The sequence below is a fragment of the Colletotrichum graminicola genome (genome assembly GCF_000149035.1).
Source record: "Colletotrichum graminicola M1.001 genomic scaffold supercont1.12, whole genome shotgun sequence".
Lineage (NCBI taxonomy): Eukaryota > Fungi > Ascomycota > Sordariomycetes > Glomerellales > Glomerellaceae > Colletotrichum > Colletotrichum graminicola.
The window spans coordinates 624,760-691,713 of record NW_007361016.1 but is presented as its reverse complement, the minus strand read 5'-3'; the positions used below and the strand labels follow the sequence as shown (position 1 = coordinate 691,713).

General features: G+C 53.7%; 20 protein-coding genes across 20 annotated transcripts in view; 12 read left to right on the top strand and 8 right to left on the bottom strand.

The window, feature by feature from the left end:
- The window catches only part of GLRG_03996 (uncharacterized protein), a gene marked incomplete at both ends in the record, with an annotated part of 3,812 nt that extends 1,969 nt beyond the window's left edge, over window positions 1–1,843 (top strand). Inside the window, 2 exons of the mRNA XM_008094681.1 lie at window positions 1–434; window positions 485–1,843. The exon at window positions 1–434 is cut by the window's left edge and continues 1,969 nt beyond it. Coding sequence (XP_008092872.1) covers window positions 1–434; window positions 485–1,843 — 1,793 coding nt within the window. The remainder of the gene's footprint in view (window positions 435–484) is intronic.
- A 2,874-nt stretch (window positions 1,844–4,717) lies between these two features.
- GLRG_03995 (uncharacterized protein) lies at window positions 4,718–6,141 on the top strand (the record flags this gene model as incomplete). The annotated part of the gene is made up of 2 exons (XM_008094680.1): window positions 4,718–5,135; window positions 5,228–6,141. 2 exons carry the CDS (start codon window positions 4,718–4,720, stop codon window positions 6,139–6,141), a joined length of 1,332 nt encoding a protein of 443 aa, XP_008092871.1.
- A 157-nt stretch (window positions 6,142–6,298) lies between these two features.
- GLRG_03994 (uncharacterized protein) lies at window positions 6,299–6,640 on the top strand (the record flags this gene model as incomplete). Its single annotated transcript, XM_008094679.1, has 1 exon — window positions 6,299–6,640. A coding segment is annotated over one exon (342 nt), but the record flags the coding sequence as incomplete, so codon positions are not given.
- Window positions 6,641–7,308: 668 nt separating this feature from the next.
- Window positions 7,309–8,283, bottom strand: GLRG_03993 (uncharacterized protein; the record flags this gene model as incomplete). Its single annotated transcript, XM_008094678.1, has 4 exons — window positions 7,309–7,466; window positions 7,610–7,893; window positions 8,071–8,116; window positions 8,184–8,283. 4 exons carry the CDS (start codon window positions 8,281–8,283, stop codon window positions 7,309–7,311), a joined length of 588 nt encoding a protein of 195 aa, XP_008092869.1.
- Window positions 8,284–8,974: 691 nt separating this feature from the next.
- GLRG_03992 (HpcH/HpaI aldolase/citrate lyase family protein) lies at window positions 8,975–9,990 on the top strand (the record flags this gene model as incomplete). The annotated part of the gene is made up of 2 exons (XM_008094677.1): window positions 8,975–9,020; window positions 9,074–9,990. The coding sequence occupies 2 exons, from the start codon at window positions 8,975–8,977 to the stop codon at window positions 9,988–9,990; spliced, it is 963 nt and encodes a 320-aa protein (XP_008092868.1).
- Window positions 9,991–19,232: 9,242 nt separating this feature from the next.
- Window positions 19,233–20,134, top strand: GLRG_03991 (RNA recognition domain-containing protein; the record flags this gene model as incomplete). Its single annotated transcript, XM_008094676.1, has 5 exons — window positions 19,233–19,252; window positions 19,330–19,402; window positions 19,561–19,667; window positions 19,761–19,999; window positions 20,058–20,134. 5 exons carry the CDS (start codon window positions 19,233–19,235, stop codon window positions 20,132–20,134), a joined length of 516 nt encoding a protein of 171 aa, XP_008092867.1.
- Window positions 20,135–20,733: 599 nt separating this feature from the next.
- On the bottom strand, window positions 20,734–21,955 carry GLRG_03990 (ChaC-like protein; the record flags this gene model as incomplete). Its single annotated transcript, XM_008094675.1, has 2 exons — window positions 20,734–21,310; window positions 21,900–21,955. 2 exons carry the CDS (start codon window positions 21,953–21,955, stop codon window positions 20,734–20,736), a joined length of 633 nt encoding a protein of 210 aa, XP_008092866.1.
- A 2,793-nt stretch (window positions 21,956–24,748) lies between these two features.
- GLRG_03989 (uncharacterized protein) lies at window positions 24,749–25,843 on the top strand (the record flags this gene model as incomplete). The annotated part of the gene is made up of 4 exons (XM_008094674.1): window positions 24,749–24,789; window positions 24,872–24,890; window positions 25,016–25,319; window positions 25,380–25,843. The coding sequence occupies 4 exons, from the start codon at window positions 24,749–24,751 to the stop codon at window positions 25,841–25,843; spliced, it is 828 nt and encodes a 275-aa protein (XP_008092865.1).
- Window positions 25,844–27,537: 1,694 nt separating this feature from the next.
- Window positions 27,538–28,893, bottom strand: GLRG_03988 (uncharacterized protein; the record flags this gene model as incomplete). The annotated part of the gene is made up of 1 exon (XM_008094673.1): window positions 27,538–28,893. The coding sequence occupies one exon, from the start codon at window positions 28,891–28,893 to the stop codon at window positions 27,538–27,540; it is 1,356 nt and encodes a 451-aa protein (XP_008092864.1).
- A 7,812-nt stretch (window positions 28,894–36,705) lies between these two features.
- GLRG_03987 (uncharacterized protein) lies at window positions 36,706–38,392 on the top strand (the record flags this gene model as incomplete). Its single annotated transcript, XM_008094672.1, has 4 exons — window positions 36,706–36,819; window positions 37,002–37,370; window positions 37,444–37,902; window positions 37,955–38,392. 4 exons carry the CDS (start codon window positions 36,706–36,708, stop codon window positions 38,390–38,392), a joined length of 1,380 nt encoding a protein of 459 aa, XP_008092863.1.
- A 560-nt stretch (window positions 38,393–38,952) lies between these two features.
- Window positions 38,953–40,362, bottom strand: GLRG_03986 (uncharacterized protein; the record flags this gene model as incomplete). The annotated part of the gene is made up of 3 exons (XM_008094671.1): window positions 38,953–39,230; window positions 39,346–39,785; window positions 39,878–40,362. The coding sequence occupies 3 exons, from the start codon at window positions 40,360–40,362 to the stop codon at window positions 38,953–38,955; spliced, it is 1,203 nt and encodes a 400-aa protein (XP_008092862.1).
- A 418-nt stretch (window positions 40,363–40,780) lies between these two features.
- GLRG_03985 (acylphosphatase) lies at window positions 40,781–41,445 on the top strand (the record flags this gene model as incomplete). Its single annotated transcript, XM_008094670.1, has 5 exons — window positions 40,781–40,792; window positions 40,846–40,879; window positions 40,989–41,001; window positions 41,111–41,180; window positions 41,296–41,445. 5 exons carry the CDS (start codon window positions 40,781–40,783, stop codon window positions 41,443–41,445), a joined length of 279 nt encoding a protein of 92 aa, XP_008092861.1.
- A 1,513-nt stretch (window positions 41,446–42,958) lies between these two features.
- GLRG_03984 (uncharacterized protein) lies at window positions 42,959–48,765 on the top strand (the record flags this gene model as incomplete). The annotated part of the gene is made up of 8 exons (XM_008094669.1): window positions 42,959–43,636; window positions 43,687–43,706; window positions 43,776–44,258; window positions 44,307–44,353; window positions 44,404–46,465; window positions 46,518–47,294; window positions 47,347–47,594; window positions 47,645–48,765. The coding sequence occupies 8 exons, from the start codon at window positions 42,959–42,961 to the stop codon at window positions 48,763–48,765; spliced, it is 5,436 nt and encodes a 1,811-aa protein (XP_008092860.1).
- A 585-nt stretch (window positions 48,766–49,350) lies between these two features.
- GLRG_03983 (uncharacterized protein) lies at window positions 49,351–50,868 on the bottom strand (the record flags this gene model as incomplete). The annotated part of the gene is made up of 2 exons (XM_008094668.1): window positions 49,351–50,491; window positions 50,564–50,868. The coding sequence occupies 2 exons, from the start codon at window positions 50,866–50,868 to the stop codon at window positions 49,351–49,353; spliced, it is 1,446 nt and encodes a 481-aa protein (XP_008092859.1).
- A 788-nt stretch (window positions 50,869–51,656) lies between these two features.
- Window positions 51,657–52,059, top strand: GLRG_03982 (LSM domain-containing protein; the record flags this gene model as incomplete). Its single annotated transcript, XM_008094667.1, has 3 exons — window positions 51,657–51,768; window positions 51,865–51,978; window positions 52,034–52,059. 3 exons carry the CDS (start codon window positions 51,657–51,659, stop codon window positions 52,057–52,059), a joined length of 252 nt encoding a protein of 83 aa, XP_008092858.1.
- A 167-nt stretch (window positions 52,060–52,226) lies between these two features.
- Window positions 52,227–53,376, bottom strand: GLRG_03981 (methyltransferase domain-containing protein; the record flags this gene model as incomplete). Its single annotated transcript, XM_008094666.1, has 4 exons — window positions 52,227–52,657; window positions 52,747–52,832; window positions 52,889–52,899; window positions 53,026–53,376. The coding sequence occupies 4 exons, from the start codon at window positions 53,374–53,376 to the stop codon at window positions 52,227–52,229; spliced, it is 879 nt and encodes a 292-aa protein (XP_008092857.1).
- Window positions 53,377–54,332: 956 nt separating this feature from the next.
- Window positions 54,333–55,341, bottom strand: GLRG_03980 (uncharacterized protein; the record flags this gene model as incomplete). The annotated part of the gene is made up of 2 exons (XM_008094665.1): window positions 54,333–55,241; window positions 55,294–55,341. The coding sequence occupies 2 exons, from the start codon at window positions 55,339–55,341 to the stop codon at window positions 54,333–54,335; spliced, it is 957 nt and encodes a 318-aa protein (XP_008092856.1).
- Window positions 55,342–61,054: 5,713 nt separating this feature from the next.
- On the top strand, window positions 61,055–62,042 carry GLRG_03979 (uncharacterized protein; the record flags this gene model as incomplete). Its single annotated transcript, XM_008094664.1, has 4 exons — window positions 61,055–61,253; window positions 61,355–61,383; window positions 61,443–61,586; window positions 61,659–62,042. The coding sequence occupies 4 exons, from the start codon at window positions 61,055–61,057 to the stop codon at window positions 62,040–62,042; spliced, it is 756 nt and encodes a 251-aa protein (XP_008092855.1).
- Window positions 62,043–62,784: 742 nt separating this feature from the next.
- GLRG_03978 (Cys/Met metabolism PLP-dependent enzyme) lies at window positions 62,785–64,247 on the top strand (the record flags this gene model as incomplete). The annotated part of the gene is made up of 2 exons (XM_008094663.1): window positions 62,785–63,012; window positions 63,192–64,247. 2 exons carry the CDS (start codon window positions 62,785–62,787, stop codon window positions 64,245–64,247), a joined length of 1,284 nt encoding a protein of 427 aa, XP_008092854.1.
- Window positions 64,248–64,587: 340 nt separating this feature from the next.
- Window positions 64,588–66,149, bottom strand: GLRG_03977 (uncharacterized protein; the record flags this gene model as incomplete). Its single annotated transcript, XM_008094662.1, has 7 exons — window positions 64,588–64,657; window positions 64,713–64,945; window positions 65,011–65,044; window positions 65,100–65,397; window positions 65,448–65,716; window positions 65,770–65,825; window positions 65,898–66,149. 7 exons carry the CDS (start codon window positions 66,147–66,149, stop codon window positions 64,588–64,590), a joined length of 1,212 nt encoding a protein of 403 aa, XP_008092853.1.
- Between the last annotated feature and the right edge of the window lie 805 nt (window positions 66,150–66,954).

Below are 66,954 nucleotides of genomic sequence, written 5' to 3'. Positions count from 1 at the left end.
TGATGATGGGTCTAGCTACAGTCGGCGGCGGCCTGGTCATCGGCTTGTCGGCTGGTCTGCTTGCTCCTGTCATCGGTGCTGGTTTGGCGGCAGGATTCACCACCATTGGAGTGACCGGAACGTCAACGTTTCTGGGAGGAGTCGGCGGAGCTGCGATCATTACGTCCAGCGCAGCAGCTTCTGGCGGTGTCATCGGTGTTCGAGCCGCGGACAGGCGAACGGGAGCCGTCAAGACGTTCGAGTATCGTCCGCTACACAATAACAAGCGGGTCCATCTTGTAGTGACAGTGGCCGGATGGATGACGGGCAAGGTGGATGACGTCCGCTTGCCGTTCAGCACTGTGGATCCCATCATGGGTGATATATACTCGGTTCATTGGGAGCCCGAAATGTTGAGAAGTATGGGTGACACCATCAACATTCTTGCGACAGAGGTAAGTCAAACAGTTCCCTGTCCTTTGCCTGGCGTATCTAACAACTGCAGGCTCTTACCCAAGGTCTTCAGCAAGTGTTGGCAAGCACCATCCTGACAAGTTTGATGGCCGCCCTGTCATTGCCAGTCGTTCTAACGAAGCTGGCGTACTTGATTGACAATCCATGGAGTGTGTCCCAGGACAGGGCTTGGGCCGCCGGTCTGATCCTGGCAGACTCTTTGATTGATAGGAACTTGGGAACACGCCCGGTCACCCTTGTTGGATACTCACTCGGATCGCGGGTGATTTTCTCCTGCCTCCTGGAGCTGGCCCGAAAGGGGGCGTACGGTGTGGTGCAGGACGTCTACCTATTCGGATCGCCCCTTATCATCAAAAAGGACGAGTACTTGCGAGCACGCACTGTTGTCCCAGGGAGATTTGTGAACGGATACAGCAGTAACGACTGGATTCTAGCTTACCTCTTCCGACTGACCGGCGGTGGCCCTCGTAGAGTAGCCGGCCTGGCCCCCATCGAAGACCTTCCTTGGATTGAGAATTTTGACGTGACGGAGTTCGTCAAAGGCCACATGGAATATCGAAAGGCTATGCCGCGTCTCCTTCGAGAATGCGGATGGCTTGTGGAGAGCGACGAGTTTAGCGAGATTGAAGACCCAGACCCGGACAACCACCAGGAGCGCCAACGTGAGCTCATCAACGAGATTGAAGAAGCCCGCAAGGAACTCGAAAGGGAAGGGCAGAAGAAGAAGAGTAGATTTTCCATCTTCGGGCGGGGGAAGAAGGCGGATAAAGAGAAGTGGGAGATTTACGAAGACTCGACCAAGGACGGAAGCAAGCCGAACCCGAGGACAGAAGATCAGGAGGGCAATAATCATGGAGTGTTGTTCGACGTGGAGGCCATGCGGGCGGAGCTAGCAAGGGAGAAGGACACATCGACGAAAGATGACCCCAAGGACTTCGAGGTGAAGGAGCTGAAGTCTACGCTTCCGCCGATGAAGCTTGACTTGAGCTCGTCCAATTCGTCGCTGAATCCGCGGGACGCCCTACGTGAAACAAAGAGCGCGTGCGCCGTACCGGGTCGTGCCTCGTACGAGACCACTGGCTCGTATTCTCACACGCCGGAGCGGACACCGACGTTCCACTCGAGCCAGATGTTCTCACCGACGCAAAGAGCCGTGTCGCCGTACCACGCAGCGCCGTCCCCGCTCGAGGAGGTCGAGATGACATTCGATACCTCGTTTCACGACCCGCCGCCGGCGCCTCGGCCTCCCCCGAAAGATGACCTCCCTGGTCGGCCGGAGATGAAATCGGCTCAGACGGCGCCCAGCATGGGAGTACCAAACCCGTGGGCAGATATTGACGATGATGACGACTTTGGTAAGGAGAAGGAGATCCAGATGACTTTTGCATAACGGAGGGACGAGATACAAGAACCTGTTTCCTTTGCTCTTTGGAAGCGGACAGATTACGACAGTCCAACATCTGGCTGCGAGGGCCATTGCTGCGCCTAAGGATGTATGCACACGCCGCGAACGAAGCGTACACATCGGATCTGTTCTGTATGAATGGGAACGCCGCCGATGTCTTGTTTGTATTTTCTTCCCCTTTTTGGGTGTCCAGCGTTGGGTTATGCTACAAAAACCGTAGACTATTCTGGTACATAATTCGTCTTTACGACGCGGAAAGTAATACTACGGATGGAGATGTAATCTCCCACATCAATTCGAAAGACAAACGAACCGTTCTCGACTATACATTACCTACATACACGAAGTAAGAGATTCGTTTAGGTCGGCACCCCCTAGTACTGCGTGCTTTGGCCATCCTATGTTGCTTTCGCCTGCAACCTTGGCTTATCGTCAAAACATGAAGCCTCCCTCGGAAGTTATTATTGGCGTCAGGGTGTTGGTTGAGCCTCTTCGTCTCCTAGCATGCACATGCGTAGTGCAGGGAAGTAACGGGGAAAAGACTTTGGATAAAGGACAGTTTGGGCCGTTGGAAGTTCACGATTGATGGGGCTGGAAGGACCGGGGGGGACCGCGAATAGCCAATGCCGTCGTTCGTCGTGTGAAGTGTAACCAAGAGGCGAGCGAGTCGCCCAGTCAGTAAGCGCGGTTGTTGGAACTTGGGGGTTTGGAGATGGCATGGCATAGGATTAGCCAGAGCCAGAGCCGGCCGGGGTGTGTGGGTCGGATCGGCAGGCAGGCAGCAAAGGGAGGGGCGGCTAGAGCGGGTTTAGATGGGACTTTGTGCCAGTGGTGATTATGGGAGGGGCAGAGGCTATCCATCAGGGGCGATAAGGCCCCCATCTCCACAGTGGGCACCAATTATTACCTCGCAAAGGTCGGAGTATGTACAGTACTTCTATTTACGCATATTTTTGCGTATGCCAGAGGTACTAGCAGTTTCTCTCTCTTTGAAGAGCCACGCTGTAAGTTAGGTAATCATGGACTCTTATCACGTGAGTGTGGTGCGGAGAAATAAGTGGAGATGGGGCCTTATTGATGGGATACCTAGTTGGGCTAGGTACCTACTAGTAGGTTAGGTTCATCTCTATTCCTGAACAGAGTTGGCGGGCATTGACTGTCGTTGCTTCGTACACTAAAGTCTCTACACATGTTTTGAGACGACAGTGCAAAGTAAGATGAACAGCTTCGGAAGAAGGATTGGTATCACCCACTCAGTCCGATATCGGCCGCATGACATTAGCGGCGTAACGCTAGCCCTTTTATGACTTCTTCTCTGCTGTCTGCCTCTAGGTAGTCACGTTGTGTACCGGTATCCGTATAGTGTACTATGTAGACCTCCTCTGCGTTTGCATATGCAGGGGGCGGGTGTCCTTTGTTTCAATTAATAGCATCACGGCTGTGCCGATGGTGCTTATTTGCTGACGGCGGGGCTAGGGCGATTTGGGACCCCCACTTATCTCCAGCCTTGCCACGAGTGAGCGAGTATCCGTACCTTGATACCTAGTCATGTATGTAGGTTACTCCCTAGGTAGGTAGTGGTGTCACTTCTCTCCTTTGAAGCGCTCCTCGCCTACAGCTGCACACCAGTGGTCGTGATTCCACTTGTCTTGTGGTGGACAAGGTGCCCGGCAACATAGGTACTGTGATGGATGGGTAACGAAAGGTCAGCCCGTCTTGTTAGGCCTGCCTCTTGCTGCTGGTTTGGCATCGCCACAACCCGGTGGCGGAGCACATTACCTACCATCTTTGGTATGGTTGCATCTCAGCACTTGCTGCTGCCGTTGTGTAGCAGCTTACTAAGTTCCTGACAATAAGGATTAGGAATGGCAGGCTGCACCTTTTGCGTTGCGAGGCAAGAGAGAGGTGAGGATGGATGATGAAAGAAACCTTGAGTCGAACTTTCTGGGGATTCGTAAACCTGGGCTGTGTGTGTTCCCTTGAACCCTCAGCACTGCATGCTAGCAAAGCTGTAGAAGCATGGCTAACCTCCTCGAGGCAATCGTCAGCGCCTCGCCGTGGCCAATTTCCTCATGAGCCAGCTGGGAGAAGGGAGAATGAGGAGCGTACGTGGTTGCTAGCGGGTAAATCCTTCTCTCCACACACATTTCTCTGCGAGGTGTGGCCTTGGCGTGTGGCTTTCTGCAGTTGGCGTAGCGCAGAGCGCCCAATCCTTGCATGTCGACATCCAGGAGATGGTTGTGTGGGTTGCGTAGTGTGTGTAAGTCGGCCCAGCTCTCCAATACCAACAATGGCCCGGTGTCTCCAGCTGAACTGTCTCGCAGCACCAACGACACCGACACCATCGCGCCCGCCCCCCCGTCAGCAAACCGACCCGACCAACGAAAAGATGCCAGCCATAGCCCCTCGTCCTTGTCTTTCAGTTTGCTCTGTCTTATTCTCATATCTACCTAGGTACCCACACTGTAGTACAAGCCGGGGGTTACTGGTGGCTTTCTTTTCTCACTCTTTCAGCCCTGCCTTCCTCACATTTTTCGCTTTCCCTTCTTCCTATTCTCGATTCTTGATTCTCAATTGTTCGGTAATAGCGTCTCTCCGCGGTTTTGTCTTCTTCGAGGTGACGAACACCTATCCGCAAGTGTGTGTTTAGGGGATTCGACACCAGCAGCGGACGAGTTGCATCGCGACTTACACGGGAAGGGTGGAAACGACGACTACGACAGGCTCGAAGGATATTTGCACCCAACGATCAAGAGTTACAGGCTGTGACGCAGCTTGGCCGTTGCAAATAAAAAGCAACGCAACTCGACATTGGATAAAAGCCATCGGATCGCCCGGCAACCCAACGCCTTTCGCGAAATGGCTCTTGCAGTGGATACACCGCATGGTGCACCGTCGACGCGAGTGTTGGTCGATGAAGCCGACGACGATATTGCCTTCGAGTCTTCTCGGCAGGCCTGGCCGACTACGCAAAATAATCCCGCCGATGGAACCGCCGCAATGCCTAAAGATAGAACTATCCATTTCAATGTCACTACGCTCGGCGGTGATAACCGTGTCATTGTGACCAGCAACGACACCCATGACATCAATTGGACGGCAAACTCTAGCGTCAAGATTACAAATGCCATCTGGCTGGGAAATATGCCTGGCCACTTCGAAGAGACCAAAGAACTATTCCCCAATGAAGCCGGCTCCTCCGAGCAGTCATCTTCAACAAGTTATTCTAGCAGCGATTTGGGTCAGCCGAGCACTAGGGCAAAGCGTGGAGAAGGAGGTAAGTGCCCATTCCTCTCCTGTTGGAAGACAAGTGTCTTGATTGACAGGCGTCTGTGTGTTCCCTTTCGAACCGCTGATATCGTAATGCAGTGAATCTTTATGGCCATAGTCTCAGTCTGCCAGTCCACGAATTATACCTCAAATATGGGGACCAGAGCATGTATATTAACATGTATATTAGCCTTATGTGGACGCACGACGATCGATCTGGTACATCGAGGAGCGGTGTTTTCACCGTCTTAAATAGCTCAGTCCCTTCTACAGACTACGATGCCACGGTACAACGGATAAAATATCTGACGGCAGGCGACGACAACGGCGATCAACTCAACGGCTTCGAAACCGACGGCGTTCCGACAGAATCGGTGCCCGGGGGCGAAGTCGAGACATCGACCCTCCCCCCGCCAACTGCCACCACCTTCCCACCAAACCCAGCCATCGGCCAAAACACAGGCAGCAATAGCGGCGGTTCTAGCCTCTCTTCTGGAACCATCGCTGGTATCGTCATCGGCTCGGTATTTGGCCTGTCTCTCATCGTATTCCTAGGCTGGTTCTTCCTCCGACAGCGCCGTCGGGCGGACCACGTCTCGAACAGCGAATACGGCTCCGGCCACGGCCCCCACAAGTACCTCGCCGATAAGGAAGCGCACGCCCGCGTCACTGAGTCGCCTCACCCCCCCTACTCGGACGACAGACAACAACCTCAACAGCAGCTGGAACAGCACCACTACCTCCACCAGGGCGGCTCGGGAGCCGCCGTCGGTGCTGCGGAACGAAGCCCTTTGACGCCGTATGGCGAGGAGGGGCACGTACCCATCACGGGGAGGTCGATGGAAGACATGACCCGGAGCGGCGTACCCTCGTCGACGCCAAACGCCGCCACGAACGTCTCGCATCTGATTGAAGATGGTATGACGGAGGAAGACATCCGCCAGCTAGAGGATGAAGAGAGGGCATTGGACGACGCAATCGAGCAGGCTGGACAGGGTCAGCGGCGAGGTTAGAAGCCGTAGCTACCGCCCCCTTTTTAGTTCGCCAAAAAGCGAGTTAATGCATAATACTCTTTTTTTATACCTCCTTTTTATCGGCGGTATAGTACTCTAGTAGACTTGTTCTTCATATATTGGGTAACGTATTCTGAGGTCAAAGCCTTCTACGTATATGACACCTCAGTCCTTCGTTGTTGGGCGCAGGGCTGTTGATACCCCATACAACAAAAGGGAAGAGGACCTGATGTATGGCATAAGGAGCTGTGTGCGTGTGTGGACATGGTTGTCAACGATACGGGGCAACGAGAGCTGTTTCCTCAAACTTTCTGCTGCTCTTGTTGCCTGCAGGCAACATCCGTGTGCCTGCAGGAGTGTTCTGCAGCCTTCCGCAGCTGCAGGTGTGTTACAGCCTATCAGAGACTGTTCTTTGTTTGTTCTAGCTATCGGTAGAGAGAAGCTCCCCCTCTCCGCTAGGAAGAGGGAATCAAGCCTCTTCCTTCTCTCATTTCTTCTACACGTCCGTTTTCTGGCATATCTGCATGAAGCGCCATGTTGAACGTGCAAGTCCATGAGGGGTGACGTCGAGACCACATGCAGTACACGTGGGGCTGCTCACGCTGTACCAGCCCAGCCCCATCAGCCAACTTCCAGAGAGATACGACCTGGATGAGTGCTGTCCAGACCTAGGCGTCCAGAGACGACGTTGAACCGGAGGATAAGGCGCCAGCTCTCGTTATCCTCCACTCCCTAATGGCAGAGAAGAAAGCAATATCTGCAAACGTGAATCGAGTTTGGGGGCGCATTTGTGGTTACACATCATGTTCCGGGCCAACGACACCGTACTGCTACAAGAGGAGGATAAGAAAGATTGTTGATCGTTCGAAAAGATACAGCTTTACCGTTCGTGCTTACATGTCTAATATACAGCTAGGGGTGGGTATAGCAATGTTTCCGCAAACCAACGATACGCTCGGCCTCGCGCCAATTTTTTCCCCCATGTTTTGTGTTTTCCCCCTTGTTCCCTTTTGTTTGCTTCTTGACTGCGGCTTCAGTCTCACATATTCTGTGCCTGCAACAGGGCTAAAAAGAGAACCGCAAGACGGCCTTTGTTATGGTTTGGAACGCAGAATTTCTGGCCGATTCCTTAGCCCTCCAGTTGCAATCCAAGAACAGAAATGTGACTCAACCCCGGTTAAAAAACCGGCCCACCATGTTGCTCGCGATGCTGCCCGCCAGACCGCCTGAGTAAAGCGCGCTTCCGGCCATGTTGGATGCGTGGCTGAACTTGTCACATCTCGAAAAGGCCATAGCGTTCATGATGGTCAGGACCAGAGCAATGACTACGGAGCCCGGGTCAGCGTGTTGTCCACTGCTTCGAAGGACGGTGTTCGCCCCCGCCGGTATAAGAAGACGGCGATCATGCTGCAATCCCCTCTGCCCCAGACAAGGACAAGGAGAGGTGGGGAAGGGTGGTCAAACTTACCAACGAGAGGCAACCACAGAAACTGCAACCGTACGAGCGCGAAAACGGCAAGCAGTACCCAAAGGATCGGCTGCGTGTAGAGTGCGAGCCAGAAGAAGCGGCTATCGGTTGGGTTGATCGTCTTGGTCCCTGGCTCGCTGCTCTCAAAGACCCATTGAGAGTCGCCCGTTTGCACGTCCACCTCGTTCCACCAACGCAACCCCACGAGTCGGCGACCGGCAATGTTCTTGAGGTAGTAGAAGTCTGCGGCGAGGAGAAGGATAGTAATGATGAAGATCATGATCCTATGAGTGAGCGTGCGGATTAGCGCCAGGTCGTTGTGTCAGGGTGACGGGTGCCTTGGCACGTGGGCTGCAAAATCGATGACTTCCCACCCTTCAGAAGGTGATCCGGACCGGAGCAGAGATTCGTCGGACGGACCCAACTGGGGCTCGAGGGGAAGGGGGTATGCGACGACGTACATGCTTCTAATGATCCACAACCCGAGGAAGTACACGAGCACACTTGCTATTCCGCGGGGCCGTGTCAGTCTGCTGGCCCTACAACCCATGCGTGAGGCTTAGGATTGACTTACATATGCGAAATGAAAGAAATGTCAACAGGGTAATAGGATGCGAGCTCAATCGCCAGCTAAGGGAGCCCGGCGCATGTTGCTGCTGTTGCGAGGGATCCATCTCGGGCGAGGTTGTTCGATCCGGCACAGTAGGTAGTGTTTAATGTCTTCAACAGTCTCGTTATTTAGTTTGACGAGCAATCAGAAACTTGGACTCGTCTGCTTCGTCTCCGTCGTTGTCGTCGTGTGCATGTCGTGGTCTTGTGGAGGAATTGTGCTTCCTGGTGTCAGGACGAGAGGGATGCCTGTTCGGAAAAGGACCAGAAACCCATTACGGTACAGCTGTCGTAATGCGCGGACCGCATAAGTGGCTTCAGCTGCCCTACACTTCTTACTGGGTCAGACCCTCTGAAGCTACGGTAAGCTGTTCGGCGGGTGGAGGCTGAATTATTCCGCCAGGGGGGCCGTTGGGTCAAAAGACCCACTTGCCTAGCACATTCAGTTGTTGCAGGGGTTCAATGGCGGTCACTCGCGGCAGATACTACAAGCTCCCTGGCATTCAGACACAATGCCTCATTACGTCATCAATCATCCCCAGCTTTGTGAACCCTGTCCTGTTCCAAATAGCCTAACCCATTGTTGGTGCTAACCACGAACTACCGAGCCCAGGTGTCAAATAACTGCGCTTGTGCATTTCGGTCCATGCCTATGATAAAAAATCACAGAGCTCCATTCTTTTGGTTCATACAAAGGTGATAGACTAGAACCACACTATCCGATAGGGTATATCTATTGTGGACAACCTATCCATTATGGCGGCCAGGTCCTCTTCAATCGTCCGCCGAGCGCTGCTTTATGGTGAATAGTGTCCAATCAGACCTGTGTGACAGCCCTGACTAACATTTATATAGTGCCCTCGTCTTCGGAAAAGATGCTCATTAAGTCGCTGGGTCTCAAGTCCGACAACGTGACATATGATCTCGAGGACTCAGTGACGCCGTTGTTGAAGTCACAAGCTCGAGGCCAACTTCGGTCTTTTCTCGAGAAGAACAATTCGCGACCGCCATCCATCACCGAACTGGCTGTACGAATTAACGCAGTAGAGACCAAATTTGCTCTAGACGACCTGACCGCTCTTGGATCATTACCCAATGTCGATGCTATCGTCGTTCCCAAAGTCAACTCTGCCGCCGACCTTACGTATGTTACCGATGTATTGCGTCATGTGGCCCCTGATAGGCATGAATCCACGTCCCGGAATCCCATCAAGCTTATCGCCTTGGTTGAATCTGCTCGATCAATCATGAATCTTTCCGAAATTTGCAAGGCATCACCGTATCTTAGCGGCCTGATATTTGCTGCTGAGGATTTTGCCCTGGATCTGTCTCTGACGAGGACGCCTTCCCTTACCGAATTCTTATATGCGCGATCCGCTATTGTTACCGCTGCCAAGGCCGCTGGTCTACCCAGCGCGATTGACCTTGTCTGCACCTCTTTTAGGGGAGATGAAGGTTTGAAGAGGTTAGAGGAAGAGTCTCTAGGGGGGAAGTCGATGGGTTTCAACGGCAAACAATGCATCCATCCCAACCAGGTGGCTCTTGTGCAGAAGCTATTTGCCCCTGGTGAAAAGGAAGTGGAATGGGCAGTACGTGTTGCCATCGCAGATGAAAAGGCAAGCAAAGCCGGCCGTGGGGCCTGGGCTCTCAACGGCATGATGATCGATGCCCCGGTAATAGGAAAGGCGAATGCCATCATTGCCAAAGCGGAAAGATGTGATATCGACGTGTCAAGTCTTCGGGAGAAGTGGAAGGGCCAAGAGCCCGAGTAACTCTATCGGTAACAAAAGTAGTTGGGTCGCCAGAATGCATTCATCTCTTCCCGTTCGTATGTTTCTGTCCGATCAATGGACCTTTGTGGACTGGGACGTTGATAGTCCCGTGGTTGCGTAAAAAGCTCGGTCTCCAGATATGATCCTACTTTTGGGCCGTTGGCATTGGCATCGTCTCTTTGATAATAAACCCAGTCCGGTTCTCCATGGAGTTGATCGAAGCCCGAATCTCGTCTCGCCTGAGCGCTCCCTCCGACATGTTGTCCCACTGTCATTGAGAAGTCGCCTGCTCTCTGCCGATAGGCCATGTCGTACTTTTCGTCCCGCAGTGCATCTTGGTCTACTCGCGCGATGAAGTCGGCCATGCTCTCCGAGCTTTGAAGTTGCGACACATTTGACCTTGGAGCTGACCCGTGACTTTGTGCGGCGAGGGCAGAAGGATGGCCTTTCTGCTGGCTTCCTTGTAGGGTCATTTGGGGATAAGTCCATAGCTTTGAAATCGCATCTTTTTCATTGCTCGTTTCGTGGCTGTTTGAGCCCCTCGTTGGGGGTATGTTTTCGAATAAGCTTGGTCGATAGAACAGCATGCTATCTTGAGCCAGCAAGTGGTCGGTATGTCTGCTTTCGCTTGCTGAGGAGGGTGTCCGAGACACATCAAACATAGTAGACTCCGTATTTCGTACCTCTCTGTTTTGAGGCTGGGCCGCTGCCCCTTTTGCAAATTTAGGATTTAATATAGCCTCAATACGGGGCCGGACAGCGGTGATTGATTGCATGTCTATCTTATCGGGTCTTGTATATGCGGGCTCATTAATCGCGGGTGTTTCTGCCGGTGTTCTCTGAAAGAACTTCGACGGTGCTGGGGTGGGGACGTTCTCTGTGGATTGTAATCCAAAGGACGCTTGTGTGGCGGCGTCAGCTCTTTTCGGGGGAGTATTTGTCTCGCAATCCACCTCAGCAGAACAGTATGTCTGTACATTCTTTGAATGTGTATTGTTTATCACCGGTTGTGTCGGCAGTTCCGCTTTCGCCATAGCCCCTGAAGGTTTTGGGCTCTCTGAATTCTCGGGTGCCTTCGATCCACCTGCTGGCTGATAAAGTTCATTGTCCGTCATGACGCCCTTGTCAGTGTATCGGACGATGGTGGTTGGCTTCTCCAAAGTGACGTGTTGTTCATATCCCTGAAAGGTCTTGTGGTTGCACAAATCGTCAGCCTGGTGAAAACTGTCCTTGAAATTAGGATTCTTTCCCCGTAGCCCAGTTCCGCCGAATACACCGGACCGCCAAAGGGCTTCTCTGACAGTCTCAGGGGTGCTGCTAGATGAACGATCACTGTTGCCATATGATCTGGTTCTTTGGTGATTGCTGCTTGTGGACCATGTTATGTAGCTTGTAGCTTTGCTACTCGACCGGAGAGGATAAGTTGACCTGTCAGACTTGATTTGCGGAGGCTGTCGTGTCTGACCTCCCTCTAGACAGGCTTCCCCCACCATCGATCCTGTCGGAGACATCTGTGGCACAGGCCGCATGCTGTAGTCATCGAGAAGTTTTACGCCTGTTTGCCAGTTTTTCGAGTTTTCATGGTATCGCTGTTGCCCCCTTTCTTTATGTTGTCTCGTTGGCGTCTCTTTGCGACCAATAAAGGTCTCCATCTCTTCCAGTTCCCTTTCTCGCCGTTGGCTTTGTTTGGCCTGGGAGTATTTTTTCTGCTGCCAGGAAGACTTGTGTGGCGGAGGGTGCTCAAGAGAAGCCATCGAATTGAAAGCCAGTTCCTCGACTTGCACACGTCAGCAAATGTTTAGTGTCAAGTCAGCTCGGAAAAACGAACGCACCAGGCCTTGGTGACGATACACGCCCATTTTGGAAAAGCCCAGGTGTTCGGCAAGGTTGCAACTAACGTTGTCAACGAAAACTCCCATGAGTGGCTATTGGTTGCTTACTGTCAGTCTGTCATTGAGGATGACCCCCGAGCGGAACTTATCCATCACCTCTGGACCGGAAGAACTTATCTTTCTCGGTAGGTTATTGGGACGTTCTTCTCGGCCCTTCTTGCGCCTCTGCCGAACCCGTTCCTGAGTATCATATCGACCTTCCCTCGTCTTGTGCCTTGGTCGCTTCTTGAATCCTGGAGAAGGAGTACCTGATGGGCCAATGGTGTCGTTTGGTTTGGTTGAAATCGTTTTCTCTTGCCTTCTTGTCGTTTGAGGTAGCAGGGAGGGTACCCCAGCTGGGTTGACGATGATTGAGCTGTCCTGAGACCTGGTGCGTTTATGGCTTTGTCGAGGTACGTCCTCAAGAGGAAGACCGTGAGGCCTCCAGGTTGAATCATTCAAGTAGCCTTGAATTTGATGATATCCGCCCACAAGCTCGGGGAGAGCTAGATCTCTTCGACTGATCTTGGAAAGCCAGTTTTCCACCAAATCAGCACTGTTCCCTTCATCTGAAGCCAAGGCAACGCCCGAATTTCGACCCCCTCGCCTCGGGTTTGAGTTGGAACGGTACGCTGCTGTTTCTGTTCCATCGAGAGGGCTACGACGGTGGCTGAGGTGGCCATCACGATGATGTCGGTCACGACTGTGATGATACTTCACCAGACGCTGATCCATCGCACGCTGTTTCTGCGCTCCCAGGCGTCATCGGTGATCCGTGGCCCGGACTGAGACAAGAGAGAAATGGTGGTAAGCACAATCAAAACAAGATGCGTTGAAAATACTGGTTTTCCGGCCAAGGTAGAAACTGCAATGCAGGTGGGTGAACATGCAGGAAAGCTCATCCAGGTCGAGTACCCCGATGCCAACGGCATCGCCTATTTCTGGTGATCCATAACCCATGAAGGCGTCGCACTTTCTCCTCATGTTGGTCTGTCTGATACTGCCTTCTACTGGTTATTCACAAAATGGCCGAAAGAAGGAAGTGACCTTACCATCAGAGCACAGGGTAAGGTGGAACCGCCTGGGTTGTGGGAACTTCGGCTGCCGCTCTACAACGCAGAGAAAGATTTGGATGCCAAATTTTCTTGTGCAGCCAGAAATGGCAAGCATAAGCTCCTAGGCGGGAGGCCAGCATATCCCCAGCTCGTGCCAACTTCCATAGCTGCATCCTTCATGCCCACTTCTCCGTATCGACTTCGAAAGCGTTGCTACACATCTCCAAAGCAATTCGACACTACGCCTATCATGTTATTGACGATATATGCCGTTGGAAGACACGCATTCTAGAATATATTTTAACTTCAACGAGGGAAGAAATCACATACTTTACCTGGAAAGCCTTGTCGACGAGGAGAACACCAACTTGACAGCAAACATCTCATCCAAGGTCTCGGACTTGTGTCTGGCAAAGCAAACCCAAATTGTCCTATATGAAGTAAGGAGATTCTGCCATGTCGTTTGGGTACAGAACCAGCATGACACTTCAAACAGTCTCCTGGGACGGGATTTCAGCATCCACACTAGTGCGGGTAGGCATATTCTCCATCTTCAGGTTTTCCCTACGATGACTAGACATAGTTCACACACCGTCCTTTGTCGCCCCCGGGAGATTCCTCTGTTCAACTGAATGTCGCCGGTTCTACTAGGAATATCGTAGTGCTGCTGGCCCTGACTCAGCCGAGGTATGAAACGCCGCAACCTTGAATGATCGCGGGGTACGAGGCACAACGCTAAGTTTTGCTGCCGTCGCCATGGAGGGACTCGTTGGGCATTACAGCATCGCTACCTAACTTGATTTGATCTTTGGGTTGGACCACAGAAAATGACAGGGGAGGGGGAGAAACATCGGCAACGACATGTCGGCGCACTGGACATGTGGTCCATGCGATACCCAAGTTGCGGCCGTCTCAGAGCGCCAAGACATGGCACAGCTGGAAGTGACGGAACGTGTCTTGTGTCGAATACTCGGCCTGATGCTATTGATAGCACCGCCGCGGCTGCGGGGAAGCTGCACCGGATATGAGCCACCTGAGTGATGGACTGACAGCTAGATATGCAAGCCCTTGCTGATGTCTTGTCCATGGCCACATGTATTGGCTATATCGAGTAGTCTCCGCCATCGACACATGATGTGGGAACACTGTAAATGGCGACAAAAAGAAGGACTGGAACAAAGCTTCGGCCGACGACGATAACGCCGGCACGGCGGCATCTCGACCATTCCGAAGACTTGGGCTCGACATGGATTGCAGCTGTTGGTATCTGAGATCAGCCCAACCGACAATCTGCAGGGTCGCATCGTCCGTGACAACGCACGTGGCTGCAGGAGTTTCTCTCCTGGAGCAGGCCAATGCGGCATCTAGTGTGGACATAATGTGTCGGAAGCCGATCTGACGATGCTGCCCTATGCTCTGTGTTCTCTGCAAGCAACAAATTTCGAGTGGGCCTGCAAAGAAGACGCGGCAAGTTTCATCCCTATCCGTCGAGGATCTATAAGTTAATTTTAGACCGTCCCTAGCAGTTTCCAATGCCTCTGGGATATTCGGAAAGGCAACTCCGTAGTCCTTCAGGTTGCCAGCCCTGCCCGCCAGGGCACACAAAACGCATCGACGAGATAGTAATGTGGCGAAAGCCAAGAAACCGTGGTTAGAGGAGAAGCGAAGCTCCATTACCCAATTGGATATTCCTAGCTGCGTTTTTGTTTGGCCCATGCGGCATATCATGGCGGCTATAGTGTACAGTACTCCCTTGGGTATGGAGGTCAAATGTCCCACTTTTTGAAGTCCCTGGAAATGGGCTGCCCCAGGGTTCGATACATCGTTGCGTCACGTCTTGCGATTGTCCAATGCTTTCGCCGTACACCTTTGAACAGAGGGGACAGCAGCAGAGTACGGTGGGTCTTCGGAGCATGTCAATGGCTTGGCAGAGTGACCGTTTGACGCCAAATTGCACCGGGCAATCATCGGGTGAATAAGGTAAACTGCTATGTAGCAGAGGTACCGAATTTGGGGGAGGGGCACTTCATCCCCAAAACTGAATTGACGATACAACAGAGGGGTTGTGGCCACCTTTCGCGTCTCCACTACTCCGTAGATCGACCAGCTCTCTCCACCAGCATGGAGGACGTGGTCACAATTATGAAGTCGTCAACACAAATTCGCCCGCGTTGCAAAGGCAGCTATCTCCTGGACCCCCCGCTGGTGGGTGCAGTCGGGGGGTGGGGATGGTACTTCGGTGGACTCTATTGAGCGTTTTGTGTGGAGAAAAAGAGGCCGGTTGCAATCGAGCTGTCTCCCAAACGGAATGCCTTGCACGTCCACCTCGCATGAGTGTCCAACGCCGGCAACGGAAACCCGTCCCAGTGATCTGGTTGGTCGCATCTCTGCGCATGAGGAAGATCACGCAAGATGAAAGCAGGATAAAGCGAGAACGACGAGGGAAGCGGTTCGGAGGAGAAGGCCGGAACCATGAACCGCATTAGACGGTGTCAGGAACGAACTACACAACAGACCGATGCTACCACGAGCAAGCCAAGGGCTACAAGGGTAGGGCGAATGTCGTAACTCGATGACTGGGCCAGATATCTACACTGAGATTAAGCAGAAGAGAGATGCGCCTTGTCTTGCATGCAGCGGAGCACATGGGGGAATTCCAGCCGAGTCAAGAACCGGTGCCGCAGGCTCTGCAGCAACGACATGGTACGGATACCTACTCTACCTAACTACCAAGTGTGTACCTAGGTACCTCCCCACTTTCAGGAGAAGGTGGGCGTTGGAGAATCATGTTGCAGCTCCCAAGATGTTCATCTTGCTTCAAACTGGGCATGGTGGAAGGAGGCTGTGCAAAGTGTGGGGTCGGATAAGCCTGTCGCCCCTCACCCCTGTGCTGTTGATTCTTACTCTTTACACTAGTGTGGCAAGCACCTTTTAGGTAGCACCAGCACCATCGCGGTCAAGCCATGGCGGATGCGATGCAGACATGCCAATTTGTTTGGGCATCAGGATCTCCCACCCTCTCTTATTCATCCCCCGTCCCATTCTCGCCTCGTCTCTGACTCCCTCTCGTGAAATTCCTCTCTCACACGAATATCCTAGCACGCTCATGATCTGTGTCTACCTTGTATTTCCCCGGTATCAGTCTGTGCGTGAGTAAACGCCTCGACCAACTCTCATCACGGTACAAGCTACGATGTACATCGTCAGTCACATCAAGTCCTACCCACCTAAGTAATTCAGGCTGCACGAATTTTGTTCGCCTGCAGCCAGCTTGTCAGTCTTTCTCATCCGCCGTCACTTCCCTGCAACGGCTAGGTTCATGGGTTTTAAGAAGCTTTCTGTGGTCCTGGTATCTGCATCTCATCCTACCACACTTGCAGGCGCTAGGCTGGTCACTCGGACGGCTTGTGCGAGCAGACTGGGTACGATGATACATGTCGACCGGCGGGCAGCAGCGGGGTGACTCAATGTCGAGGTATGTGAGAAACGAGGCTGGTGATGATGATGATGATGATGGTATGAAGTTGTTGGACCCCAGGCCGGCCCAAAACATGGGTGTGAAGAAGCACCCTGGTACTTGAGTGGTTGCCTAGATGCAAAGTACGCAAGTACGTGCGTGCGTGCGTGCGTCTTACCGTGGCGACTTCCATGATGCCGGCCACGATGGTAGAACCCCGCGACGGCGGCGAAGACGACGATGGTATTGCGACCTCTCAAACACGCACCATACCTCAGGCGGCTCCCGCCCGGATGTAGGCCTGGCGAGGAGCCGGTACACGAAGGCCGGGTGCGTACAGGGCCGAACATGTTTAAACAAATCCGGAGACAAGCAATCAGCCTCGGCTGCCAACGTGCGTTACGGCAAGAGCAAGGACGGGAAAGGGGAGAGAGGCATCTCGGGCTTGTTTGTTTGTACAGGTGAGGGTTTTCGTCTGTTTGATGCTTGTTTGGGAGGAGCCGCTAGCTAACCCTGCTGCCACATTCATGCTCTCTGTCGAAACATTTGACGGGCGCGCTTTTTCCTTTCCCGTTTCCTTTTCCTCGTCCTTTCCTACCCCTTGTGCTGAAAAGCCGAATTTGGGGTGTGGGCGGTCCCCTCTTTATGCCCCCATGACACTGGATGGTCATGGATGTACATGGTCTTCTCATAGGTCACTTCGTCCCGGGCAGATCTCCCAGATGTCTTGGCCCTCCGTGTGCCTGAGCAGCAGCAACAGCGCCGGTATGAACAAGGAACCAAGCGACCCTGTCACCTGAGAGCTGCGGACCGACAAGTACTTCAGGTTAGATGAGGGTAAAGGCAAGGAAGGTACAGTACTTTAGTTGCACAGGTCAACCCCTTTTCCTATTATGATTTCTGCGTAGAAAATAAACGAAAAACCAAAAAAAAAAAACCATAAAAATTTCTAGTTTTTCTTTCTTGTTTTACCTAGTGACTTTAGCAGGTCAGGTCAGGTATTAGACTACCTAGCACCTAGGTAGGTAAGTCGTAAGTAGTTGCTCACCCTGGTCTTGTCCTAGATTACTGCCGCTGGATGGAGCCACCGTGACGGCGGACCCTGCGCCCATCGCATACTGTAGGTATAACAAGATGGAGGGACCAGGGACGTGATTCGGATGGCTGGACGCGGAAGTTGGGCAGATAACGCGCACCTGCACCTGTCCTTACTGAACCTCGTCTTTCTGCCTGCTGCCATTGCCACCACCGTTGTCTTGTCATCAAGGGGCCATCACTTACTTGCTTTCCTTTCTCTTTGGTTCCGATCCTTTTTGCCATCTTTGCGTGCTCTACTCCGTACTCTCCCCCACTCCGTTCTCTGGGGTTTCCCTATCATCTTTGCATCAGCAACAAAAAACCAAGGAATTCTACTAAAGAGCCATATATACAAAGAAATCGGGAAAGACAGGTACGTCTCCGGGTAGCCCCAGCCCAGGCATTTCCCTTTCACGTCTTGTCGCCTTTTCCTTCTGACTGTCTTGTAATTTTTTTTATTGGATTGGTACTCGTTCTTGTTTGTTCCTTCCGCTCAGTTGTTGTCGTCTTTCCTGCTGAGGGCTAGCCCGACAGCGGTTCGTCCCTTCAGGTACCTTGTCGGGTCATTAATGAAGGGCAGTACATGCAACCGTCATTCCTTGTTCTCCTCGGAACCAGGGACAGTAAATCCTCTCTCTCCTCCACCCCTCCCTTCTGCCCCCTCCCATCCTCCACCTGCCCCGACTCGCTGGACCCCTCCATGTCCCGCCGCCACGAGCTTGTTCCCATACGTGCCCCGTTCCACGTTCCCCCCTCCTAAGGCCCGATTGCAGCAAGAAACCGGCGGCGGCGACGGCGACGACGGAATCATGGGCGATTGCTGGCTAGGGAGAAGCTGGAAGCTGCCTGAGCTGTTACCTCCTGCGTCTTTCTTCTGCAATCCCGCGGTTCCACCCCCTCCCCTTCCCTCGTTTTGCTCCTACCTTGCCTAACCTTTCCTCAATCCACCCCGCCTACCTCACCTTCCTGGCACCGTCGTCCTATCCTGTCTCGTCCAGTCACTTGCCTTCCACTTCCACTCCTACTCCCACTCCCACACACTCATACACCACAAACCTTACCTGCTTTGCCTTGGGGCCTATTTTTTTTTTGCACTGCCTCAACGCCCTTTCCTCCATCCATTCAAAAATTTCCCGCTAGGCAAGTAGCACTCACTTCCTTTCTTTTCCCCTCAAGCTGGCCTTTCACATATTCTCTCACCTTCACCCCTCCCCTTTTTCGATCCATCGAGCCCAGACATCCAAACCTGACGTCTGTCAACCGCCATCACCACCAGCCCGCCATATTCCAACCTCTAGGTTCGTATCTTGCCCTCGCTCCTCATTCCCCTTCTCTCTCTTCCAAAACACAATACACAACCTACACAATTACGCGCACGCCAACCCTTTTTTATTCGACTCCGTTGCTGCCCTCTGCCTCATTGTATCACCCGCCATCCCGCTTGACTATCGTACGTTTGCTTTGTCGCCTCTGCTGGTCTGCTTTGTGCGCCATCATCAAATGACAAAGGCAGCCTTCCAACACAGCCTCCTCCCTTTGCTGCGCAAGTGGACGCAGGCCCGCTAGATTCGGCTTGGCTCTTCGACTGGGAAGTCTCGAAAAGAGAGCCATTTGCGTCCCCCGTTTCCTTTGCTCGTCTAGACCCCGCTTGGCGCCACGCGAGACCACTTACATTTATACATCGCAATCTCCCTCGAACTTTTTCTGTCAGACAGTTCCTAACCCGACCAGACAGAGACCATCAGCTCTTTCGTAAAAAAACAACAAAAAAAATCCATCAAAATGTCCAAGCTCTTTATTGGGTATGTTCCCCCTACACTGGCACATCCAACGACGTCAAGCATGCCAAACGAGCTTTTGCTGACAAGACGTCCTCCAGCGGCCTCGCATGGCACACTGAGGAAGGCACCCTCAGACAGAAGTTCGAGGAGTTCGGTGCCGTTGAGGAAGCTGTAAGTACTGATCGTCCGTTCCGCACAGAAAACATTTAGAGTGGCATTGTCGTCGACCTTGGAGAGATACTTTCCCCCCCAACCGTCACGCAAAATAAAGAAAAGAAAGAAGATAGAGAGAGAGAGAGATCTGACCCGTATTTCTTCCATTCTTGAAGGTTGTTGTAAAGGACCGCGACACTGGCCGCAGCCGTGGATTCGGCTTCGTCCGTTACACCCAGGATGGAGATGCCCAGAAGGCCATTTCCGCCATGAACAATGTCGAGTACGCTGCCTTTGCAAAACTACTTTCCATTGCTAGCTTGTCCCGGCGCAATGAATATGCGGCGAGATCGTTCAACTGACAAGATTTCGATAGGTTTGATGGGCGCACCATCCGTGTTGACAAGGCTTCCGACAACGGTCCCCGTGGCGGCGGCGGCGGCTTCCGTGGCGGCTTCGGTGGTGGACGCGGCGGCTACGGCGGCGCTCCCCCTGTGCCCTATGGCGCCGCGCCCGGCGGATACCCGGTTGGCGTTCCCAACATGTACCAGCAGCAACAGCCGGCCTACGGCCGCGGTTACCCCCCTCAGCAGCCATACGGTGCCCCTCCTCAGGGTAAGTTGGTTCTCTGAAATCCAATCGTCCAACTTGACCGCTAACGCTTCCTTCGTAGACGGTGGTTACGCCCCTCAAGCTCCTTACGGATACCAGGACCCGTCTCAGCAGCCCCAGGGCGGTCGAGGCTATTAGTGCTCGATAGATTTCGGAGATTCGTTGCCCGCTAGTTGTCGATATTGGCAACTCGGGATCACGCGGCCAGGAGAAGTTGCCGACGATACCTCCTCCGAGTCTGACAGACGTTCGTGTGCGCGCCCGTTGGTTCGATCGAGCATTGGTGATATTCTTCGCTGCAACACAATACCCGGTTCTACTGTTGCACTGGATCTCTGGAAAATTAAAACCCCAACCCACGGTCAAGGGTTGGTGACGGCCTAGTCTTCTCTCAAATGGAATGGTTTTCTGCTTCTGTCTTCACCGACCTTTACCTCTGTTCGATATTGTTGGTTGTTGCCAATGTTTGATGTTGCCGGGTACTTTGTGATGCTTGTCCCCCCTGTGGTTCTGCGCGGAGTGAAGAGGAGAAACACCTCCAAATGGTCTCGGAAGCCGACGGGATTGTGATCTAAGGCTATTTGTCTTCATGTTTGTCTATGATGCGTTTAGAACAACAGGGTGTGGGTGAGATTCGTTGATTGACATGGTTCCAAGGTAATGGCATGATGGGACATGGAGGTAAATATGACAAGGGCGGTTCCAGAAAGATGCAAATGAATGTGCAGATAAACTCTTCACTCTGCCTTCTCTGTCTCTTCCTGCTCTATGACACTGGTTTCTCGTTGGAAGTTGTTGCCGACGGCTGATGGCGGAGGTGGCCGAGACGAAACCACGTCGCCGGACGCCTCTTGCTCGGCGGCGATGATAGCCCGGACTCGGTTGGAGAGGTCGGTGATGTGGACGTCGCCGCTCTCGGGTCCCAGCCCGTCTAGAGCTTTCTCGAGGCCGAGGAGGTAGTCGATATTCAGTCCACTCGGACCACGGCTCTTGCGGATATGGGCAGCCAGAGCCTGGGGATCCTGGGGGCCGACGAACTGGTCATTGTCTGGAGTGCCAATGTACACAAGAGTACGGATGGACTCGGAGCCGTCGGCCGGGTAGAAGGGGGCGTAATGAATGGTGTAACCATTGATCTCGCGGATATCGAGGTAGTCCTTGACCTCGGCGACCTTGTCAGCCTTGATGCGGTAAGCGACGCCCCATACGCGGTCAGGAGCTGAATCGTGGTGGTCGGTCAGCTGCTCCCAAAATGAACGCTCGATGAGGGTGACGACACGGCCTGGTGCCTCTGGTGTGCCCCTGTGGTCTTGACTGATTATGGGGTTAGATATCTCAGTAGAAGAACAGAGGGCAAGCGTGGCGTAGCCCTTTGGAGGTGGGGTGTTCACCTTGCCTGTCGAGGAGGGATCAGCAAGATGAAATAGGACCAGCCGACGCACAACATGTAGTGGAAACAAGCATTGGGGACGGCGGACACTATAGAGGTAACAGAGCCTCACGTTCCGTGGGGCAGGATAAGAATAGTACGCCAGGGGGGGGTCGAGGGAGAGAAATAGAGGGGTATGGGAGACGAACTTGCCAAAAGCGACGGACATATCCCGTTACCCAACCAGGGATTCTCCTATCTGTGGGGTGTAAGAAGACACAGATCAGCCGGCAGCTCGGATAACGGCTAGAAAGGGAGGGGAGAGGGGCGGAAGGGGGAGGCTAACCGAAGTGTGGCGGAGGCTTCCATATCAAACTCCTGGGGGACGGGGGTTGTAGCGTTAGAACCAACATACTTAAGGCCTGCCTGTAGCAGGGATGGGTGCGGGATGGTGGGAGGTGAAAGACAAGAATCAACCAAGAGAGATGGGTAGTTATCGGAAACCCCAAGAGGTTGGAAGGATCGAGGACTTACCCATAACCATACAGCCAGAACTCGCCGCTGTCGGTGGAGTGGTCGTTGCTGGTCATGCCGGATGTCGTAGGGCTGGCGTGATTTTGGGGGAGAATGCTCAGGCGTGGGCAGAGGAGGGGAAGGTATGAAGAATGTCCGAAAGCCGAACTGCTGACTTCCCGTTGGGTTCAGAGAGAGAATACAAAGTCTTGTATCTGGTATGAGCAATTTTCTATAAACCTAGAATGGAGTCTTCAAGCAAATCAGTCATACTGTAGTTGAACTCGTCGGGGATCTGCACGTGACACTGAAAGCGGTAGAAGCAGCTCGTTGATCCATCTTGGATCTCAGGCACTTGCCTGGCTGCAAGATGAACCCAACGTAGTGAAAGCCGTCAGTGACAACCAAGAGCTCCAAAGTGCAACTGTCAAGGCGCCGTGGTGCGAGTTCCCTCAAAGGAGAATGTGTGCACATATTGGGCGTTGGTAGATAAACCATGTATGTGAAACGGAGAGGAGTGAGGAAGAAACATGAGAAGAGGTGGTAGTGGAGGGATGGTGAAAATCGCAGTAGACGGAAAAGCCACGCAGGGAAGGGACGTGTGATCTGAAATGTTCCGATGGTTCGCTTGGGGGGAGAGAAGGGGTCAAAGTACGTACGTTGAAGAGGGGAGAGGGAGAAATACGGGGGGACGGAGGGGGAACAGTTCAATGTGTTCGTAAAGGTTGGGCGAGAGACGGGTTGAGGGCCGCGAATCTGCAAAAGCTGGAAAGCATACGCAATCCCGCTTGCCGGCGTCCCGTGCTGGAGGCTCGGCGTTCTAGGGAGGGGTCGTGTTGGTGCTGGGGCTGTGGTGGGGCGGGATTGGAGGTATGTGGGGGGGACGCTGGAAGGAAAGGATGGATGTTGGAGCGGCACGGCTGGTGCTCTTCACGAGGCGGTCACGCTTCATACAACAGACTACCTAGGTAAAGAGGACGAGGACGAGGACGAGGAGGTGGCTGTTCAATGTGTCTAGCCCACTACACCAAAACCACTCACAGATATGAGGGGCCGTCGAGGCTGAAAATGGCGTCTGCCCACTTGCCAGGGGATTTCATGTGTGCTAGCAAGCCGAATTGACCTCGACAAATTAAGCTTAAACGGGGATACGACGAGGACTAGTCGACCACCTCATACCTAATTACTCGACAACGTTGTCATACCGTCCCGCCGAGCGTGGTGTGTGTGCTGGATGGCAAGGTGAATGGATGGACGGATGTCTTTTACTGTTCCTACCTTACCTAGCTAGGTAGCTACCGCGAAGTATCAAAGGTACCTAGGTAGGTAGGTATGCATCTACATTGTAGGTAGGCACCTAGTGTGCAGATAGCCTGTCGGGCGCGTGTGTCTGATGATCGGGAGTGAGACTGTCAGTCAGTGAAGCGGCGGGGGTGGAAAGCGATAATGCCGGATCACTGCCGCGGTTCCAGGCTGAGTTGAGGTGCTCCGAACCCTTCGGCTTCGCCATCTGTATCTGTCATCGTATCAAGGCCCGGTTCCGAGACGATGAAAAATACCCCTTGGACCCTTTTGGACCCGTTTAGTGGATACATCATACCGAATCGAGGGCCAACCGACGCTTGTCGCCGTTGAAGATACTTACAATACACATAGGGCTTATCCGGGCGCTACGCGCTCAGAGGTACACGGGGCAAGTAGTAATAGGTAATAATTACCAAAAGAAAAAAAGAAGAATAAAAAAGTACAACTACTGGCACCGAAACCTAAAACTAAACTGCCCACCCCTTCTACACCTGAGCCGCCTTGCCGGGTATGCCGTCAACGGTGTTCTCCGTGTTAAGTTGCTTTCTTCATTGAGAGTTCGTTGACGTTGTGCCCTCGACAGAACGGACGGTGTGGCGGGGTCACCAAGCTTCCGGGGAGAGTTAGGATGAGTATTCCCGGACACAATTCGCTGTCCACATCCCGGCTACCCCCTTCTTCTTCTTCCTTGCCGCTTGCTTCCCTGTGACTTACGTCTGGGTCCCGAGGAGCGACTGGTGTCAACATCGCCACATGGATCGTATACCTGTGTGATACCCAATGTTTTTTCTTGTCTCATTGGCTGTCATTGAGGGTTTATCCTGCATCCGCAGAAAAGCAGCTTTTCGCAAAAGCGAATCTTGTCCACCCATCTTTGGTTACAGTTGGTGCCGTTATACCGTTTTGCGCATTGTACATTCTTTCTCTCCCCTCCCCTCTTGACACGACGCAACGCCCAAACGCCCCGACTCATACACCGAGGCCGTCCTCGCCATTGCTTCCCTGCGTCGTTGCCTCCCGTGCCATATTGCGCCCCAGAAGCTGCTGTCCGGTTCCATTTTCCGAGCGCAATTCCAAGGCCAGAAAAACCTCTCGTCCATCCTCCGCCATCTGCTGATGTTCCTTTCACCTCCAAGGAAAGAAAAGAGCCGTCTTGCCCCAAAACTGACGCCGAAGATTATTGCACTAGCAAAACCAAAGTCAAACTCAGCCTAAGCCTTACATCACACCGAAGGTGCGGCTGAACCCCCCTCTCTAGCTATCTCGTTGCGAGCAGCGAGCCCGATTGGCACTCCCACAGCCTCCACCGCGGCGGCCTAACACACACGTAGCCGCATGCTCGCCTAGCGTGCCGACTGCCGCCTGACGTTGAGTCGTGGTCCCCTGTCTCGCCTCGACATACCTACTAGCTAGGTACTCCAGCTCCCCCCTTCTCTCTCTCTTCAGCCCCCAGTAACCCCCCACCCAGCAACTTCATATAATCCAGCACAATCGAGTCGTCCCCAAATATTGGTTTCCTCCTTTTTCCTTAGATTCGATTGCCCAACCTTCGCATCAGGATCACAATGGCATACAACAGACCCTACAACCCCGACGAACTTCCAAGGTATGTTTCACGAGGTTCACCAGGAGTCCTCCTAGCCCCTAACCCAATTTCTTTTGCCCTGCCGTGCTAACCCCCTCCTCAGGTTCGCAGAACCCGAGCACGTACGTTGCCTACCCTCCTCGGCCTCCAGCTCACATGGCACTCCCGCCGCTCCTCCAAACCATCCCCTCGGTTCCATGCGCGCAACAATGAATCGTCGACAGATAAACTGACTCTCCCATCACAGAAAGGCGGCGCTGCCCCGAAGCCTTCCCAGCCGCCTGCCCCTCAAACCCGTTACGAGAGCAAGCCCCCTCCGCCGGCCCCGCGTGACGACTACCACCGTCCCGATCCTCGGAACGACCATCGTCGACCGAACCCTAACGCCATGTACGGCGTCAGCTCTCCTCCCCCGACGGGCGGTCCGCGCCCGACTGCCCATCACCGACCTCCGCCCAACTCAAGACCACCTCCGTCTCCTGCCCCTGATGCCTCTGCCGATGGCGCCGACCCAACTCTTTTGCCTCTCTTCCGAGCTGTCGATAAGGATGGTAAGTGCTGCCACTGCTGCTGTCACTACCCAGGGGTCGTCGACTAATAGGAACCCCCAGGTACCGGTCAGCTTTCCGAGCGCGAACTGTCGACCGCCCTTGTCAACGGCGACTGGACTGCTTTCGACCAGCAGACGGTACGCATGATGATTCGCATGTTTGACTCTGACCGCAGCGGCACCATCGGTTTCGCCGAGTTCTGCGGACTCTGGTCCTTTCTAGCCTCGTGGCGCACGCTCTTCGACCGTTTTGACGCAGACCGCTCTGGTAATATCTCGCTCCCCGAGTTCAGCAACGCCCTGGTCGCCTTTCGCTACCGTCTGAGCCCCGGCTTCGTTGAGCTCCTATTTCGCACGTACGACAAGCGCGGTGAAGGCGTAATGTCCTTCGACCTCTTCGTCCAGGCCTGCATCTCGCTCAAGCGCATGACAGATGTCTTCAAGAAGTACGACGACGATAGGGACGGCTATATCACCCTTAGCTTCGAGGACTTTTTAACGGAGATTCTCAAGCAGCTCAAGTAGGAGCGGGGCAGTAGGAGATATAGACAAAAGGTCGCAATAGCGCTCATGCCACGGAACTTAGACGAGTGTACAGCTGGGTGCATGGCCTGTGAGGAAGAATGGGGAACCTATAGCATCGAGTTCGCTGGTTTGGAACGATGACGTAGAAGTATACTCGGGAGATGCGCGCCTCCGCGATGAGAGGGGTATGCCTCGTTTTGCATGGGAAATTTAGATACCCTGGGTGGAACGGGTGTGTAGGTAATGTGGGGAGGGATCTTTGGGATTAGAAAGCGACACTCTGTCCTTAATGGGCGCGGTCTCTTTGTATCCCAATTACATAGTAGGGAATTTATCTGGAAATAGCCAAATTTGGAAGTTTTCTCGGCCCTGGATGTTCCCCGCTTCGATTCCTTTCCCCGGTCAAGATTTCAGTCATTCGAGGTAAGTTTGGATGACCACCCTGGACAGTCTTCTTAATATAGCGATGAAAGGCAAATCCATCAGGGATGATTCTTACAGGCCTGGCGGATGGTAAAGTATACTATCGTCCCAACGGCTTCACGTCACGGCTGCAGTTCCTGCCCAGTCCGTTACGGTAGTGCTGGTTCTGAGCCTCTTGCGTGTGTGACTGCGTTGGAGTATGCGGCAACGATTCTTTCTTATGGTGTGGCATTTTACAATGTTCGGGCCGGTTTCCTATAAGTGGTGGTGGATGGCGGGGATAGAGCCCACGATGCACGGTGACTGCATATGGAGGCGGCAGTACGCGGTGTAGCCCGCAGCAAGGGTCATCAAGACGGTGATGATGGAGCATGGCGACTGGGCAAGAGGCGCCTCTATCTATCCCTTGGATGAGAGGGTACTGTGCTCGACCATGGATAGGCATGACGGGACGACGCGCGTGAATGCGGACAAGGAACGGCGGGAAATCATTAGCAAAGACGAATCGAGTTTCCCCTATGTCGTGACTTGATATGAGTGCAATGGGGTGGCATATATCGAAGAAGGGTAACTCGGTTGATGTCAAACCCCCATGATACTTGATCCAGATTATATCGACCGTGGAACCAACCGGGGCATGCGATCCGTTTCGGACTTTAAACTCATTGGACGTACCGTCTAGTCTTCAAGTGACACCGTTATGGCTTGGCCTTGACTACTGGGCAGAAAGAATCAAGCAAATGAGGAGGGAAACAGGATCTGTCTGCCCGCAATATCCTATCACGAGTTATCATCCACCAGGGTCCAAAACAGAAAGAAGAAAACCACAAGCAGTGATGGTACTCAGAGTGACGGTGTCTTTTTTCTCAGAATTCACATTGATAAGTTCTATTAAGAGGTCGGCCTGATTTGCTTGGCTCCTCAGTTTACTGTAGTCTTATTGATATGCGCCTACCCGCATATCCCAAAGCATCAATCAAACCCAGCCCAACGCCAGAGGTGCCGCCGTCCTGGGCAAACATCGTCTGTCTTATCCACGAGAAGAAAAGCAACCTAAACTCCGTTTTACGTTCCGCATATGGCCATACTGTGTCTTGGGCTATTCATCCCAGACATCATTCTTTCCCGAGGGTATCTTCATGTTGATCGTATCCCTACTCCTCAAGCCCCTCTCCGCGTCACCAAAGAAGTGAGAGGCTTGGTCGAGTGCCCAAGCCGCGAAACACCTCACAAAAAGACAAAATAGCGGAGCAGTTCCGCTAGGCCCGGGTTCATCGGCGAGGCCCATACTTGGCCGCCGTGTCGACCGGTGCCAACCCCCGCCCCCTCTCCCGCCCCTTAGGTGTCTTTCCTATCTCGGGCAGTTTCCAAGACATGGGCAACGCCCGTGCCGCGGACTCGACGTTCCACACGCCCTCGCCGGTCATCGCAACCTCCTCGCCCACCCCGAGGACAAGCACCTCGGTTCCCTTGCCCTCCTTCTCCCCGTCACCGGTCTTCTCCCAACGACCGTGTCTGTCGCCGCGCTTCTGGCCAGACGACGACGGGGCAGCAACCTGTTTTTGTGTGTACCTCTTCGTCTTCAGCATTTTCGTCACCAGCCCCTTGACGTCTTTGTCGCCGTCGTGCGTGCTCACCCAGGCTGTGGCCCCCAGCGCCGCCGCCGTCTCCTGACCCGCCGGCATGCCCGTCGAAATATTGCCGCCGAGCCACCACGGGTTCGACACCGTGTCAAAGCAATGCAAGAGAGCCGTCAGAGGCAGCGCCGCTTCGGCCTTCAGATGAGTATCGGCGTATTTCTCGAGGCAGCGGTACGAAATGCCGTGTGGCGAGAAGATGACGGAGACAGCCCTGTCGCGGGCGTCTGGGATCGGCGTGGCGAGGGTACCGGAGCGGACGGAGCGCAGGGATCTGCTGCTTGGTGTCTCCGGGGGCGTTGGAGGGCTGAGGTATACTGGTGCGTTTCTGGACTTTTTATGCGAGGCCATTGCGACCTGGGACCTGATGAGGCTCAACTGCTGAGAGACTGGCGTCTCTGGGGGCGTCGATAGGTGGGGGAATCTCGGCCAAGTCGGCGGGGGCCGATACGTGATTCCAATGGCGGCGTGTAATCCCTTGAAATCCCTGCGTTGTGGAATGAAGGCAACCGTCACCTCGCCAGGCTCACCGCCGGGCGAGAAGGGAGGGACCTTCACCCTGACCACTGACTGCTTCTTCCCAGTTGCCCGTGGGTCCTCCCATCGCGGAACAGTGTGCACCTTGTCCGCGTCGAAGTACTTCCAGCTCCGGATTATCTTGGCCGCCGCGGGTTCAGCTAAAATCAGCGTTCGAGTCCCGCTGGCGGGCAGTTGTCGGAGTGTTGCTTCGTTGCAGTGGTCGCTCTTGTGCTGGCTTATAATGACGAGATCAGGTTCCGGTAGGTGTTGTAGGGAACAAACGCATGGGCACTCTTTATGCGTCGCGGTTGCGAGTATGGAGTGGAACATGGTGGATGGTCCTGTGATCCATGGATCCAAGAGGACCCGGAACGGCCTTGCAGTGATGCCCGGCGTTGACTCAGGGACGATGGGTTCAAAGGTCAATAAAAACGAGGCATCGGCATTGAGCTGCTTGACAGTCAACGCCATGGTTCAGACTCATCAACGAGGAAGAAATGTATAAGACAATATGGACGTTCAACCGCACAACAGTCAAGCGCAGATAGTGAACTACCGCAGAACAATATCTTGCGCCTACAAGAACACGATCATGTACAGAAAAGGAGGCGAGACGGTTGGATATGTGCCATGCTGATGGCAACATTTGGGGTCAGGGGGGGTACGCAACTCTGGGGATCTGCTACGATGAACGATCGGACGCGACCAAGACCTCCAGGGCAACACGAGGCGAGTTCAGGAAGCTTTCCATGGGAAGATTAGAAACATGGTCCCTGTAACGCCAGTCCGGTAGGCTACGACGGTGTGGATGAGGAGGCCAGAGCATCGCGGTCGGATATTTTTACCAGATCAACAGCCCGAGTAAGGGTAGGTTAACGCGAGCTGCCCAGACTGCCGAGGGTCCGACCGATGTTAGAATGACGACTACGGATACTGTGGGCGACTGCTTGGCAAAAATCTGCAAATGAGGTTGCCAAGTTCGGTCAAGGTCGGAGGCTGAAACTGTCGAGGCTGCCACCTTTTTGGTCTAGAAACTGGAGCGCGTCCCCTTGCAGATTCCGAGGAGACAATCTCATCAGTGCAGAGTCAGACCGATCCCACGAAGCTCCGTCGGTGGCCCCATCGTTATTATTGCCAATCACTGGTCGCAAACCTATTAGGGCGGCGCCGAAGCATTCAACTTCTTTCTTGAGTTTCTTCTGTTTCTTGGTAACCAAGACGCACCACGACCGTCTGTGCGCGACACCCCGAGGGGCTGATCAACGAGGACCTGTGACAAGTCTGTTTGGGATCCTGGACTTGGGGGGTTGTGATTGGATGTGACCAATTTCGGACGATATTGACAATCGAAACCTGGGGCGGGTTTGAGCAAGCTGAGTCGGCTAGCTAATTAGTTGATAAGATGGCAGCTTGGCCGCTGTTCGTGTTTAAAGGATGGCACAGCCAGTGGGAAATTGTCGACGAGACCTTGTGTGATGTGTTCTTCTGCAACTCATGCAGGATTGACAGCCGGCTGCAGCGGCTCTAGCGGTTCCGGCTGCCTCAACCCCTAACAAGGCAAGGGATGATCCATTGTATCATGTGTCTGGCCAGCTGTCTGGACCGGAAAGACCACTGTAGTCGGGAGTAATGAGACGACATATCCATCCGGGACAGAAGATGGCGTTAACAGTCAAAGACCAGAGTTTGCTTCTGGAGTTGGCGGTTGCAAAGAACCTTCATGACGTCGGCATACAGCTTCGTCCGCAACCAAGGGAAGTACATGTGGGTGTCTGCTCGCATGAAGGGTTTCTGCGTTGCTGAATGGCGTCACGGTCTGTTCTCCAACTCCTTTTGGGCTGGCCTCTGATTGCGAAATGAATGCAGTCAGGGTTATCCTGTGTCTCTGTGGTCGAGACGAATGAGTTGAGCCTGTGCCTGGAGGTGTGGGAGGATGTTTGAAGTGTTGCCCCTCCTGTACTGTGTTTCAGAGACTGACACAACACAGTGCTGACATAGAGAGTTGGTCCGGTTCCTCTTACTTGCCATCACCCCTGAGGCTTGGCCAAGCTCTTACGGAATAGATACGGCGACAATGACGAGGTTGAGAGGCTACTACAACCGTCGCAGACGGAGTCGGCGTTTCCGACAAGACAGTCTCTCGATTGGCCGCCATGTCTCGGAAGCCAGGGAGCAAATAAGAACCAGAGCCTAGAAGTCGGCTTGTCTAGTAGGCAAGAAGCTAATGGCGTGGAGAAGAAATGAAGCCAGCATGTGACGGACACCAGAGACGGTAGACCCTTCCGATCCATCCTACACTACATTGGCCAACTCGCGTCCTCGAACTCACTAGGTAGTAGCTGTTGCAGCCAGAGAACCCAGAGAGCGCTCCCAATGCTACCGCTCTGTGGGCTGATTCGCCGACGCCAACCATATCAGACCAGTTCTCGTGGTGTCGAAGACCAATGAGAGCCACTGAACCGAAGCCTGCTAATAAAATTGGTGGAGCAAGCCTTTGTAGGGGGAGTGCCTAGAGAGGGTCATTCGCAAGCAAGTCTGCTTTTCCAGGTCCGTGTTGCATTTTAGTTCGGGGCAATACCCTCTGGAAACAAAGTCGAAGGATGGGGAAAAGGAAAGCTGGAAGACCGAGAATTGCTAGCTGCTAGCTGCCTAACATGGCTCGAGAATGAAGCTTCTGGAGGCTCGGTTGAAAGGTAACCTTGCTGCTATGGAATTCTTGGAGGAGCTTTATCGTCGAAGCTGTCCCTGGCATGTGGTTGGTGGTTTCTTATCAGTAGCGGAGACGCCTTGCAGGCAAAGGGTGGCAGAAAGGCGGGGTTGATTCACCGCTTTCTTCACTTCCTTGACCACCCAAGATCAAGCTCATTGCTCTCAGGCAGGTTGGTCTCGGTCTGAACCCATCTCGGCATCCACGAAACCAGTCGGACTGCTGCGGCAAGGTACCTAGATAACCTACCTTGGGCCAACGTAGCCAAAGTCCCAACCCACCAAGAGCGTAGCCGCTGGCGGTCTAGGGAAGCGTTGCAACGTTCCGTGGGCCGACGCGAGATGGGCCCCCAATTTGGTCTGGTTTGAGGGTCTCGACTTGTTCGTACGCTAGGTACTCCACGATTCGAGATGCTTGTCTGTTGCATCAAAAGACCGAATGACTCTGTGCCCGTACCCAGAGACGGGTTGAGGTTGATACCACCGCGAACCCTGTGACCAATCATTGCTTCTTTCTTGAAGAAACCAACGAAAACGGAGGACAGAAGGACGCACAGTCCGGCGGAAGCAGCGTGATGTCACTTCGGTGGTCCAAGGGAGGATGTAATGAGAGATCTCCGCTTTTTCTGCAAGTGCTGTCTGCCCTTTTTTTTTTTTTTTTTTCCCTGTCTTCCAAATTATAATTTGCAGTCTCACCCGTGAACCAGGGTCCACGGAGTGGGATGTGGCAAGGGGGAAAGAGAGAAAAAGCCATTTTGCAAGGTAAAGACAGAGTGTAATTGGCCCGCTCATTGGTTCACCGATTTGAACTTAGCGATGGTTCCTACGTAGTCATCCGCAATGCCGTATCTATCACCAGACGCCTACCTCTATAAGTGAGGTGAGACATGGTTTGACATTGCCAACCCAATGAGAAAAGGACTCGACAAACCTCGAAAACAGAAGCCGAAGAGATAGGGGCGCAAGGGAGGCACTTATCTGAACAAGGCTAGGGTTTGGACTTGAGCCACGTTCTTTGAGCAGATACCGCCTCGGTGAAAAGCCGTGGTTTCGGGTTGTCAATGTCAGCTTTGGCCTATTTCCAAAGAGGTTGGTTGGAGAGCAAGGAACAAAGTGGAGCGACCCCAGCTGTTTCCCCCCCTTTCCCGTTCCCCCTTCCTTTTCTGGTGCAGACCTTCGGCATATGATTTTGGAGAGGCGCAGGTTTGGAGTAACATGTATCCGTACTTTATCAGTCTCTCCGGTCGGGGGTTTCGCTCTCTTTCTGCTGCCGTACAGTCGAATCTGCTGAGTGGTGATAGGTCGAGAGGAAGGTTGAACGCGAGGGGACTGGAGGGTCCCCCCTCGTGCCGAAAGTGGGGACCTCCCCGGTCATACCCGGTACGTACCTGCCTTGCCTTAGCTTTGCTCGCCACCCAATCCGAGGAGCGGAAGATGAAGAAGCGAGAAGAGCAAAAGCCCGGAGAGAAGGAAGGCAAGGTAGACAAGGTACACTGCACTTCAAGTTAGGTAGAGTAGGTACCTACCTAACCCAGGCGGGCGGGAATGGCAACGTCTTGACAAGCAGGGTGACTTGGATGGAAAAGGCAGGTTGACGTGCTGAAGAGCCCTGCGGCATCCTAGCATTTCAACATGGCAGGAACATGGCAAGGGAAAGAGAAGAGAGAAAAAAACAGCAATAGAAAAAATCGAGAACCCCCTTTGAAGAAGCTGTTCTACGTCTGACAGACAGCCACCCCGTCACTCTGTCGATACGATACCACAGAGTAATCCACTTACATCCGCATCATGATCCACATCCACGCACGCATCACAGTCTCATCCGCCAGTGTCGGTCGACCCCTGCCTCTGGCTCTCCACCACCGCCCTTCCTCTCCGCTTGTGGAACAGACGATTCGGCGGCAAAAGCTTCGGGTCGGGGGTAAATTCTCCACTGGTGCGCGCTTTGGAGGCGCTGCAGCTCCAAGGTTCACCTTTGCAAAAATGCCCTGAACTCGTCAAGGCAAAGCAAGGGCCCTGCATGCAGTGGGTGCGCCGGCCTTGGTGCTTCGGGCTGCCTGTTGCCGACCCGACAACAGCTGCAGGCTACAAGCAACACACAAGGAAAGCAACCTCGTGCTGCTGGTCTGTGTTCCGGTTCTCAATGCCCAACGGCCGCCCCGATCATGCCTTTCCTTGCCGAGGACCGTTCATCGCTTTTATGCCGGAGATTTGGTCTGGAGGTGCTCATTTTGCTGTGGCAATGCCACGAAGCACTTGATCTGGCTTGGCAGCACTGATCGGGTTACCCAAGCAAGCAAGCAACTACCTTACTCGATATCAGTCGTGCGCATCCTAGCCACCGCAGCGTACCTAATCAAGCAGTGAAAAGAAAGACGTGAGGCTTCGCCTCGCTTAAGGTACCTTGTCTTGCCCTGCGCACAAAGCTATCCGCTTTTACGGAGTACTAACTACTATGGTGTAAGCTACCTTACATACTTGCTGCAGTGACCTAGCCTCTCCCCCCTACCCGTCTGCTGGGATGTTCAACGTGACGGTCGGGCAGCGGGGATCCAGAGGGAGTGATCAGACAGGCAGATATTGACCGAGGTCAGGACTATCCGTACTGTTCGTACGAATACGTACCTTCAATCAGTGGAGGTGACAGCCAAGCCAGGGGTCCAGCTCCGCTATTCTGTCGCTAGCGGAACGCAGATGCAGGTGAGGACGGAGGGAGGAGAGATGGCCGTACGTGTATGCAAGCAACAGGAGCCGCAGCAGACACGAGGAACGGCAGGGCAGCACAGCATAGCAAAACAAACCAGATGGCAGGAGATGAGAGAGGCTTGCAGCAGCAGCAGCATCAAAGTCGAACAGAGATGGCTCCGAAAAGGCCATCAACCTCGGACAGACCAGGCCGGGGCAGGCGGTCAGAAAGGGAAGGCGGGGGACAGTCGATGGTAAAAAAGGCAGAATCAAGAGCTCCCCTGCACTGCGACAAGGGCCTATTTTCTCTTCCGACCACTCGCAAGCTCCGAAGAGAAAGAGCCAAGCAGGCGCGCCCCACTAGTGTAGACAGTCTGCCTTCCATTGTTCTGATCACCCCTCCCAGGTCCCCACCAAGCCATTGATACGGCCAGATAGTACTACTCTTGCCCGTCGCGTACGCCCCTTAAATTGCTTCCAGCATGGTAAAGTATCCAGTAACGTGTCGGATGGCACCGCATTCGGGGTGCGAGGCTACGTCGGCTCTATGGAAGAGAACCGTGGGAAATACTGACGCACGCTTGGTAGGCTTACCCAAGTCACAGAAGTCGGCACTAGGGACCGCCGAGGCACATTCGTAAGCCTGACCCCCTTTAGAGCAAACTCTACCGGGGACATATCCCGCTGATCATCTCGTGCGGTGCGAAACGCGTGAATATTTCCGTGAATCAACCACGCGTGTCGGTCTACCACGGTGGTGAGATGGTTGGCTAGCGGTCTAGGCTTTTCAGAACTGTACGCGGGTCAGGGCGGGGTCGCAAAACGTAAGGATGACCGCAATGTGATGACATGCCACACTGTTCCCAAGCCAAGTATCCAGGGGTAGCCCTCGGAAGGGCATAAGCGGGGGAGCTCGACATCACTCGAGCCCCCCCCCCCCCCCCCCCTTACGCCCCTCTTCCGCTGCTTCTCTGTCGTGCCTTGCGATCCTTCTGCCTCTAGTGCCTCTGCTATGTACTAAGGTATGCATTTGCGGATGGTGTATCTCGTCTTGCTAGCATTCACGCCCCTCCTTTATCGGCAGGCCTCGTTCGTCCTTCCCTTTAACCCTAGGATCAACCAACCAACTCGACCTGCCAACCCACCAGATGCACTCCGTCCTAGATCGAGTCATTCATGCTATCCAATTGCCTGGTTTTGTCCTTTGTTTTCCTCCCACCCCCTCCCTCCCCTTGGTGGCTCATCAAGTGGAACAGAACAGACCTTGCCATTGCTGACCCCGAGCTCTCAGATTGCTGAGCTGCTATTGGAAGATGACGACGCCGCCACCGTCTTGTACCTACCCATGGTTACCGCCATTCTCGGCCAAGTCAGGCACCTCTGTGTGCTGCAGCCTTTTCATCGAACAAAGAGAAGAGGCGGAACGACTGACTCGAGAGGAAACATGTTGCTACTCGTCCCTCGGGCAATGTGCTTAGCCCACCCGACTTCTTTCAAGGTTTGAGGCAGGATTCATGAACAGCCCCGTCTCGGCGACCAGCCAGCGCTGTTATGATACGTGACAAAGCTGGCCGACCAACATCGAAGCTGGTAGTGAGGGAGCTTCGTAGCATCCATCCCCTCGTTTCTGCTTGACCAGCCACTTACACTACCCGACCGCATCACTGCACTGTCCGAACCGCCGGCGCAGCCGTCTTGTCATTCAGCAACAACCGGCCGTCCATGTTGACCATTTTTAGCCGCACCTTGCACCTGATCAGTGACTTTGATACCGCCTTGCCACACCATTCTGGAGCTGGGCTTCTTGCCTAGGTTCACCCAACCTTTCGACGAGCACCGTCTCAGCTCACAGCTTGTCACCTGTTCACCACCTGCTCACCTCAGTCGCTACATACCTAGGTATCTACCTACCACTCACTTCCTTGCCCCTCGTCGTTCCACTCATCCCTCGCTCGCCTCGTCGTCGCCTCCTTATTCGCGACGACCGCTTTGGTCACTCTATAGGTATCTGCATCTTTCACCCCATCTATAGTGCAAGCAAAGTAAGCTCAGGGTCGGCGTAGGTTCGGGTACAGGACGGACACAGAACAGACAGGTACGAGCGCGCGCGCAACTCAATTATTTCTGTAGCACTCTTGGTCCTAGGCAGCTAGCTCTCAGAGCTGGGCACAATGTAAACTGTCTAGATGTTCGCCAGCAGCTCTTGTTCCCACCCTCTCGATCGATTCGCTACACCAAAGCCCAAGGTCGGATAGACAAGGGCGCCTTGCCAGATCCAAGCTCCCTCCTTGCTCGCCCACCTTGCCAGTATCCGTGCCTCATCCCCATCCCATCCCCTGCTTTCCCTGAGTAGTATACGTGACTGGGCAGGCCTACCGAGTATGATCCTCCTCACTGGGCTGCGCGTGCTGCGCAAGGTAGCTGGCCCTGTCCTGTCCTTCCCTGACTTGACCTGGACCTGTCCTGGCTGGGTACCTACATCGTAATTCATTACCCACCAGACCGAGCCACACCCCTACCTAGCCTGTCGAGTGTACCTCACTCCCACATTGCCGCTACTTACTGCTTTCGGTCAACTTCCCTTCCCCCCCAAAATCAGGTTCCTTCTCTTCCTCCCCGTCCTTTCCTCCCCTCCACTGCACCTTGTTCTTCGAAACACTCTTTGTAACACGCCTGAGAGAGAAAAAGAGACGAGAGCTTCCAAAAGCTCTAAATAATTGCTCACCACGTATCGCAGCCTTTCGTCGAACCGTCAAATGGTCAAGCTTCATTGCATCGAGTCGCATTCAATTAACCTCGCTTCCACCTCGCGATACACCACTGCTGCCGCACTTATCGCACCTCACCCCGCTCAGTATCGATACCAGCCCTCAAGCGCATGGTGGGGTCAAGATGCCGCCCAGATCTTCTCTGACGTCTTCCTTTTCAATCACCGACTCCAACAATGAAGTCGTGTGTCCTCTGCGAAATCAAGATGGATCTAGCTGTAGGAAAAGGTGCATCGGTGTAAGTGCTGCCCAGTATTGCTGCATTGGTCGTGGTTTCTTCACGACGTCTCCTCCGCCACAAGCACTGGGCCTCTGCACATTCTGTGACTCGAGCGCAGAGCTTCGATCGCGACAGCCAGATCCACCCGGTCAAGAAAAAGGAAAAGCAGAGCTCCTCTAACTCCCTTGGTTAAACCTTAGGAAAAACGATATCGTTCCATGCAAGAGCACATCCGACGAGCACACCCAGAGCACTATATTTCTAAGCTTCCAGCGACCGAAGAAAGCTTCTTGCTCATGATCAATACTCCTCCTTCTGAACGCCCGCCGATGCCAACCGCGACCTCTATTCCACAGAGTTCGTCCCTCTCAATCCAGGGCTTCCCCTCAAAGATTGACTATCTTCAAGGCTTCAATCATGACCGCCACATGTATGACAACAGCAATCCGGGGACGCCCCGGATCATGGAGGACCAAGCTGTCGGCTCCATGCTTCCTGCCGCCAGCGCCGCTGCTGCATTGGCTCAGTTGCATGGTCACAAGGTCGAACCTGAATGGGAGTCCGAGATGGTGAGCTCAAATTCGTCCATTTTAGTTATTTTACCAGTGTAGAAAGGCGGCTAAACAATCACTCTCCAACCAGGGATGGCATTCTGACAGCGAAGGGCGTCGGATTCCCAGGACATCAATTGAGTTGCCGCCATTGCACTTGTCAAATAACGACATTACCAGCGAGCCATTTCCAGCCATGAACTCGAGCAGGCCGCGTGATATCCTCCCCTCAATTATAGCAAATTCCCCTCCTGGGCGTTCCTCGACACTTCCGCCAATCCAGCGACCAGTAGGGCCCGCGCGACCAAGGAAGCAATCTGTTACCAAGAGAGGCCGAGAGGCACACCACAAGAAACAAAAGTCTCGCGGATCGGCAGCAGACTGGCTTCGACGCATACAGAACGACGAACGGCTAAGACCAGGTAACAATGACCGTAAGGCGTTATCGGCTGAACCTTCTGCAGACTATGGGAAGAGATGGGAAGATCTCATCGACGCCGCCGACCAGGCTGCATCTGCCGCCGGCGATATCGATGAGGATAGAACTCCCGTAAGAACCCTTGACATGCTACTCATGCTTATACGTGCTAATCCGCATCCAGATGCCTCAGTCACCAGTTTCTATCCACAGGGCTTCGTTGCCTCCATTCCAACAACATCATGGATTCCAAGCAGCGACTGGAGGAAGTTACCAAGCTTCACCTCTTCAGCAAGCCTTGACCCCACCATCTTACAACCAGGACACAATTGACCCATTCCCCTCGGTTGAAAGCGGTGAGAGTGGAGAGAACTTCCATATCGAGTCTCGAGGCCTATCGGATTCATCGCCGAGTTATTCATCTCAGAATACTCAAATTTATTGCGCAGCCTGTCAGAGCGTCTCACTGCTCAAGGACTCGTATGCCTGCACAGAATGCATCTGCGGCCTGTGCCAGGCGTGCGTTGATGTTCTCATGGCAGAGCAGGGGGCCCGTCGCAAGTGCCCCCGTTGCGCAACAATTGGCGGCCGGTTCAAGCCATTCCAGCTTGACATCCGGTGACTTTGTCCTTCTTATCGACCTTCATGAATACGTTACGCACAACATTCGAACCTGGGGCTGCATACTGCATTTAACATCACGCACCAATACACACTCGGCGTCTTGGGAACCAACAGAGCATCAAACTTGACGTGAGGATTCGCTGCATCGTTCAATACCCTGGCGTTGCAACTTGGCGAGAGCTTAGACAGAGCTTTTCACGAGCCGGTTTTCTACACAATCTTTACTATTCTAGGGATGAGTGAAACTATGACAGTATTGTGGGATAGCTCTTGCTTTTTTTCCCCCTCCCCCTTTTTCATTACTTATAGGCTTTATTACGGGATATCAAAACGGGCACAGGATGAATGGTTGGCTTGCACGTCGTCATGACCTTTGTTCCTTTAGTATTTTGGACGGGTATGGGCAAACTGTCTATCTGATTTTTAGGAGTACTTAATTGGTTTATAGATGCCAATCATGAAATTCAATCATTTTTAGCAGTCGTTTTCCCTCTAGTGAATGGGTATCATTGGAGTGTGTCGAAAATCCCTTTCGATTATAAGACGGACACAGTTCCATCATCTTCTTGACTCCTTCTCTTTTTCCTTCTTCAGGAGCAAGTCGCGCATGGCAGCTCTGGAGTTGCGACTGCCACCCAGTTTGGGACCCTTGAGCACCTCATCGTCCGCCTTGCGAGCCCCCGCGCGGGCCGCCGCCGCGGTCGTTTTCTTCTTCTGATGCCGCTGGACCATGGCATCCATGAACTCGCGCCGGAACTCTTCGGCGATGCGGTCGTCCGCGTCGCCGTCGCCGTCATACTGGGGCTGTAGAGGTTTGGGCACATCGTAGACGTCGACTTGGGGTATTTTTGTTAGTATGTGTTTGCAGCAAACTCGGACGAAGACGCGAGGAAAAGAGGGTTGTAGTGGCAGAGAATATGGGATGTGGGGGGGGGGGGGGGGGTAACTCACGCCTGTTCTCGCGCAGAATCTCCTCGACGAGCTGGTCCCGCTTGATGTCGTCGCTATTGCGGCGGTTCCGGGGGCGCCAGGGTTTGCCGTCTCTCCCGAGGCGGGGCTTCTTCGCTCTCCGGCCGTCTGGGGTGTCGGTGTCCGCACCGTCAACTTCGCCGAGAAGACGGCGGGCGGCCTTTTCGGTCATGGCCTTGTTGCGGGCGCGAGCCTCGTCGCCGAGATCAACCTCTATAAGTTTGCCCTGCATGATGGGGTGATTCTTCGGACCAGGGTCGGTGGTGGGTAATGGCGGCGGCGGCGGCGGCGGCGGCGGTGGTGCAATGGAGGACGCGGATGCGGATGATTGTGAAGTCGTCAGCGCGGATGACGGTGGGTTTGTCGTAGATTGCGTGACGGGGGATTTGCGGTTAGAGAGGTGGGATTCTATGTATTCCATCCTTGCTTGATCAGCCTCTGGCCAACAGTGGTGGGGTGAGGACGATCTTGCGATCCTCGTCTCACCCATGAGACGGAAAATGATGGTACATACATGTGTTTGTTGACGATGGTAGCGGCCGCGGTGCCCGTCTGCGGCGCGAAGCGCTTCGCGATGACGGGTTCGTCGTCCGGAGGGGATGCTGCGGCGGGCACCACAGCGCGCGACGATGAAATTAAGGAAAGGGGATCCGCGTCGTCTGTTGAAACCGCTGCAGCGACTGTGCTTCCGCGCGCGGAGAAGCCCACGCCATTGAGGCGCTTGCGGGAGCGATGTCGGAGAGCGGAGGGGATGTGGGATTCGTTATCTTCATCGGCGATGGCCACTGCGTCAGGGGCAGGTTTCGTCGGTACAGATGCGTTAATTTGGTCCAGGGGTGTAGCGTTCCGAGCTACTGGGGAAGCGGAGGCGATCGGGGTGTCTTCGGCGGGTGATGCGGCGCGTTGACGGAGGCCTGCTTTGCGCTTCTTCTTTGTGCGAAAGAGGATCGGGGCGGAGACCGGGTCGACGGTTGGTGTTGAGTCGCTTGGGGACGTCATCTCCGGGTTGATGCGCAAAGGCGCGCGACCCTGGTATAATTGTATTTGTGCTTGGTGATTTTGATGTTGTTGTTGATTTCAGGCATTAGATTTTGCTGCGCGTAAGGACAGATGGATGGATAGTTGAACATGCAAAATGATGCGAGGAACAGCATAGACCGTAAGCCCGCCCGAGGATTTGAACACAAAACAAGTACCCGAGGTTTAGCCTATCGATGGCGGGCGCATGCGAGAAAGTTCGACAGGGGCCTTGCCTGGTATGTCATCGTGATGATTGGCACCCCACCACCATTAGGGGTGGTTTTTTTTTTGCCGTCGCAAGCTTGGGGGGAGCTCCGAGCTACTTTTGACTTCCTGCATCCTAATTTCCAACATTGCAACCCAACATCCATTCCATAAAACGAGAGTCAGAAACATCATGGCGAAGAGAGTATGTTGCTTTCCTCTGCAAGTCAAAATTTGGTCGTTTCTGACGATCCCAAGGTATACTTTTTGGCACACGGCGGCCAAGTGCAAGGTGCGTGAACCCCTCGTGGTTTCCCTCCACACGAGCTCCAAGCTTTTATCTTGGTCTGGATAAGGCTGAGGTTGGTGGTGTTCTTCAGCACGCTGACGTCACACATCAGGCGTTGGATTCCGGTTCGTGATACCATTGCCCTGCATTCCCATTGTTTGATCTCTGGGCAAGTTGGTAACAGCTGGGTACAATTTGAAATTGAGTAAACACTGATGGCTTTGCCTGGGATAGCTACTTCACACGGAAGAAAGCGACCGAATATGGACTCACAGGATGGTGTCGCAATACAGATAACAATAAGGTGAGTTTGCATGCACTGAGGTACCATCACCAAGATGCAAGTTCCAGAATTTGTGTGACGTGCTTCTACGATCCCGGGCGGATCTACTGGCTGACTATATATCCGTGACACACAGGTAGAGGGCGAGGCGCAGGGTGATGAGGACGCGCTGAAGAAGTTACTCAAGGACATAGACGAGGGTCCGAGGTCGGCCAAAGTCGTCAAACTTGACCAGGAGGAGAGAAGTCTCATTGAGGATGAGAAGGACTTTTTAGTCAGGCGATGAGTGGCGCCTGGTTGTAGATTGTGCAACCTGAGCAATGATGATGAGCTGATGGGAGACGGGAACAAGATATAGGCTTGCTGTCTGTTGAGCATTGCTATGACTATTAATTGATACGACTATAAATTAGAGCAAGAAATACCACCTTGTTGAAAATTTGGTGCACTGCTGGTTAGTCGAAACTGAACGGACAACACCACCAATTTGTTGTGTCTGAGACAGCCCAAGAAGGAAGCCGAGGTTTGTGCATCACGGATTTGGGCGCCAAGAACCACTGTTCCACTTCGTCCGTATTTGACAAAGGTCCGATGTTATGTTTACCGCCTCTTCGTTCTCATCAAGCCAGATGAGGAGGATTAGCACAAGCAGGAAAGAAGCTACTAGTTGAGTTGTGGAAGGTTACACCCCTAATATTGTAAACCATCACCCAGTGGACAGAAAAAAGTGCACACTTGAACACACACACACTAAATACTCCCATTCTCAACGCCTATAAAAGGATTCTAAAACTACAAATACTGCTATATGAATAACCGATTTTAGATGTACATAACATTATCTATCAGTATTGTATTATTTTACCCTCTCTTGTAGTATACAGTGAAAGCTCTACATGAACTCTGCTCTCAAACTCAAGATGGAAACAGGTTTGGAAGGCACTTCTGCCTGGTGAAGCAGTGGCAAAGGTCGGCCGCATCATGTACAAGGTTGGAGGTTATTGCACAAAACGATGTCATTCAGCCCCGCACCCTCATAGAGAGCAGAGAGCGAGATTCTGTGGAAAAATTGGACATCCTCCAGGCTCCAGCGGGCCTCGGGTGCCGTTCCGAGATAGCACCAAGCTTGCCTAGGCAACAGCGCGCTATGGCGGTCGACGTTGGGAGGAAACAGTGGGGACACCCATAGGGTCACTGGACTTCGTGTCGAATATTCCCCGCGCTTTAGGCAGCACGCCCCCGCATCGCGTCTCTCAACTTCTTTACTCTCGTTTTCGGCGCGTCTCCTGCCTGTACAACACGCCACGCTGCGATGGCTTCCTGCACAGGGTCTGGCTACATGCTGGTTCCTACATCGGTTTTGGGAGACGGAGTGCCTTTTGGTTGAAGCATGGGGGGAGTGCTTTGGCCCTGACCGCATTCTGCCTGCATCCCATGTCCCTCTTTCTGGTGGGATGACAGCGACGCAAATTGTATAAGATAGCTTCGATTCCCATCATCCTTTCTCAAACCCTTATCACTCCTGCGTCGGTATCCGATTTCACCCCTCTCATATCGTCCTGTTGCCCATGAATCGATTCAAGTCTGCTGCTGTTTGCTCATTGTTCTACCGCACTCCAGGAGCTGCCGTTCTTGAGCTCCTTGTGTTCAAACCCAAAGTCAACAAACCCATTATCAAGACTACTAACCACGCAACCGGCCTCTTCCGTTGAATAGCGTTTGTCCTGTACTTACCAAACTTCATTCCCAATCAACCCTAGAAAAACCCGGACAGTATAACAGCCCTCAAACTCACCAAAATGACCATCCCAAAGCTGCAGGAGTTGCCGGTCCCTCATGGGGACCTGGTCAACTACATCCACGATCACCCAGAGAAGAAGATGGTTGATATCTTGGGGCCTTACCGCAAGTATGAAGCTCAGCTTCGATCTGTCTTCGCCCAAGATCGACAAAACCCTGCCCTCGCTGACCCCCATATCAACCTGTTGCCCCTCTTCACCGAGGATACCAAGAACATCAAGACACGCGCCCGATTTCTCGCCGCCGAGACCCAGGAGGAGAAAGACCGCTACATCATGGTCCTCCCGGACGGCAAGCGCCGTCCCGATGGCTCTCCTGCCGTGGTCTCCGGTATCACAGAGTTCCAGAAGAACTTCAACATTTTTTCTGAGTCTTCCCTTATCGACATGAACTGGGACAACGTTGTTGCTGCTGGGTCATCCGTCATCGACACCCTGCTGCCAGTTCCGCCCGAATTCAACACATCCAAACGCAAGCTTCGCGAGTACTACCACGAGAAGTTCTGTCCGGCGTCTGACGTTGACCTGTTTCTGTACGGTCTCACCCACGAAGAGGCTATCGAGAAGATCAAGGAGATCGAGGCTTCAGTCCGCGATGCTATTCTGAGTGAGGTCACGGTTGTGCGCACGAAATATGCCATCACCATTGCCTCTCAGTACCCCACCCGCCACATTCAGGTAAGCTCTGGTTCTTCTTTATCAGACCCAATCACTGATCAAAACTGAAGATTGTTCTGCGTGTATACAAGTAGGTCAATATTTTACTAAGAGCAGCTTGGCGGCCGATGCAGAGATGACGACTAACGCCGTTCTTCAGGTCTGTAGGTGAAATCCTCACCGGATTTGACATTGACGCAGCAGGTGGCGCCTACAACGGGAAGCAGGTCTGGGTTACGCCCAGAGCCCTGGGAAGTTTCATCACTCAAGTCAACCAAATCGACCTCACCCGCCGAAGTCCCTCCTACGAGAACCGGCTTTCCAAGTACAGCCACCGCAACTTCGAAATTTACTGGCCCGAGCTTGACCGCAAACGCATCGATCCCACCATCTTCGAGCGCAGCTTTCAAAGGACGCTCGGCTTAGCAAGACTCCTGGTCCTGGAACGACTCCCCACACAATCTGTCCGTGAGACGTACCTTAACCAGAGAAGACAGGAGAGAGGCCGTCCGATGGCGAACCCCTTCAACCCCCATCGCCTGAATGGGAACATCAAAGACAACTACGAGGACGAAGTTGCGGACTGGGTTGACGAAAATGATGTCTCCAATTATCACACTTTCACTGTTCCATACGGTCGGTAGTATGTTGATATATCCATTCTATTGACTTCCTCAACTAACCCAAACAGCTTCCATGCAAAGAAGATTGAAAAGCTTTGCTACACTCGAGATCTGCGTGAGTATCTTAGCTACCAGATGTCACCTTCTCACTAATAATGATTTCAGTTCTGAATGCCGAGTGGAACCAGCATGAGAACAGGGAGGTATATCTCCACCGGCATCCCGCCTTCTTCGGTCGAGTTGAGGATGTTATTGAAGATTGCTGCGGCTGCTGCCCAAAGCCTGTCACGCCTGAAGAGCTCGAAGTAGCCGAGAAGGAAGGCGAGATCTATATCTCTGGCACAGTCTCCTTTCTGATTGATGATCCCGGTCGGCAACAGATCGGTTCCTTCAACCCCTTAACCGAGGACGACTGGACCGACATGGCATACGTGGGAAACACTGCTCGCTTGTGCCAGAGCATCGTCGATGGCGATGTCGATGAGGTTCGCGATTGGCTGTCACAGGAGGGCGCCGATCCTAACAAGCGAGACTACACTGGACGTACGCCCCTCCACCTGGCGGCGACCAGCTCCACGCCCGAAGTCGTGCGTTGTCTTGTCCATCATGGGTCCCGTCTGACTGCACGCCTTGCCGACGGCAGGACAGCGCTGCATCTCGCTGCCGAGCGTGGGAACTCCGACATGATCAAGATCCTGATGGACAAGAGTAACCTAAACGAAGCTGAAGAAGAGGAGAAGGCCGACCGCCGTCGCAAAGAAATTCAGGCCAGGTCGCAGCATGGCTCTGGCTCGCAGAAGATACCTAACCGGGTCGACGAAGACATGGGTGCGAAGGGTGATGATGATTCGGGCGAAGCTTCTGACATTGAGGTGATCGACGCGGGCAACACCGAAGCAGATGAAACTTCTATTGCCACTGGTTCGTTCGTTAATGTCCAGGATGAGAACGAGAAGAGTATGGAAGATCTCGTCCTGGACGAGACGACCGATGGACCCGATTTCTACCAGATCGACGTCTTGGCTTGGGACGTACCTTGTTCACCTCTTCATCTTGCCATCTCGGAAGGGCATGAAGATGCTGTCAAGGTTCTTTGCGATTACGGCAGCGACGCTCTTCTTCCCGTGAAATTTCTCGACTCAAACAAGCAGCCCAAGGCGGCTATCTTGACGCTGGTACTTGCGCTGTCACTTCCTATCGAAAAGGCCAAGTCGATGGCTCTTCTACTGATGAAGCTTGGCGCCAGCTCATCCCAAGCCGACATGGATGGTTGTACTACTTTCCATCGGTACGTTGAGAACGGCAACCGGGAGATGATTGACACACTGTGGGAGAACGACAAAGTTGGCCTCAAGACCGCGCTGAACCACATGGTTTTTGTTGACTGCCGGAATCCTGCGGCAATTGCGCCTATCCATACTGCGATTGAGAATGGTGATTCTATCCTTGTCCTCAAATTACTGGAGGCTGGGGCCAATCCCCAAATCGAGTTCGATACGTGGCTGAAGGCGGCTCAGTTTTCCAAGGCGTCTGGCAACCTTGGTTCATATGAGAACAACAAAAGGCAGTTTAACGCATGCAACGATCAGCCACTTATCGTGGCGATCCAGAATTGCTCTGACCCCGAGGTGGCCATAAGCTTGGTCGAAAAAGGGGCGGATCCCAATACATTGACAAAGAGCTCCTATTCTGCTATCGACCATCGGCACCTGAGACATTACCACAAGGGTCAGACTGCACTTGACCTTGTCCACCATCAGCTGGAGTGTCTTCGTAGTTACACGACCGAGAAATTTACCCAGCCGAAGCCCGAGCTACCTTTGAGAATGGACGAGTATCTCCAAAAGTATGAAGCAGGATCTTACCAACACTGGCAGGTATCGGAAAACATTCATTGGCTTAAGATTGACCATAAGACACAACAAGAATCCTACGAAAAGAGGAAAAAAGAGCACGACGAGCGCAAAGGCACCATCGAGAAGACGCAAGCCATCAAGGAGGCCATCGCATCGCTTGAGAAGCTGGAGAAAGCCATCATCGCGAAAGGAGGCAAAACGATCGAGGAATTGTACCCTGACCTCAAGTTCCCTGACAACGGGAGTCCTGACAACAGGTTTTCGAACAGCCACACATTGGAGATGAAGAAGGTCAACGACTACGGCTTTGTGTTCTCCTTCCCTGGTGCTACTGATGTAACTGAAGCTAGGAAGTCTGCGTACTTGGAGCTGTAAGTACACGGGGCGGCTGAAATACTCTGGTGGATGCTGATTCTGCAATAGCTTCGAGGCCGCTTGGTCGGGTGATGTCGAGAAGATCAAATCGTTGACGCTCCAGGCCTGGGGCAAGAACCAGGAGGAGCCGCCACTGAACATCTCAGTGAACGACAGTGATGGCAACACCCCGTTTTCATTGGCTTACCTCCGAGGCCACCAAGATGTTGCATCGGTCATCCTGGAGATTGTCATGGCCCAGTACGCACCGGAGGATCAGGAAGCAACGCGATACAAGTTGGATACTGGCCACTCCGAGGATAATGACGACGATGAGGCGTACAAGAGCGATGTTGACTCCACCGATGACCCCAAGATCATCTCTGAAATACTCGACAAAAAGTTCACCATCGACAACATTGGCCAGGTTTCAATGCAGGTCAAGTCCATTGTCAAGCCCTTGGATTTTCTAGCCTGGAATGTTCACACCTTCACGATCGAGGACGACAAGGCCATAAGCCACGAACCCAGACAGACTTTGTTCAAGTTCGTTCTGCAACACGACGATCATGCCGGGTTGAAGACGCTTCTTGACATGGCTAGCCGTTTTTCTGAACAGAAGCTTGTCGGCAGGGTTACTGATGAAGATGATATAGATGGGCACTTCTCGTTCCCCGAGGACGACTTCCTCTGGGCTGTAAAGAATGGAAAGACTGCAGCTCTTGCAGAGATCATCAGTCGAACCGGTGCCGGAATTCCCCTTGACGACCTGGTCAAGAAGAGTGGAGTTGAGATGAAGCAGAAGCGGAAGTACTACCAGGGTCTCACGGTTTACGGAATGAAGAGGTGAGCCTATGCATGTTGGAATGATATGATAGTGTGCTGACCCGCATCGCAGGAAGGATTGGGCAACGGCCGGACGAAACACGGTGGTCCGGTCAACTGGAGTGAAGACACCACCACTTCTCCACGCTGCAGCTGCCGGGAACATCCAGAGCGTCGAATGGTTCCTCGGCGATGCCCCTCATCGACACTACGTGGAGTTTGGAAAGTCAAAAACAGCCCTCGAGGACTCGAGGCTGAAACACATCAGCCAGGCACCTGGCGGCTTTGACCGGGCCATCTCCAAGTGGCTGGGTATCCAAAGTGAGTCTTTCTTTGCTCCTGCACCCGGGCGAGTCCTAATGTGGAACCAGACGAACTTGCTCTCCATTGTGCTGTGATGGGTCCTCCAACAGACAAGACCAACGACGTCATCAAGTATCTCGTCCAGGCGTGCCCCAATTCCCTCGAGTACAAATCGACCCTCGGCGATACACCTCTATGGCTGGCCTTCCACTTTGGTAGACTCGAGTTCGCAAAGACCCTCATCAAGGCCGGGGCAAACCAAATGACACGTAACAATTCTGGAGATAACATAATACACGCGGCGCTGTTCGCAATGCCGAGGGCCAGTGATCTTGGTCCAGTTCTAGAACTCATTGACCCCGGCATCATCGCTCACTTATTCCAGCAGCGCAACAATATCCACGAGAGCGGGACGACGCCGTTACATTCGTGGATTACCGCCGTCTGCGACTCGCGCAAAACGTATCCGCCCTACTACTACTTGTACAAGAAGTACGACAGCAACGAACAGATTATTGACGTCCTAGACTTGCTTCTCAAGCTTTCCCATGGTGCTGAACTTGAGATGCTCAATGGTGCAGGCGACACGCCCCTCCACACTGCCGTCATGTCCAACGACAATCTCCTGGCCGAGGCTTTGGTCCGATACAAGCCCAAGCTTCTCTACCGCGAGAACGCCGTCGGCCGCACCCCTGCCGAGATCGCCCGCGAGAATGTCACCGGTGAGAAGTTTACAGCACCGGGACCCGTTAGGCTCAACAGCGGCAAGAATCCCACCGATTATGTCAACAGGCCCGTCGAATCCTTTGTCAAGGCAGACGACGACAAGGAGAATGGGAAGAACGGCTCTTCCAAGCTCTCCAACAAGCAAAAGGTCTGGGAAAGCATACGCGTCTTCCTCGAACGACACCCGGACAAGCGCCGCCTTGTCTCCCTCAACGAGGCCAACGACGTTGCCAAGCGGCTGGGCGAAAAGTACAACAGGGCACGGTACTTTAGCATCACAGCGCGTCAGGACGAAGACGCTGACCCGGCGGAGAATAAGGCCGGCAAGGAGGACTTCGCGTCCATGATGCGAACCAGCGGCAGCGGGCGCACGTGGTCGTTAACCGATCACATGGAAGGCATACCTGGGTGGTCGTGGCGTGGCAAGGGTACTCGCAAGAGTTGCCGTAGGCGATGGCGATGAGTGATCGGCCCGTTCCTCCCGCACGGTTGGAAAGGACCGGGTGGCCAGGGCGTTTGCGGATTCGAATTCGAGGTTCTTTAACGTGGCTGATACTGAGTTATTCCATCACATCGTCTCGGGATATGTTTCTTTGCCAGGGGAACTTTCGGGGGGGCGACTAGCTGTAACAGAATGGATTGACAAAATGGGAAAATGGCAGACAACGTCGCGCTAAAATGGCGATCCTCCGAGACTGGTGAGGAGTTGGTTGTAGTGAGTTTAAAAATGTATCCGTATCTCAGAAAGATAGGAAACGGTTGTCACCTCAGGGGTCGGGACGACATGGGTTGAAGGCCCAGAACCTTTTCTCCTTTTTTTCATTTCCTTTTCGATTCTCAAGCTACCAGCATCGTGTTTCCTGTAGCCCGCCTTCCCATGAAACACAAAAAGACCGCTCGGAACTCCCGGGTATCTCGAATAAAACCTAGCTCTCCGCCTGCCTCCCTTTTTGATGCGCGCCTATTATCCATCTTAGCTTCGCCTGGTTTCCGACAACTGGGGGGTCCCCCCTATCCAACAAACTTCCGATAGGCGAACCTGAGCCCCTCATCTTATGTAGACCTCAATCGTCTCCATGTCGCCGATGTCCGCGTCCTCGACCGTCATGTCCTCCTCGAGCTCGTCACCGTCAAACATGAGCGAGATAGGCGCGTCAGCGGCCAGCCCGCGCATTTTGCGGAACAGTTCCATGATAGTGCCAATGGTCGTCGACGGCCGGACTGACGTCTTGAGCGGCTCATCCGTCTTGGTCTTGAGCAGCACCTTAATTTTCTTCTCGGCCTCTTGTTCGACAGCGGGTGTGCCCTCTTCGTTCCCACCCCCTTCGTCGTCCGAGTACTCGCCAAGGTCGTGCCGCCGCCTCCGGGCCTCCTGTCGCTCATGTTCCTCCCATAGATCACGCGTCCACATCTGCATGTGTACGTTGGTCCAGTCTTCTCGGAACCCCTCGTATGCAACTCCGCCCCCGTCCCCGCCCCCGCCGCTCTTGCGAAACGTCCCGGCGAGGTCGAGACTATGCAACGTCGTCCAGTCGTAGAGCTCGTGCCCGCGCCACGTGAGAAAGACGCTCTCAAGCTCGGAGCGCGGCACGGCGGCGCGGCCATCCTGAACATCGATCCAGGCGTTGCGGAGGACCTTGAGGGGCTTCACGAGAGTGAAGCGAAACTGCTTCTCCTTGGTCCCTGGGATGTCAGAGGTGACAAAGACATTGACCGTCTGATTGGCCTCCTGCTCAAGTGCTTTCTTACGCTCCATAGCGCGCTGGACGTATTCCTTGAACTCGTCATCTTCTTCTTCTTGCTCCTCCTGCGCCGCGGGAGCGTCTTCGCCTCGTCTTCCTTCGGCAAACGGGTCATCGTCTTCAATGACCAGGGGCGAGACTTCAGGCTCCGAGGTTTGCCACCGGGACCTGGGCTTGCGTATGGGTGAGGCGTCATAGATGTCATCGTCGTCTAGCGGCCGAGCATCGTCCTCCTCGTCGTCTTCGTCATCGCTGTCATCGATCGAGATGACGGGTTTTATCGGTATCACCTCCTGTTTCCGCGGCGTCCGCGAAGCGGCGGCGCGGGTTATGCGCTTGGAGGGTGTCTCAGTACCGTCTCGACGTTTTGTCGGGGAGGGTTTGCTTCTCGACTCGGGCGACTCGTCGCTCGTTCGCGAGCGTTTCGAGGGAGGCGTGCCGGGCTCTCTGTTCATTGGAGCCATGTCAGCGTCGCTCAAGATGCAACATCAAGGCTCCGGGTAAAGGGAGACTCAGTACCTAGCCTCCTCCTCGTCCCTCCCGCCGGGCTCATCGCTGGTCCTCGACGTGGGTTTCGTCTCGCCATTTAGTGATCGTGCTTGCGAGCTCTTCTCTCTCTCCGCCTGTTTCCTCTTCATGCGCCGTTCCTGTTCTGCAACCGTAACAGGAAAAAACTCGGCGGAGCGCTTGAAAAGACTAAGGCCATCGTCGTCGTCGTCATCGTCTTCGTTGTTGTCCTTGGGCGCTGGCTTTGGATCCGACTTTTGGCGCAGGGCGGTGGGTTTGAAAGGGAGGCGCCTCTTGGGCTTTGCCGCGTCGGCCATGTCTCTCTTTGGCTTTTGTTTCTTTTTGTATACTAAGCAGACGTATGGAAATTTTCGGTTGTCGTTATGCTATGCGATGGGGGTTGCAAGGGTGGCGTGACGGAGAAGAAGTTTTAACACGAATGTTGGGACCAATTGAACACCTGCATGCAGAGAATGGTTTTATAGCTGTGGGATTTTGGAAGACTAATACCTTCCAGGCCACAAAGGGGAAAGCACCGGAGGCTGTGCCTGAAAAAAAGAGGCAGCGGACAGAGTCATCACGAACCAACGCGACGAAGTGGGAGGGAGAGAAGGCGTCCTCGAGCGCATACCTGTCTTGGGACGGGATGGGGGAGGAGCGTTGTTTCCGTGGTGAGAGCAAATATTGAACTACTGGACCCCACAGGGAACCCTGGCGCTGGTGGTTCGCCATGCACGCTGCTCGGTGGTGGGAGTGCGCCGCTCGGGTAGCCTGACAGTGCGAACCATGCTGGGAAAGCTAGGCTCAGGGAGGGGCGAGGGCTCCTCAGTTGGCCCCAGGCAATTTGTATCAAACAGCTCCCAGCGAGAGACTACCTAGGACGAGGTACTTGTTAAGAAGTACCCTTTTCTTTGTGGTCGACTCCGCCCCAGACGCCCGTCGTCGCCAGCTGGCAGCAATTCTGCGAACATCGTCAATTAATCTGTTTGACGTCCGTTAGCCTCACTCACATCAACTTAACGACTCATCGCACCACAACTGTACAATCGAGTGTGCCGACAACCACCCGTAACCCACCCAAACTACAAACAAACAAACACCTGCAATGGAGAATGGAAACATCAGCCAGGGCGAGGGCAAGGACCCTTCCAGCTTCCTCAGCGACATCATCGGCAACCCCGTCACCGTGAAGCTCAACTCGGGCGTCGTCTACAAGGGTGAGTGAGCCCTAGTCCCCTGCTGGCTTGGGGAACGGAACGTGACGAGAAGACTTGTTGCTTTTATGCGGCCGCGCTGACGTGATGCCGTCGCAGGTGAGCTGCAGTCAGTCGATGGCTATATGAACATCGCTTTGGAGAAGACGGAGGAGTACGTCAACGGCGCCAAGAGGCGGTCGTACGGCGACGCGTTTGTGAGAGGAAACAACGGTGAGTATATTATACCTACATCTCATGTGTATCTGAATGCTGATGAACCTCATAGTCATGTACATTTCTGCCGACTCCTAGGGAACGGCGGATGGACAAGTCAACCGTGGATTGCGAAAGAGGACCGGGGGCTCGGGGCAATAACATCCTCGAGCATTATGCTGGCCAAGAGGCGCTGTATGCACAAAATATCTATGAAATCAAAACAGCATATACCACCACTACCAGATGCTCGCCTCCGCGCGCACCTACAGCCTCGAGGTCCACGCCAGATACGTAACCCCGTGCAACAAAACTTCGCCCTTCTCATTCCTCTCTACGCTCTCCCCCGTCACAATAGCATCGAACTTCTCCTTGAACACCCTCGCTGCGTCCCCTTCTAGTATGGCGATCTGGCTCAGCGTCCGCAGCCGGTTCCACAGGGCCTCTGGAGTCAGCCAGACTGTGAAGGGAACCTTTTCCTCGCCCAAGGGCACCGAAAACAGCGGCATTTTGCGCCCGCCCTCCATAATGACGTCCTTGACGGCGCGCAGCGGGTTCGAGTCGAGCTGGTTGTCGAACACGTCCTTCCAGACGAAGTCACGAAAGCGCGACTGGCCGTCGGAGCCGAGGCTGAAGACGAGCTCGTTAAGAGCATTTTCCCAGGGCGTACTAGCCTTCCAGTGTTGCGGCTTGTTGTCTTGTTTGCAGGCAGTCGTGTCAGATGGGCGTTGCGGGTTCCTGGCACTCTGGCACTGCAGGACGGGGACCTTGGGAATGGAAACTTACATTCCTCAATGTTCCAAATCACACCCAGCACGGCAGTGGGCTTCAGAACGCGGTGGATTTCCTTCAGAGCCTCTGGTGTCGCGAACCTATATCCCGGTGTGAGCCATGTTCGAAGTCATCCATGCCACAATGTCCAACTCACCAGTGAAAGGCCTATCCAAGAGACAAGAGTCAGTCACCGTCTCCCCTGAGGCTGTCCGGCCGCCAATCTCATCACGGCTCCCTCCCCGCTCGCGTGTTGCAGAGAATAAAATACAGAGGGAAAAGGAAGAAACTGACCTGCGCAACGATGGCACCGTCGGCCCACTCCTCTCCTAGCGGCAACTTCGCCGCAAAGCCGTCCTTTACCTCGACCCCGGGCAACCCTTTCTTCTCGAGCTCGGCGCGCATGCCCTCGTGGGGCTCGACGGCCACGATCTCGAACCCCTCGTGCCGCGCCGCCAGCACTTCCGTCATCTTGCCCGTCCCCGCCGCGAGGTCCAGGACGCGTGCATGAGGGACGTCGGCGAGGCGCAGGTGCGAGAGGAACTTCTGGGTAGCCTCGGGGGAGTACGAGGGCCGGTAGGCGTCGTAGGTGGCGGCGTCGGCGAAGCCCTTTGCCGCACCCTGGTGGAGGGTAGTGGGTGACATGTTTGCCTGTTCTCTTGATCCCGAGTTTCTAAATATGTATCTTGGTTCGAGCCGTGGAGTGTGGTTTGGTTAGTCTGTGAGGCACGAGACCTACTGCTCAGAGGGTGTGCGTGTTCGGGAACGAGCTTCGTTGACGTGGGCAAAGAGGATCCGAGGCAGTGATGATGATGCAATCGCGCGATGTTATGTACGAACAAGAAGAACCAATATCCCCTTTGAAGGAGCAAATCCCTGGGGTTCTCTGCGGTAGCCCGACCCTCTCTCTCTTCCTCCCCCACGTCTTACCGGTACATCGAACGTGTGGGGCAGGTAAGTATGTGTGTGTGATGCGGGGGAAGTGGGAGGTGGCGGGGTTTCGAGTCGTATAACCGGCTCCGGTACCGAAAGTCGGACATACGCCGAGGGTCGGAGTGCAAAGGTGGGAGCCGAGCACCACTAGCGAATGTCGATTTATATAAACACACCCACTCCCCTTCTCTCCCTCACATCATATATACGCCTATCCTTCAGGTCCTTTTCCCACGCTCATGGTCTGGAGGTGGGGAGTAGAGAATGATTGGGCAACTGAGCATTGCGAATTCTGTCTATTGGAATTCTATACAATTGTCGCATGGTTAACGATAGTCTTTTCCCATGCAAATGTGCGACAGTTGACGAGAATTCCTGCCTGCGTCATTGCCTGATCGTTTTGAATTACCCGGACGCCATCATCGTATGGCACCTTTGCGAGGCCGCCGATATCTCCTTCTTTTCTGCCGCCGCCATTGAGGCAGACTAGCCAATGATGTAGTGAATTTATTAAATTCTGATGAGTGAGAAACTCACGTAGAATAACGAAAAAGAAGTGAACAATACAAAGGTGAAAAGACCGCTATTCCATCAAATAATGCTGATTCCACTCTGCTATCACTTCAGCTGAACGCCTGGATGGCTCGGCGTCAGCGCTGATGACAACTCTAACTGTGACGCACACTGCTGCTTCCGCTACTACTGCCACTGTAGGAGCGCTGGCGGGCGATGTGGTCGTTGGCCGCGAACTTCACGTGGGGAGATGAGGGCAGGATAGCGTGGTCATCACTGAAAGTGTCTGTCGGCTGTTGAGGGTCGGCAAAGGGGTCGGAGAATTCGCTGAGAGGAGAGGCCTGAGGAAGACCAGAGTATCCTTTATTGTCCTTGGGAGGTTGCAGGTTACCCTTGTTCGCGCGAACACCATTGCCAGTCCGGGGCTGCGAGTTGTTTTCTTTGGCGTTGCGCGCGTTCTTCAGGTGGCGGTTGACGGGGGGTGCGTGGGCGGGCATATGGACACCGGCGCCGTTGTATGGAGAGCGGTCGACGGGGCTTAAGGAGCTTCCTGACTCGTCTGAGGCCTCGGATATGGGATTGCTACTTCGGGGGTGATACGTGTTGTAGGCAAAAGATTCTTGAGGCTTGCCCTCGAGCTGGCTCAGGGCGTCGGCTCTGCTCGTGCCAGGATTGTAGGTAGACTTGGGTCGATATGTCTGAGGACCGATTTCGGCACGAGAAGAAGAGCTAAAAGTGTCGGAGACTGAAGAGCGAGGCGAAATAGGGCCCATCGAGACATACTTGCCCTTGGCTCTGGCTGAGTTGGGAGACGGTTCGCTGGACGGCGTGTTGGGACGAGATATCCAGATGCCATCAACCTCGATACCAGACTGGATGGCGCGGACGCCGAAAGGGACTTCGGATTTCTTGCGTGGAGGTACTGGGAGGCCGGTTGACGCGAGCTCTGCGGCATGCGCTCTCTTCTCGGCATCGATTATCTCTTGCCTCGCGATGTACCGATTCATCCACCATAGCTTGATAAAACCGATAACGAAAACGACGCCGATGGCGCAGGCCAGAATCTAGGTAACTAGTGTTAGCCATGCTGAGGTACAGGTACTGAGTACGACTTACAAAGGTCATCTGCTGCCATAGCTCCCAGGATACGAAGAATTGACCCATCTCGAATTAGGAATGATTATTGATGGGAGTAGAAATGTACTGCCGTTTGCTGAATGAACGTGCTCAAAGTCCGAGCAGGCAAGCGAGGAAGGTGCGTGCTATCAGATAGATGAAAAGGTGAGATGATTATAGATGGAGCACGACTTCCTTCTGGAATGGGAAGGGAACCCAGGCAAACGAAGAGTCCCTTTCCGGCCGGATGAGTCTTTGTGCCTGAGTCTTTGTGCCTGAGTCTTTGTGCCTGATGTTTTTTATTGCTTAGCGATCGGGCAGGCTTGGCGTCGGTTTATACGAATGCGGTGAGCGGCAGCTGGGAGGAGCGGTACCAGTGGCGAGGTTTCGTGTTGTTGTTTTCTCTTTACCACGGTGTATTGTGGAAATACGAGTATTGGTCAAGAGTGATGCAGAAAAGCCGGAAAGTCTGAGGGAGAAAGCTGCGAGGTCGTCGTGTATCAGTCGAGCAGAAGGCGAGTATAGTATACCTCGTATGGGCAACAGTGAATACAAGAGGCGTCAACGGACTCTCGGCGGTGAAGAGAATTAAAGCATGTATGGGATCTGAGAAATTTGCCCCAGTTGGCCGGACGGATGCTGACAGGTTTTGTATGAAATAGGGCGCATACGGATAGCAACAGCAAACATAACACTTCACTTCCATTATCCCATCCAGGCTGGAGAGCTCATTGGAGGCCCAGGCCTGGACCTCAATGAGCCGCTGGACTGGGACTAGAGCCGGCGTCCGTCTCGGACAGAGAGTATCAGTGGCTGGCCGTCCATCATCGCCCAAGTGGAGTTGGAAGGACGATGGGGGTGCGTGAAGGAACAACAGCATTGATCGAGGACGTGCGAGAGTGAATTACAACCACGTCTGTCGACGACTATCCCGAAGGCGGCTACTCACAATGGACGAGCTTATGGTAGTAAAGCTACCAGGTACTCCTGATGCCCGCTGCAGCCTGCAGGGCATCAGACTGGGTCATCCCTGGTCTTCCACCCCATGTCGCGGATCTCAACAAGCTACTACCGTCGACGGTGGTTTGGGAAACCAGTGTTTCTCTTGCGCTGCCGCTATGTCAGAATGATTTGGATCCGGCAAGGCAAACTGTCCGACTGACACGGGAAGACATGATACTGTAAGGATTGAAAGAGAGGATCCGTAGCTCGACGCCTTCTTGGAAAGAGATTTGCGGGGGATTCGCGAGAGACACAGTAGACGTCGGAAGTGGCCCTCAATGGCCGTTTGCGGAATGCAAGGTACGGCGCTGGGCTACCTTAGCTCTTTGCCCGCTTAGGTAGCGCCGGGGCCAGGGCGGAAGGTAAAAGAACAAGGTAAAAGCCACAGCTGATTTGAGGACCGTGGTCATATTTCTGTCGTCGTCTTTCGTATGGTTGCGGTAGCACGCACAAGAGCCACACTCTGCCACACTCTGCCACACTCTGCCACATTCTTGGCATGTCTAGCGAGCTCCTTTACCCAACCAGAACTTCGCTGCCAGCTCTTTTCCAAATTGGGGCATGTCTTTCTGGTTTTATTGAATACTGCTCTTGTGTTCGAAGCGGATATCAGCACGCCAGCGTCGCACAACAGAAAGAAGAAAAAGCCGAATTCAACGCAATACATAGCCTCGGATTTCTCCTGGCCGTTTCGATCGCACTGCCCCTTCTGGAAAGCACTCTTATGCTGATCTCTTGTATTTACTCTTGCACTCTGCACTAGGTACACCACAGAGTGTGTGCTTTGCCTCACATGCATGGCATTGCATCGTATTGGAGCTAAGATGATGTTGACCTGAAAACGACCGATGGTCTTGGCAAGCCGTAGTGAGAGTGGTACCAAGTGGGACCGGAGAGACGAGAGAGGTCTATTTGAGCTTCAGCCTCTTTGTGACAGCCGTTAGCACTGATGCCGCACATATTCATCGCCCGATATGGTCGGGCGCTCGGATAGGTCCTAATCATTGCATATACGCTTCTTTTCTTGGGGGCCCTGGCGAGTATGGCACTGACCTAGTGCGCTCCAACAAGGTCTGACACCAAGGCCTGGTGGGAACAGACGTCGTCCCGTCGTGTCACACGATGAGATGCCAAGCATGAATGCCCGGAACAGGGGAGATGTGCCCGGGTTCAATGCCAATGTGGGTGCTGGGTCTGGCATTGTTGGTCCTTCGATGGACATTTGAAATTGCCTGCGCCTCAGCATCGTGCAAATCTCATGACATGCCCTCAGTGCGTGAACACTTTTCCTACCTCATCCACCGAGAAATGCCACTGCGGGTTGACAAAGTGGTGCGTGCTGAGACAGGGAGGCCGCCTAATTATTTTGACTAGACCCCACGTATCAAGCGTTTAGAGGTGCAAATCCCGCTGGAATGATCTGGCAGTATGAAACCGGCATCGCGGTTGGCACTGTTGAACCGTGGCCTTACAAAGTAGAGTCAAGGTTCTACTTAGTTATGACGTGCCTGTCGGCCGTGGAGGTTGGGACACTGGCGATAGATCAAGCGTCGTCTGACTAGTACAAGGAACAACGAGCTCATCTTGAATACAATGACATATAATCCGTCCTCAGTCTGCAGTACCATACGCCAGCTTGCGCGTATCTACCGATCATGCACTTGCGATAAGTACCAAGCTCGATGATCTTCCTTTCAGAACGGTGACTTCCTTTGTTTAGACGCATCGATCATCACCCCAGTGCTGAGCTGCAGTTTTGACAAGGGTCCAGTCGACGAAGGAAAATTATTTGGGAACAACTTAGTAGATGGAAAGACTGGAAGAGACTGCGCTGATGCCGAGAAGTTGGTGTTGCGGCGAACTGCAAACCCGATGTTGAACACAAAGGCGTGGCTGAGGCGCAGTCCCAGAACTGGCGGTCAAGACTAATCCATGTAAAGCACATTGGTAGTATCTGAATAGCATCTGGAGCATCTGCAGATACCCCGGCGATCGCCTCGAAACAAAGAGCCTTTCACGTGGTAGATGTGGCAGATCCGACCCAATCCGGCTGATGGTGAACTTGACAATGCCATCACCACTTTTTGCCTTGCGACAGACACGAAATTAGTACGGCAGGTTAGGTAAATCTACCCACCAGGCTTTGGGTGTCTGGGTTCGCCAATGCCTAGAACCAGGCGGCCTTCTCCGCCGTTGGCTGTTTTGTTAAGACATTTCGCGCATTTCCTGATCCAGACGCAAGCCGAGACGGTAGCGTATTCCATGTTGTTTACAGAGTCTCATCGAGAGGGCTGTCCCTTTGTTGAACGAATCCAATGACAAGATGATCCTGCGAATTGGTGTTGAGGTCATGATGAGTGCATTCGGCATGCGGATCTTGGCTTGTGGACAACAGCTCCAATGGTTGTGCCTATCTCAAGGCGGGCATCAGCTTAAGAAGACGCGCATGTCTTCGATGCTTCACAACAGGCGCTCGTTCATGTTGTCTGTTTTCTTCCAGCGGTTGCATTTCCACTCAGAGTCACCTGGGCTGGGCCTGAGAGTTGCTGCATACGTGATCTAAGATATAACCCGTTCCCTGTTTGGGCCATTATATCTTATGGTATCACGATGACTCGACGAACAGCGTTGGCCGATAAGTCACAATTGGTCATGGTGAGAGGTGACTTCGCCATAAGTATCCGTCTAAAAGTCAAGGTACGCCAGCTGTGGTGATAGTACTTTACGGCTTAGGTGTTCGCCGGCCACGACAACAACCACACCTGTTCGCGGCCCGGAAAGTTTGCCGGCCGTCTTCACTGCACAGGGCTTGGGCGATGCATGATGCACAGGGCAGACTCGTTCGTGCACTAGGAACGTTCGGATGTCGTGAAGAAGTGGACGGAGACGAAATGCAGGTCCGCGCAGGGCAGGTGAAGGACAAGGGCAAATCAGTACGCCCATCATCAGGAAGCCTTCTGACGCCCTGGTGCCAAGACATCCGTGGGGCTGCCCACATTCTCTAGGTAGGAAGGGGTAGCCGATATTTGCACTGCACTGCAGACGGAAGTCCGCGGGTAAGTTGGGACTCGGAAGAAGTCTCGGCTTACTTACGTAACAAGGCGCGCTCCTTGGCTTCGACTGGGCTGATGATTTAACCGCTGGAGGTATCGAGCAATGGCGGGAACAAGGTGCTGGAAACTGGGCCGGGGGAGATACCTAGGCGACGGCAAGTGTAACCCCATCGTGCCCAGATTTCTAGCGGAACGGATGGATGAGGCACCTAGAATATTGATGTGTTGCAATCAATGAGGTGTCCCAAGTACCGGTGCACGACAATCGAATGAAATCTTGGAACCATGGTCGGGGGGCGGCTGAAGGACGTCAATGACATATGGCAGGGAAGCATGGGACAAACAGATGTCATCGACCAAGATCCCCTGTCTTGTCACAGGCTTGGCCTGTTGTCCATTAGATTGAATTTGGTTCGGTCGTTAATACCCAGGCCCCGGACAGTTCGTGGTTCGTTCCAAGCTTCCCGAAACTCCCTTCCCATCGGGCTGTCCCTGCCGGTCGTCTCCACTGATAGACGACATGGCCGCGTAGCATTCCAGCGAAGAGGCTGCTGCGATTGTGGTGTGACGTCGGGTGCGAAGTCGGTGATGGGAAATGAAGCCAGGTCCCATTATCTCCGAGTGCACAGTGTAGACGGCCCTGGAGATGACGGTAAGGTCCAGTCCGGCATGCCTCCTCTTTCAGCGAAGCCGGTCCCTTACCTCAACTCACCAACTCATGATCCAATAGTTAGATGCAGCTGCAAGAGGGAGGTCATTCGTCACTTCCGAGTTTGAAGCGCTCCTCCTCCCTCGCTTCTGGTCCCTGCGGGGCAGTAAGTAGCGTGTACAAAGTACTCGTACGTACACATTTTGCTGTGGGTGCGTGGGGATGCGTACCTACCTGCCTAGGCAGATACGGAAGGGGCGGCACATGGAAAGGAAGGAAGTGTGTAATATTCGGGCGACAAAAAAAGATGGCCGGTTGCCATATGGTAGTGGTAGGGAAAAGCGGCCCATCTTCTTGTCACCCGAACGCCAAGTGTGGCCCTGCTGTTGGCGCGGGGCGGGAAGGAGAAGGGAGACATGGCAGAGACAAGCGAAGTGCAAGCGCAGCCCAAAACCTGCAGATTCTCGCCCGATGAGGTAGACAGGAAGGCACCCTCAGCTGACATCTGCACTTCCATCTCCCTCAACCCTCTCATGCCCCAATCTTTCACGTCGATGTATCTTACGTCCCCGACTTGCAACCGCGGCACGCACCTCCATGTTCTCCATTCTCCATTCCCATTTCTATTTACCCAGACTCCAGTTCCAATCCAATCAGCTGTCGTACATCCAAGCCACCATCTGACTGTCACACTGTAACGTCTCCAAAAGCACCGGGGTTAGATCAGCAAACTTCGACCCGACTAACAAGACGGCCAAGATTGCCATATAGTCCATCGCCATCCCGCCTACCCTACCACTACCTACTTACCCTACCTACATACCCCCCGCCTTCTGGGTCCACCCATCGGTTTCTTGTCAAACAGTCCCAGCATCAACCTCGAAACTCCCAACCCAGCCCGAAACAACACCAGTAAATTTCGCTGTCTGCATTTGCATCACCTACCTTGCAAGGCTGCATTTTCACATGGTCTCGACCTCTTATACCCTTGCCCTGTACTATACTGCGCTTCCTATAGCAATAACCCGACAACTCCGCTTTCCCACTACTTTTCGTCATGCCTATTCGCAACCCCTTTGCCCGTCGTCCGGGCCATGCTGTTTTCTCTCCAGCTGGGGATGAGAACCTGCGACCCGACAACCAGAACCCATCGCATCCCGGATTCGAGAAGCAGGACACTGTTGGCTCCAAGGCCTCGTCGTCGCTGAGCGTGAGGAGCTCCAAGAGCCAGGATAACGGGGAATACAAAATGAGTGGTAGGCGCTTCTGCCCAATCGCCCCAATTGATCACCACTCCGCACAACCCAAATGGCGCCCATCGTGAGACCAATTGACTGATTGTTTGTCTGTAACATAGTCGTCAACGACAGCGGAGTCTACCTACCGGTATGCATCCTGCCCACTACCTCTGCAGTCCCTGAGACATGGCTAACGCATTTGTGCAGCCATCCCCAACTGAAGAAAAAGCTCCGTGGCCGCGCAAATATCTCGGCTCGGGTCGCAACTCAACAGACACTCGTAATGACAGCGGTGAGATCGAGCACTTCTCTATTTCGAGAGAGTCTTTCGACTCGTACAGACGGTCATTTGTATGTTTATTCTTCCTCAACAAACCAACGCCGCTCGGTTCGGCGCAGCCGCTGACCACATATGTGCTGTAGGATATCACAGCACGGTCGCCCATTCCTCAGAGCGACTTCCCGGCGCGCCAAAGTCTTGATTCAGCCCGCTACCCCCGACTACCCCGATCGGCGATTGATAGGCGGGCCGACCGGGACCTGCCTACTGCCGATGAAGGCTTCGAGGATGTGGGCTTGGACGACCAGAAGCACCAGCAACACCAACCCAGCCGCATGCGCGGTTTGTTTTCGCGCTTCGGTGACTTAGACCACAAGGAACCGAGCGCCAACTCGCCTAACTCTAGCGTTACGCGCTTCCTGTCGGGCGCAGGAAGAAAGCGTGGTCAGAGCGGGCAAGGTTCGGAATTGGGCACCATTCAGCGACCCGAGTCGGTAGCGTCAGTCGAGACTACTGAAGTCCACTGATTGTACGCCTGCCTTTATTCTCATTTGAGTATTTAGCCACCCGGTGCAAGCCCCCGACGGCATGGTATCCGGCGTTATTGGCTGGGCTACGTCTCTATGTACAAGACGGATTCGCTATGATACCATAAGAACTAGGGCTCATGATCCAGAATCTCACTGGACTGAGCCACATTATGCATGTACGGGTAGCTGCAAGTAAGCCTGAGGGGCAGAGCTTTGAGGCCTGGCGTCTAGAAATAAGCTCTCTAATGATAATGATAACAATTTTGACACTACTCGATGCCATGTGTTTATGAGGACTGTTTGGGTAGTAACGAACAAATAATGCCCTGGCTCTGAAAGTGATTTGAAATTTACAAGATTAAAATTCCGAATGTCGGAGGCCTGGCGGGGACACTTCTGCGTACATACAAAGTGACCCCACCTTTAAATAAGGTACCTACCTAGGTAGGTGTAATGGAGGGGGTTCATCCCGCCGGTCCACTGTTCTCTCATCGCCATCCATGCCGGACGTCGGTGACTCTTAATCCTTCCAAAACTTGTTTCCAATTACCCTTTGACTTCATACCTCGGGATCCTACGAAAGAGTGACACGTTGCCCAGAACGTAGATACATCTTTGGTCCGACCATCCGGTGAAACCTGGCTGCAGCATAGACGGTCACTCCGCCTCATATTCTAAAGGGGAAAGGCCCTCCATAGAGGATATAAGGAAACCCTCCCCCGCCCACGTTCCTGCGCAAATGTCTGGAGACATCCCCGCGAACGGCACCTCGGCCGCTCCCGGGGCTGGGGCCGGCGGCGGCTCGGACCCGTTGAACGGCGTTAGCGGGCTGTCGCTTGCGACGCGCACCGTCCACGCCGACGACGGCATCAGCGCCCACCGCGACGTCGCGCCGGCCATGCACGTCTCCACGACGTTCAAGTACAGCCGCAACCCAGACGAGCTGCAGTCAGGGGGCAATGTCGACGTAGGTCTCCCGTCACCCGGTTCCCGCTCGCTCCACAGCTCGATGCTCCCTGCCCTTCGTTGCCGTTCCTGAGAGAACCAATGAGTAAAGAGAGAGAAGACAGAGCGAGCGAGGGAGAGAGAGAGTTGGGTCAATGGCAATCTGGGATACTAACTTTCGTCTTCCCCATTCTCCAACAGCCCTTGGCCCCGGGCGACACACACATCTACTCGCGCTACTCGGCCCCAAACACAACCCGCTTCGAGGCCATCCTCACCTCGGTCCTCGGTGGGCCCTCGCTGACCTACTCGTCTGGCCTTTCGGCCTTCCACGCCATGCTAGTCCACCTGAACCCGAAGCGCGTCGCCATCGGCGGCGGCTACCACGGCTGCCACGGCGTCATCAAGATCCTTACCAAGCTCAACGGGCTGAAGCAGCTCGAGCTCGACGAGGCGTCGCTGGAGCAGCTGGAAGCTGGCGACGTGCTGCACGTCGAGACGCCGCTCAACCCGACGGGCGAGGCTCGCAATCTGGCGTACTTCAAGGAGATCGCGGAGCGCAAGGGGGCATACCTCACTGTGGATGCCACGTTCGCGCCGCCGCCGCTGCAGGACCCATTCCGGCTCGGCGCGGATATCGTGATGCACTCCGGGACCAAGTACTTTGGCGGCCATTCGGACATGTTGTGCGGCGTGCTGGCCGTCCACCCGAAGCACGCGGAGAAGTGGGTGCAGAACCTGTTCATGGAGCGGTGCTTCATCGGTGGCGTGATGGGGAACATGGAGGGTTGGTTGGGCGTGCGGTCGATGCGGACGCTGGAGCTGCGTGTGGAGAGGCAGTCCCGCTCGGCGACGGAGCTCGTCCGCTGGCTCGACGGAGAGATCCGGCGGAACCCCGCTGGCGTCGTGGGCAGCTTCGTCGACGGCGTCGTGCATGCCAGCCTGCAGAAGGAGGACCTGGCGGATGGTCAGGGGTGGCTGGCGAAGCAGATGCCAGGAGGGTTTGGCCCCGTGTTCGCGATCCTTCTCAAGGACGCTGAGGACGCCAGGAGGCTGCCGAGCAAGATGGAGCTGTTCCACCATGCGACGTCGCTGGGTGGTGTCGAGAGCCTGATTGAGTGGCGCGCAATGAGCGATAGCGGATGCGACAAGAGGCTGTTGAGGGTCAGCGTCGGCGTCGAGGGGTGGGAGGATCTGAGAGATGACTTGGTTCAGGGCTTCGAGCAGTTGGCGGAGGAGAAGAAGAAAAGGGCCTGAGAGCCGTCTGTCCGCTCAACGACGTAATGTTCTGAAACTCCCTAAACCCCTAAATATCTCACTTTGATTGAGAGGTGGTAGGATCCATGCCAACCCAAGTTATCTATGCATGATGAGATTCCTCTTGCATCCTTTGAAACCATGAGGCCTCTTTTGGTATAGAAAGAGACAGGTTGTTGTTCATTCTGTCGGGATAAGTATACACTCTGGCAAGGGTCAAAGTCGATCAGATATATCGCCAGAGCAAGCGCAGCTTAATCCAAGTTGGTCACTACACGGGGTATCTGTCTAACAGCTTCCACCTTCCCAAGTCTCTCTTAAGTCTCCATCCCATCGTTCCCTACAATAAGATGTCCAAAGAGCCGTCTTCGTTCAAGCAGTCCTCTAGCTTGTAGCGGGATGATTCGAGCCTGCCAAAGTGGGTTAGCTGGTGCGTTCTCCTTGCGGGTGAGAATGAGCACTTACGAGAAGAGAATGGATCCTGTGACCATGCAGCGACATGCGTCGCAATAGGTCTTCAAAAGCTCTCTCTCCCCCTTGTCTGCCGCTTCTTCTAGACCGATGGCAGCAGCCTCAAACGCTGCCACAGAGGTGGCTAGCTCGGCTAGGAGGGCGTCAACGGCCTGTTGAGGACATTTGCCCTCGTGCTTCATAATAATGGGGATGGCATTTACAACGCTCTCGCTGCCTTCCTTGGGCTATTCATGTGTATCAGATAACGAGAAAGCGACGAAGATCAGGCAGGGGGGGCGGCGATACTTACGATTTCCTTACGAAGGGAAAGTATATCGTTCGTGCTGTTGATTTTGATTTGATTAGCCGCCGTACTGTTGAGCGGAAAGATATATATACATCCAAACAGCCCTGCTGGTCTCGGACCATATAGTCTGGATCTGTTCCATGTACCGGATGTGCTCTGAAATGTTTTCCGATAGACCGAACCTGATATACTGGTCAACAAGAGATGAGTATCTGATTTCTTGGATGACTGACTCGACGAGAGCGCACAGGGTCCAGACCGCGGCCGTGCCATGGCGAAGCTCTGAATACGACTCGATGCTAGGCAGAGTGCCTTGAAGCCGCATTGTCTGTTCTTCGTGACAGTTGCCAATATAGCGCCGCATCTGGCTCATGAAAACCTGCCTCTGCTCTGTTCTTGGGTCAGCGATGCCCACAGTTTTCAAGGATGTCGAGCCTCACCTTGGGTGTAGGCTTTTTTCAACTCATCTCCAATCACCTTCAGCTCATAATCTGCCTGAGAAAACTGTGTATCCGAGCCAAACTTCGGAGCAAGGCCGAGAACGTACTCGAGCACTCTTATGGTGTTGTCACGACGTGTCTTGGCACGCAGAAGGTTGTTGCTCAGATCCACAGTCCCCTGCTGGTCAATGGCATCGTCCCAGCAGAACAACCAGATGATATAGAGCGCCAGGGTCTGAACTCGATCCCATTCGGGATGAGGGTAGTACCTGCAGTAATCAGCTCAGTAGTTCGAAGAAAACAGGTAAAGAACACCACTGACAGGCTGACGAAGCGGGCGTAATCAGCCCTCCGGTACTTCTCCCGGAGGTTGGGCGACTTGACGAGACTATTTGAAGGGGCGAACGTCAGTAGTATTTCTTCTATTTTACATTCCACATTTTATCGGACTTGCCGGTCAAAAGCATCTTCAACGACGGGAACGAGACGTTCGTAGTTGACGTTGGCCTTGACCGGCCATCCCTTAAGGATGCTGTAGAGGTTTGGGACGTGGATGGTCTGCCCCTTCAGGGCTTCAGAAATGACTCGAGCTTCCTGGGTCTTTGGGCTCATTTTGCTGGCGTTCGTGTCTTTTGCGTTTTTCTTGTAGGTGTCGGCTCGGCCGCGGACACCAGAATGAAAGAGCTGTTGGTCGACACACATCTTGTCGCGTTGTTGTTCGTCCAGAGTTGGCTCATGCACACAACAGCGATACGGGCTGGAAGTGAAGATTTGGTTGTTTCTTTCTGATCCGAGCAAAAGAAATAAAAAAAAAGATAGGACGGCAAGAAACTCAAGTATCTGGTGGAGACTGAAGTAGGAACCGGTAGAACCCTCAGTCAAGCGAAGGCCATCTGGTAAGAAAGGTGAGACTGCATAAGCAAGGATATAAGGGGAGGAGTGAACCAAGAAACTGACGGGATGAGATATGACGAGAAGCGATCGGATAGAAAATAGGAATGAGGACGAAGGCTTTCGGCCCCTTTGTATTCAACTTGGCCTCCATTCTTCTCAACCAAGCACGGAAGGCATCGGTGGCTTGGTGGTATAACACCGTGGCCCGTCAGGTCGGTATGAACCTGGTGATGGAAATCCCACGAATTTCATCTGGATGAAGACATTTGTAGGATGGTATTCCGAGTCTTTTGCTTGCTGCGCACTTGAGCTTTTCTTTGTTGCCCTCTACCTCCATTTGCTATACACTAATAACTCACGAGGGCCATGTCCCTTTCTTGAGAGTCATCCTCTCATTTCTGGATCACCCGTTGGCGCCATATATGTTTGCTAAGTCTTGAATGTCTATTACTTTGTGGACGCCAAGCCATTCTGCCCCTTCATTGTGAAATACGGTAAATAACCGACTGAGCGGCCTCAATGTCGAGGACAAACATGCCACTCTTCTCGCTCCACCGCAGCCCACATTATGATCCCGAACAAATTGCTCAATACATCCATAAAGCTATTGAAA